This window comes from Ruditapes philippinarum, unplaced genomic scaffold (assembly GCF_026571515.1).
Source record: "Ruditapes philippinarum isolate M1 unplaced genomic scaffold, ASM2657151v2 ctg2733_1_1_1_1, whole genome shotgun sequence".
NCBI lineage: Eukaryota > Metazoa > Mollusca > Bivalvia > Venerida > Veneridae > Ruditapes > Ruditapes philippinarum.
In genome coordinates, this window is record NW_026852680.1 from 3356 (window position 1) to 64303 (window position 60948).

Consider the following 60948-nt stretch of genomic DNA (forward strand, 5'->3'; position numbering starts at 1 on the left):
TTTGGATTTTGGCTCATTATCAGGATGCCAAAAATAGATTTGCTACACATTTACTTATACATCCTGTATTTATAGACTGATAATTTTCAGTTTTGGAAGGAACATACCTTGGAATGGTCCTGTGTTGGGAGTCACGAGGTCACTTGTGCTAGCAATAGATTTGTGACACTTTTTATACAACATTTTTGAAAAAATACCAATGTCCTTATAATTACAATATATAAGGAACATACCTTAAGTAGTCCTGTAAGCTTGGAATAAGTTTGTGTACACTTGGCTCAAGGCCAATGTCCTTTATAAGACGTCTACAAAAAAAATAACAAAACGCCATGACTGTCAAGTAATATAATTGTGTTGACAAATATAGTGGCAATTTTTTTGGCCATATCTGAGTGAATGTGTAAACCTTTAAAAAAATGTTACCGACAAGAATCTGAGCCGGGGGCATTTGTTTTTAACAAACACGTTCTTGTTTTAATCTAGAAATTTGATTGATACATTCTGTGCTTTGATTTGTCCTCGAGCTTGATAAGGGGTGTAACATTATTTCCATGTTTTAGTTTTAGTTAACTTGCCAGTTATTATATTACTATAATGTTGTCTAACCAAACAGAAGTGTATGTTGTTATTGTATTTTTAGCTTATCTAAGATCAAATTTCTCACAGGTGAGCTTTTGTGATGGCATTTTGTCCGTCGTTGGTCAGTTGTTGCTTGTCGTTATCCACAGTCCCTTGAAACAACATCTCCTAAACCAGTCAGTTATTTTTACCAAATTCCACAGCAATTATTCTTACGTGGCTTTCTCAAAAGTTAAATAAATTTTTCAAATCTGATTATAAGTAGGTCATAACCACAATGCCCTGAGTTCAAATATTTGGTCTTCTAAAAAGGATATAAAAATCATGTACCTGAGGTTCAAGATTCACCCCGCCCCTGTGGTCACTTAATATATTGAGACTTATAAACTGAGACTCGAAAGCATAGGCATTTTGCATGAAGCATTACCTAGTTGAACGCTACAAAAGTAATGTCAGTTATTCTCTTTGGGTCAAAAAGGGCCCCGCCCCAGGGGATACTAAATTAACATAAATTTTCTAGAAGTACCATGTCCAAAGCTTAGATATTTGACATGAACAAAAGTTAAATAAATCTTACCCTTGGGTTAAAATTGGTCCTGTCTTGGATTTTACTTAATTTATAAAGTCTTATATGGGAAAATACAATTAAGGTCGTTTTCGGGGGTTTTCATAGAATTTCTTAAAACTTGGCAAGGAAATACAAGGTATTGTTTACCTTAATTGTGAACCATCTCCCATTGAAATCAGCATGAACAGTCCATTTTCAAGGGCAGATAAGTCAAAAGCGAGGAGGGTGACCAAAATTTAAATGTTTCGGTTATCATATTCTAAAAGACAAGCCAAGTTGAAAGATATTCTATTGAACACTTTAAGTTATGCCTATATGAAAACTCCCAAAACGTCTTTAAGTCTTTCACGCCGTTCTACAATACCCGAAGCTGTTTTTTCCAAGCATTGCCTAGTAGATATTTAAAATATCGGCCCTAAGCTTCAGAAATGGTCCGGCCCTGGAGCTCTTTACTTTACTGAGACTTGTATTTTAAAGATATCTTGCAAAATTTATTCTTAAATACTCAAATGTCCAAATCTTAAATATGTGGCACGTAGCTTTACTTTGTGGCCCACTTATAAATCATGACCAGTGTGTGAAATTTAATCTGTCACTAGGCTCATTTTTTATATAACTTTTAAAGAAAAATATATTTAAGTCTTTCTTGTGGATAACTACAAGTAAAGTCCAACGAATAGTTGTATTGCATAAAACATTTTAAGTGACCCTGAACAAAAGTTAGCTCCATCATTACACATAAACGCATCTTTTTCTCTGATATATTTGGAATGTTGTATCACTTACATGTTCTCTATAATCATATAAGTTAATTCCTCTGGAAGGTCAAAATTGGTTCCATTCCGGGAGTTCCAGAGAGCTATTATTACAAATGTTTTAAAAATTAATACAACTTGAGTTAACAATCTAATGTGAACTAATTACTGACTTTTTCAAGAGTGACTTTGCTATTTTTAGTATCAATGTATCTCGGACGAGCGAATCAGGGTAATCAATCTCTTTTGTTGAATTTCTAAGAATGTATGTTAGATTATACGCTAGTTATAAGCCTAAAGCGTTCAATACTTTATCGCTTGTTCCACTATTCATGTGTATATAATAAAATATATTATTCATATTTAACACGCTGTTATTTTTTGTTTATCACCCAAAGTCTGAATTTATTTACATTTATACAAAATCCCATTCGAACAGACTTTTTTAACTACAAATAGTTTAGTTTTAGTTTGGTACGAAAGAATAGTCAGAATATCCAGAGATGACATTATTCCCAACATGGAATATAACTTTATAATATATTGTTGACATGAATCATGAGTAGAACTTTTACCTTCTTTCATCAATCTCCTGATTGAAAATGTGAAAACCAAACGTCGTTGTTGAAAGCTCGTTTTACTTTGTCATGTTGAATTTAGTTACCATTCCTACAATTCCATTCAAAAACAGATTTAACTGACAAAACCGTAAAGTCGACCATGTACCATCCGATTAAAACAATAAAACTTACAGAGAATTCATTAAAATATCATATCCGAATATGTGAATATTACAAATAACGTAGGCTACATTGACTTAACAAAAATATTTCATAAAATTTCCAAAGACAGGCAAAAATGTCGTTAAAAAACTTATTGACATTATTCCCTTTCCGTTACCTAGACGTGACATTGTGCATCTGACTATAATTTACATCATTAAACGTTCAATAAAGTATGTGCAATGAAAGGAAATTGTACTGGCAGATAATAAAAATATTATGTAAATGCTTTTTAGGTCTGCTTAATTATTTTTTTCGTTTGAAAATTCTATGTGCATTTCAGTTCTTTCAATATGTGATAACGGTGTAATCTGCGGTTATAATAATAACAATAATAACAAAAAAACTGAGGCAGTAATCAACTTTTTAACGTCGGAATCATACCATGATAAATACACGGAACAGAAAATGACCTATGATTTTAACATTTCATTTATCAAACACCATTCAGCAAACCTTACAAGCTTCGACTGGCTGTTCTATTTTGTTTTGAACAAAAATATATATAGTTCAATAAAGAGCTTAAATAAGAAAATGGCAGAAAATGATCTATGAAGAACAAAAATTTCTGACATCCAAGTAATACGACTTTGAAATAGACAGCTATGTAAACAAATGTAGCTTCAATGAGAAAAAAGTATAAAACATTCGTCCAATCATTCTCTGGCCAAATATACAAGACAATGACAAGAAAACACTGGACAAAGAGGGACAATTAACTGAACAATTCACAAATATACAATAACATGAATGAATGAATGAATGAATGAATGAATGAATGAATGAATGAATGAATGAATGAATAAATGTTCATGTTCATGAATGAACATGAAGAAATTTGACGATAATTGAATTCATATATACAAAACTGAACAAGGACGAGTGTTTACTAATATGATTTCTTTTATTTTGCTCACTGTAGCTGTAGCACATGTGGAAATTGAATAGAAACTTAAGCCAGATTTCTTAAGTCGGAATAACCATTTTGATGAAAACATTAAAACACATGGAACTTTTTACAAGAAGCAACTAGTTAAAACCTAGATTGCAAATTGTTTGAATGAATATACTGCATTTTCACGATTAGAATGCAGTTGTTTTACTATATCAGCATCTTCGTAATATCTTATAGAATGATTGTGTACAAATAAATCATTAAGAATCAAATAATTCATACAAAAAATAATGTTGAATAAGAAATGTATATAACAATTATCACCATGATAGAGTGGAAATTGGAATAAAGAAATGTCAGAACAAGATGTTTATCTACTATCGTGCAAGATAGATAATTCATATAGCGACTCTGTGCAGTTTTCCGACTTGGGTTTCCTCCCTTTTATTACATTATTGTTTCATTTATTACCGAGGAGTTAACGTTTTGTATCCGATCACATAATCCAAAAATGTATTTCATGTATATTTTAAGAAGGTATTCCAAGTTAACATCTGGATATTGACTTCGTTTGTTAATTATTTTTGTTTAATTTTAAAGCAAAATTTTATACAACAGTAAAGTATAGAATGCGGCGATGCATCAGCTTGGATTGACGAACCAACCTGGTTGTGGTAAATAGAGGCAAATTGACAGGACAGCGATACATAGACGACATCTTAGACAAGCAGTCAGCGATCAGTTCATTCTAATGGACGATAATACTCGCCACCATATGGCCAGGGTGGTCCAGGACTACGTAGAGAGTGAGTCTATCGAGCGCATGGACTGGCCAGCTCGCTCAGCTGAATGTAATCCAATAGAGCACAGTCATGTGGAATAAGTTGCATGTTAGAATTTAGAATTTCAGTTCGCCTGCTGCTAGTTTGAACTATCCAGGAGCTTGGAGCCATGTTTGTTCATGAGTGGGCAGCCATACCGTTAGAACGATCACAAACCTAACAGTGAGTGTGAAAAGGCGCTGCGCTGCCAAGCTGTCATTGATAGTCACGGGTCATACAGAATTAAGTCAAAACTGTAAAAAAATCCAATTTAACAAATTTGGAGAACACGCTGCATGTTCTGAAATCCTCAAAGAGGGGGTCATCCTCTTCTCTAGCATAAAAGCAAAGCAGTGTAAATCTCATTTATAGAGTTAAATTCGTCATTCAGCTTAATTGATAAAATATTAAATCAACATATAAAATCTTTCGCAAGGCGTTAATTAAATTATCCCAGAAAATATTCACACTTAAACATATGGTGCTTAGCAAAAGTTGAGTAGTATATTAACATTAATTAAACAATATTGCTTCGGCCTGCGTTTACTGTGCATCTATGTCCTATTTCTAATTGAAAATATCAACTGAGGCTTATTCACAGTTCGATCGAGAGGCTTCAATTCGTTGACGGCAGTGAGGATGGAAGAAAACATTTCCGCCCAAGTTTCGTTTTCATAGTTAAAAGCTTTAAAGTTTGGGTGACTAATAATATTATCTAGAAATAACAGAACAGTACTATCAATAGTTAGCTAGGCATGTTGCATGAAATGTTCCAGAAAATTCTGGAAAGGTGTGATGAACTAATGCATCTAGCGGCCTTTTAATCATGCTGAAGACGTTTTGAAATGCAGGAACGTAAACAAACGTATGATCTTTACTTGTTTAGAAACTTGAAATTCTGTGACTGTTGTGTGGCGAAAATGTCTAACCTGTGATCCTCTTTCATTATTTTATTTCATTTAGTTCTGCCCATGCATTTCTGCAGATGTTTGTAAATTCGAAAACTTCATAATTCCAATACATACCTTTTAATTCTCCTTAAGCTGATGCTAGGGGTTGGACGGTTACTTGCACTTTCCGTTACCGTCCAGCGAAACCGAGACTGCAACATTTACAATTACGTATTATGTCGTTTTAAAAAATGCGTTCTTTAGGGTTCCGTTTTTTCTGTTTTACATCGAACTATGTACGAAAGCCTCAAAACAGAATACATGTAAATGATGATTGATAATTGTTGTATCTGGAATTAACCTTAGTATATAGATATGTTTTACATATATGTTTTCATATACAGTTTTTCATATGAAAGATAGTTATCAAGCTAGTACGTTAGTACTTTTTTGTCAATATTAACTATACTATGTCTTAGGTTCTCATTCCTGCCAAAACGAACCAATTATGTTCGAGTACTGACCAACGGTACGTTTCGGATATCACTTTACGTGAAAAAAGTAAGCTATTAAATAAATGTTAATCAATGACAGGGCTAATGGCAATTCTAAATGATCGGACGAATGACATTTGATATATACGAAAGTAGCCAAAAATGTGTTGTAACTAACGGCACAACTTTTAAATTCTATACGAATATTTCAGATTGCTTAAGATATATTTATTAAAGTATTTGTAATTTTTAGACCTATTAGTATCTTGAAAGCTCAATTGTCATTTTTAAATGTATGAAAATAGCTTTTAACTATGTAGAAACAATTTGCAAGATACATATATGTTGTGATAAATTTGCAGATAATGTCTTATAGTCATTGAGTCATAGTCATAGACTCTTGTTACTGTGTCGGAGGGGGGCTGTGTTCATTGAACGCCGCCTTTCCTTGATGTTCTTGTTTATCATATTTTTGATTGAGGCTGTACATGCGAGATAATGAATAAGTGGAAGTCACATTTTACTTTTATTGTAACACCATCCATTTCCTCTCACGAGCCTCTCATCAATTTCTATAAATAAGTGTAATAGAAGTAGAATTTAAGCATCATTTTAAAATAATTTTCGAATGTACCGATTTATCTGAATATTCAGAGATATTATTCAAATAAATACATTATATCCTGCCACAAATGTGAAGTGAACTTGTCTTACTTTCAATGTAGGAAGTGGCCTTTGCGACTTCCATACCTTCGATATCAAATTGTTCTGATTTAGAGAAAAAATATCTAGAAAAAAGATGTGACCGCTTGGCATAAAAACAGCAACAACGAAAAATGAAAAAAATGCTGATTTGGTTTGATCGAGTCTGTCTATGGAAGAAAATATTGGAGTACAACAAGCCTAACGCCCCAAGCAGCGGTTTATGTAGTATTCAAACTTCAATAATTACGTGCTTAATTCATAGATCCCCGAGGATCAATAAAAGATAACAACACTAAAGTGAAGTACCAGACAATTTTATAGCTGCCGCTCGGTACCTAACAACTGCAGTTGTGAAGTATGAAAATCTGGAAAACAGGTGATCACTTGGAACTTCAGCAGATTGCATATATGTTGTGGTAGTCTGTCTTTATACTAATAGTAAAGGTACTGTTTATGCGGTTGCACGATAGCTGCACAACAGAATACTTGCAACCGTGTTCGTGAAAAGGACTTCAGTGAGCCGTTGAGATTATTCACCTTTCTTCAGCTCTTATGGACACGTTCAATCCATGCCAATATACGTACTTGAAATGCTAGATTCCCAATTAGGTAAGTCTTCGTGCTTCAGTAAGTGATCTATTAAAGATCAACCAGATTCGATTACAAAAAGGTAAATGTCTTCCAGATGTTATTAGTTATTTTATATTCTTAAAATATATCAATTATCTCTTAAAATAATTGGTATCAGTTATCTCTGCGAGCAAAATGTTGCAAATGCCTTTCAGGAAATAACATCAAGTATAGTTAAGTTTGCTAATATGACCAAATTTCTGGCTTTCTCAAAGTCATTCTATACAGAATATCTGAATAATTTCGTCTAAAATAGAAGTTGGCTCAGACAAAACAAAACCACAAACCAATGCTAAAATGCTAACAGAAGCAATCAACAATGGCATAAATCAAACAATTAAATTGTCTAATATTTAAAAAATAATCGCTAAAAACGCCCAAAACGGGAAAATAAAAAATGTTGCAGATTCCATTTGACTGAGCCTATTAATGGACGGTACTAGCTGGTAACTTAAAGCTACCGTTCACACTCCCTTGCACCGGCTCAAGCAGAATTCAACAAATAACACGACATGGTGAAAATTTGAATTTTAGAAATATCCGCAAATGGATTCATACGGCGGATATTAAGTAAATCTCAAAGAGAAAAAAATAGGGAAAAAGTGGGCAGAAGTAAATGAAGTTAAAATTTGAAAGGGGTCAAAGGTTATGAAGCCAGTATACTACAGATAAATTGTCAAAGTAAAAATTTAAAGGCAGATAAAATATCCTAAGGGTGATTTTACAGTATTCATGTAAGGAATACTCGAACCACACAGCAAGAAAAAAAGCAAAATAGATAAAACTGAACACAACAATAAAATCAGACTGAATAATCTACTAGGATCGGAAATATGATAGTCTGCATTCATCAACGTCGGCAATCCAAACACAAAACAAAACAAACAAGATAAAAATCCGAGGCCTTGGCATACTCGGATAACATTAGAAAAAATAATTAACAAAAGTACATATCCTAGTACATCAGGCAATATTAAAAAAAACTATACGATGTTTTATTTATAGAAGCATGAATATGAAAATCAGACCATAACTAAGCTTCCAGAAATAAATCTGCTATATTTCCTTTAAAGCAAATGCCTTAACGAGGTTAATGCTTTCAATTTCATAAATGATGAATAAAAATGCATCTGTATATAAACAGAGATTTTTTATAACGTTATATAAAGTTGCATGACATAAATGTGCCCTAGGGACACTTTTCCAATAAGCATGTATTTTTTTAGAGTATGTGTTAGAGGCAAATCATAGTTTAGATCTGGTAGGATTTTCTTCTCGCTTTCAAGAATGTAACAGGGAGTCGGACTTTCTATTTGAAAGAAAATGACCGGCCAAATCTTCACTTATTTGAGCAAATACTCACTATGGAACAAGTCGTCAGTGGGGCGAATATCGTATCGATTTATGCAGGGAATATAAATAAACACATACAATGTTATCACATATATCAACTTGCATATATATAAAAACATACACATGTATAAATGCAACAAAAATAATTATAAGATTGATTAATGAGTATGTTCTATGTTACCCTAGGATTGCCCATTAAGCTAAAAGCTTATTTCCAATGGGGTCCATTTACTGTAAAATTATTATACTAACTTACATAATAATAATTGAATTATAAAGAAGTTAAAATAAATGACAATTTTCAATAATCAAGACACATTTTTTTCAATATAATAAGACAAGAACATTGTACACAAACAAAATAACATAAATTTCGTTTAAACTAAAACATATCATGTACAAAATAAACATGTTACAAAACCTTATCATAAGTTACACATCAATTTAATAATAAATAAACATATTATTCACTTGTTTATCATTTTTATTACTTAAAAAAAGTTTTACTTTCGTTTTAAATGTTTGGATATTGTCAATAGATTAATGTTGTCTAGTAAAGAATTCCAGTCTTTTATGGCATTGTAGAAAAATGTGTTTTTTAACATCAGAATCATTTTGAGGCAAAACAAAATTAAAATTACTAGATATTAAATTGGATATTCTACAAACCTTAAACAATTCCTTTAAATAAGAAGGGCTTTTGTTGTAATAAACTTTATGAATGTGGTTGAGCATAGCTATTATAATTTTAATACAGTTTTATTTATTGCTCGAAAATGAAAAATTCGTTGAGACAGTTTTCTGTTAGCAAAAAAAATATATTTATCTTAGAAACAGTGTATCAAAAAATAAACCGGTTTGGTGTCTCTTTCTGGTATTTACAAATCTTTCCGTGATTTGTCTTTCGTTTAGTTCTTCTGCAAATCCGGGCACTTTGTAGTAAATTTTCTCGATGTTGTGCATCAAAACTTGTAAAAAACACAATGTCTGTTACAAAAATATGATATAAACATACAGTTTAATTACATGACAGTTTCTTTCTTCCAATTTCTTTTGAATTATCAGTCATATTTTCTTTCAATTTCGTAAAACGTCAACCAAAGAAAAACGTTTGGGTAATCTCTTTCTCACTGAACTTTGCTCGGCTTATTTTGAAAATTTGATTGCATTTTTTTTTCACAAGTTATTTGACAAGTAAGAAAGGCGTTTGTTACTGGTTTTATCAGAGTCAGATTACCTCGCTTCTTCTTTTACAAGAGACAAGAGGGTAAGTACTCTGCAGATTATAGATATTTTTTTATAAATTGAACTGTTATTTTTTTGTACTTGTTGGTCACAGACATTTGGATTGAAGACACAATACTTTTTCGCCTCTGAATATTAAAAACAAAACTGGTCTTAATTTTTTGCATATATGAATATGAGTGTGGTTTGGGTTGGTAAAGAGTCATTTCGGCCCTATACCAACGATTTCAGGACTTTACACTAGTCCTATAAATATGACGTCGCTTTGAGATATTTTTGCTTCTGGGAAAGCAACGTCATATCGAAATTGCTCAAAAACCCATAGCATGTTCCGCCAGAAAATCGGGCGGAACGAAAAACAATGAAGACAGCGTGTATTTACATAAGTTTTGACCTATTTATGAACAAAACTAAAAAATAAATACCTTTTGTCAAAATAATTAAACTGTCACATCCGAAAAATCATGATTAAATCCTCTCATGTATTTCAATTCTTTTTACAGCCGATAAACAAATGGCGGCCATAAAGTGCGCGAAATCTGATTGGCTAATTCAAATGCAAGCGTTTAACCGAGTCAGAACAATCTAACGGAATATTTTTTTAACGAAATAATTGCCCATGCACCGTCAGTGTGTTCGAATATATTTTTCCGTTTAAATATTTGGAATCAATCTGTAAAGCACCTTGCTTAACCAGTATGACTGATAGACAAAAATAGATTGATGTTTATATTTTATTTTAAATTGATAAGTACATTGTTTGAGAGTTTTTGTGTATGATTGAGCATGAACTTGAAAGAAAAGAAGATAAGCTTTTGAATAAAGCTTGAAAGGCAAGACAAAAGACATTTTTTGAATTTTTTATGATGCTATGCGTTTTTGAGCAATACCTATTAGACATCAGGCTTGACCAACATAAACTATAACAAGCCTGTAACGTCTAATATATTGGACTAGACTTTACACCTCCTGGACTTTTCACCTTTGGTCTTTACACCTCCTGGACGTTTCACCTTTGGTCTTTACACCTCCTAGACATTTTTTTTGTGGTAACATATTTACTAAGAAATTTAACTTTAATTTGTGGTTTTGATACATTGTTAATTGAACGTACTGCAGTTCAGCAAATGATACGAACAAATACTCTTTTTACGAATTATTTTACCACTCAAATTATAATTATACTGGACAGGAACCAGTTTCCGGACAGAATTCGAGTTTTTTTTTAATTGTCTATTTTTAATAATAAACATGCATTAATAAAACAAACATACCAAAAACCTGAGCTCTAACTACGTCCGATAACACAATTAATACTGCCTGGTGACGTAAGCAATGTACAAACTGAAGGGTTAAATTAGGTGATTAAAAGTGTAAATTGTTCACTCTTGCAGAACCACTTTCCGGACATATATTAAGCTGCTATTCATATCTGTTTTTAACTGATAATTATTCTAATATAACAAAAAATTTCTTCTCACATATAAGCTTATTATATAATTAAGCTGATTTACTATAAAATGTTTATGATAGGAAAAATAACGATCACGTGATGGGTCTCGGAATGACTGAAAAGTGAAACGGATATTTTTGTGTGTACGGCAGCAACGAAGTGTAAAAGTGGAGTAAACCTAGCTAAACAGCGTTTTCTGATACGAAACAGATTTAGCTCTGGGGAATTACACCTAATGAACTTCGAATGAAGTACATTGTGCATTAATTGCTACCTCAAATTATATCCCGAAATAAACAAAATATTGCGCATGCTACTGTGTGTATATAATACAAAATATTAAAAATCTATAATAATATAAAACATTTCAGGAGGTGAAAAGACCAGGGTTTTGAGGGTGAAACGTCCAGGGGTGAAACATCCAGGAGGTGTAAAGTCCAAACACCATACCAACTTGGCCCACTTTACAGGGCTCATCCTGGGGGGAAATTTTAGGGAGAAGTGACTTCCTCGCGAAAATTAGGGAGAAGGGAAACAACCCAATGTGTATACATTAACATGCATGGCTATACATCCTTTAATTATAATATAAACACAATTAACATCAATTATAATATTTCTCCAGTTTATTAATTAATAGTAGATTAATTAATAGTAGTATTAATTAAAAGTAGATTAATTAGTAGTAGATCTGGCAATGGCATCTAAATGTTTTTGAGCTGCAAATATGAATATAAAAAATTATTTTTGATATCTATTGATCAGCTATTTATAAGCTTTCTCTAAATATGTGTTTATATATTTTCATGTACATTTGTTGATAATAATGTGTAAGAAAAGATATGATGATAAAATCAATTTCATATTTTTTCTTTCCTCACTTTTATTAGAAGATGAAGTCACCTTGGATATTGATTAATAAAATCTGTTCTATTCTGTTCTGGTAACAGAAATTTCTTTGAAAGTCCTGAATGTTGTAATGTCAGATTTATATGCATATAATTATGCTTATAAAACAATTTTCAAGCATCAAAGAATATGTAAAATGTGTACTGCAAACATTTGTGCACATTATATTTGATCACTAAAATTACATATATTCATTTCTTATTGAAAAATTTGACTGAGAAATTGTAGAAAATTAATTTCTAATTACCTCCCTTTATTTTCATGAAATGTTAAAATTCGGTAATATCTTTATAAATAATGCTTTTTAAAATTTACAATATTGATAAATCTTAATCTGAGCGTCATATTTACGACATTAAAACAAATATGTATATTGAAACAATAAGAACTCTTCTTCAAATTTTGTTGTTATATACGTTACATAATATACGACCGGGGATGTCTTGCCCACGTGTGTAAACTGTGTCAAATTTGGCAACAATGCCAAACACCCCCACTGTCTACAACATACCAATTGCAAGATTTTTGCGAAATGGTTTTCTTAAATTTTCGCGTAGGTGTATCAGAATCAGTAACTTTTTACTGCTAGGTTTTGGGCATTTCGCCCTGTAGCCATGACGTGAGCGACATAACAATTTTACAGTAAAAATTTGATGTTAACAGATTGAAATCATTCAAAACTATGATTAAGTTTTTAATCCGGCCGAAATTGATTATTTTTAATTGACTAACAGTTTTGTGATAGCCGTGAAAAATCCATTGCACATCGCCTTTACTCGGGTTAAAAACCCACCATCGAAGTGCATCGTGTATATCAATTAGGGAAGATTGCACGTGTTTAGATAATCGGGGGAAAAACAATGCATAATTATCGCCAAATCCCGTATTAAACTCGCAAAACTATCACACAATTATACCGTTCGGGCCGATGCTCTCATTATTTACTGTTTAGAGTAGGCGGTCTATCGCTTCGCTTACAGGTAGAAGGGTAGTATAAAGCGACGCTCTGATTGGATAATGATAATTAGCGGTCGTCATATGGGCGGATACAATCTCTGCTCTTTACATCGCTAAGTAATTACTATTTGGGAATTAAGATTTTATCGGCGATGTTGACTTCTCTTTGATCAATCGGAAGAGCGAAATTGGAATATACACGGCGAAGTTTTCGCCTGAATCGCCCTTCCGGATGAGCCCTGCTTTACAAAAATATATATACTGGTTGGAGAGGTAACTCCGACACTAAATCGCATATTTTTTGCAATATCTTAATTATCTTCCTGTATATTTTGAATATTGAACCACCTTAACAAAGTTCAGTTCAAAGACTTTACATTACACTATAAAAGTTATGTATGAAAATGGAATCTGGTACTTCTTCAAGGTCCTGAATGAGGTATACAAAACATGGTCAGGGCTCGACATTAACGGTTGTCCGACTGCCCGGGACAACTAAAAGTTTGGTCCGGGCAAGTTATTTTGAAAAGCACTTGTCCGACAGGCAAGTGAAAATAAAAAGCATCATTGACAAAATGCATGTACAAAATGAATAGAAATAACATCTTTTCATTTATAAACATCTTTAAAACAAAAATACACCATGAATCATTATCAATAATATGAATATACTACGGTCATGTACATTTGTTGATATAGGAATCGGAAGCAAAAATATGAGCATGCGCCGCGGTAAGGTAATTCCCCGTTCTAATAATAGTCTATATCTAATTTTGTACAAGGTAATTCCCGGGTTATGCTGTTGTTTAAATTTTGATGATGCATGTAAAGATATCATTGAAAATATGTAAATAATCATATTGATCTTTAAATATAATTGTTAAATAAAGTTTTTGCATTTAAAATGATTTATTGTTTAATCTAATATAACAACATTATGAACTTAGTCAACGAAGACTCGTTTACGGCTGTTGACTTGATGATTGAACAGGGAATTACTTACCGCGGCGCATGCTCATACATTATGTATTTTTCCTTCCGTTTCCTATATCAACAAATGTACATGACCGTAGTATATACACATTGAATTAACAGATGAACCGATGTTTTAGAAAAACTACTAAATACAAAAAATATTTGTGTCTACAGGGATCTGGTCAGGATTTTTAGTGAGAGATTTTCTCTCATTTGAGAAATTTTGATGAGAGAAATTAGATTTTCTTGAGAGATTTAATTTTCATGATGGGCGAGGTTAAAAATATGGAAATTTCTAACTTTTTAAAAATCACTGTACATATAAACATTGTTTATCTAATGAGGATATAAGAAGATGTAGCTCTGTTTATTACAGTGATTTTTGTTTTCACTTTTTTAACACATCCTATGCCTTTTCTTTTGTGATTTTTTAAACATAATAAAATTCTAATTGTGAAAAATAAATATAACACCTTTATTCTGAAATATAAAAGAATTATACATGGATATCTACTACAACTATTATTTGCAGTCAATGTTCCTAATGGACAACACTGTACTGTACAGAAGTGATTGTTGAGATTTGAAGAATATTTTTATAACCTTTCATTTTGTTTTCTTTATGATTCTCTTCACACACCTCCCTCCATTAAAAAATATACCTGAACACATAATGACAAATATCTCCATATCCACAAATATAAACAATAACTAAAGTAATTTTTATTCATAAACATCATTTTTAGTGTTATAAAACACCTTTAAATAACACTCGGCTTCCTTTTAGAATTTTTTTTAATCACGACATCGCGAAAATATGTGACAAATGAATATTTGTCTGTTTTCCGCTGAAACATTCACTATTCTAGCTGTTGCTGATTGCAATTATATAAAATTAAATATTTTTGTTCAATAAAAGAACATTTATTATCGGCTATTTCATCAGGAATCGTAAAACACATTTTTTTAATTTGTTCTTTACGGCAAAATTTACCGTGGTTGATGTGACATTTAGAAGACAAATTTTACCGGTAGATTTATTTTTGACATGTCCATTTTTATGTTAGTCTGTGTCTAAAAATTTTTATTAAAATCAATTAAAAGTGTTTTGTGTAAATTCTCGACTTACAGATAGATAAAGGTTAGCCATCATACCGAATTTCTGTACGGTGAATTTGCGGTCTCCGATCGGCAATTATTTTGGCTAAATAATTCAAAGTGTTGGACTACTTTTTGGAGTTTTTTACACCGATTTCATTAATAAACAATTTGAAATTAAATTCTTGATGGGAATCGTGAATTTTTCATCATATTTTTGTGTAATTTTAGCATTCCTTAGATTTTGTTTAGACATTTTCCAGCTCAAATTGCCGTGCGAGATTTTCTCTCATTTCACAAATTTCTCTGAGATTTTGGTGATATTTTTGCGAGAAATCGCGGAAATCGCCCCCTAGAATGATCCCTGTGTCTAACTAACAATCATAGACTTCCCGAAAGTTGAAAAAAACTGTCAGACATTCGGTCTGACAAACCATGAAAATCTGTCGGACCGAAACAAAATCTGTCGGACCAAATAAAATTGATCAAAATCAATGAAAAACTTGTGGTTGTATTTCTAAGACACTTTTTGTTTTTTATTTTTTCACCGTAAAATTCAACGAATCCGTACAGCGCATTTTCATCTCCTCCCTGTCATACACCAATGATTCATGGTTCTTCTTCCATTTTTCATTAAATTTTGTCTCAGGTCTATTCTTTTCATCCTTTTATTGCTGTTCTGCGCACTCTTCTGACGTAGATTTTCGTTTTTTCCCAGGTTTGGCACCTTTAGCAACGCCATTTTGTATACATGTGGCTTGGATAAAAGCCGGACAGTCGGACCGATCCGGACAAGCAAGTCTTAGGTCAGGGCAAGTAGTTTTAAAAACTACTTGCCTGACAGGACAACCTGATTCAAAAGTTAATGTCTAGGCCTGATGGTCTTTTTACCCCACAACAGTAGATAAAGTCGACAATTAATTTTTTTTTTAAGTAAAAAATGACTTGAAAATCTGCATCAATAATTTATTTTTACATCTTATATGTTTTATCTATTTTCTGTGAATATTTAAACAATTTTACAAAAATCTTTCCCAAGTCTGTGGTCAATACAATTCTAACATCCTAATTGTAATTTCGTAAAAAGAACGTTTTGAAGTAGTTTTGTCTACAAAAAATTTAGGTTATTTGAAAAACATAAAAAAGTTTACCAAATTATAAAAAAATCATCCCATTCTGTCCTGCTCTAATACTTTTAGGTGACCATGTGCTTGTTTGTTGAAAAACAAAGTTATAACAATTATATTTATCTAGTGTCGGGGTTATCTATGCGTCGGAGTTATCTCTCCGACCAGTAGCGTATTAACTTAGCTTTGCATGTTGTTAAGGTAAATGAATAATGAGAAATATCATATTATTATATAATTACACTTCTGCCGAAATAAGTACATGTAGAATTTTTTTTTAATGATGTGTCTTGCAGATTCGATAAAATTAATATAGATCTAATAAAAAAGTGTTTCCTTAGATATTTTTGTTTGTAAAGTAATATTTAAAAAAAATGAAACAAAATGTGTTTACTGTATATCATAAGCTTCTAATTAATTGCAGGTGGTCACTAATCAAATGAATGAATGAGTCAATCATAATTATCACCTAATTAATCGGTATCCTTAACATACACACTGATTGATAATAATAGCCAGTAACAATATATATTTCAACACATTGATTGTTTGACACTGAAGGTATTTAAATTTACGGTTAAACCTACCACGAGTCAGAAATACAGTGAGATATGCAATCGGTTATCTTTACTCGCAATTCTACGGATAAGAAAAGCCTGTCTGCTGCTAGTTCGGAAACTGTCAATAGGTGTGTTATAAATAATTACAATAATTACAGTAAATAGTGATAACAAAAACTGAAAAATTATTAACTGAAAAGTGGGCCGAGTTGACCCGTGCCGAGTTGGAATAGGGCCGAGCTGACCCGGATTCGTTTGGGTTTAGTGAACTTAGTTCAATATATCAGACAAAAGTTTTCTTTTTGTTTCATGCTCAATCATTATCAAAAACTCTCAATCAGTCAATGCAGTTATCCAGCAATATTTTTCCTTATATAAGTGGTACTGAATAACGGACCCATTCACAATCACGAACAGTCTTTCACAATTTTCAGAATGGGTCAGACGGACCTGTTCACAATTATGCCAAAATTCACAATCTACATATTAAACTTAAAATTTCATCTTTTTCCTGATTTTTTCTGATTTAAGTGATTAAAATCACAATTTGTCTTTGCATTGATGTATTGTATAAATAAGGTGGCGCGATAGCTCAGTTTGGGTTTTTCCCCCTGGGGTTATACTCCTGAGGTCCCCGGGGTTTGATCATGGGGGTTTCACCCTTTTGGATTTTTCAGAGACCCCTTTTTTTAGTGTTTCCCCCCCTACCTAGAGGTTGGGAGTTTGGGAAAAAAAACCGGTAATCCCAAACTGTATCATGCTTTTACACTGGGGATGTAAAGAAAACCCAAGGGGTTTTATTTTAATAAGGAAATAAGGACTGGGGTTTCCCCCCTTCCCTTGTAAACTCATTTCGTTTCTTTAATGGGATACCTGCTTAGGGGTAAAAGAAAAACAATTTTTAAAATAGTAACTTTTATGGTGTAGAAGTAGAATTTTAAAAAAAAACTCCTTTAAATTTCCCCATATTTTTTAAACCCAAAGGGGTTAAAATTGGGGTTCAATTTTATTCTTTAGATTTTTTTTTTTAAAGGGGTTTAAATTTAGTAAATGTCCCAAACCGGGGGAAAAAAAATTTTAAAAACCCCGGTCCCTTTCCCAAATTTAAAAAAAAACCCAGATTTTTAAAAAAAAGAATTTTCCCAAGCAGTATTTTTGATAAAATTTAAAAACCCCAAAAACAACTCTGTGGACAAAAGGTTTTTCAAAACTGGGAAAAAAAAGATTTTGGGCTTGAGTCGTACCCGTTTTCCTTTAAAAATAAAAGGGCCCTTTTTTTTGGGGAAAATTGGGGCAAAATTTTTTGAAAAATATTCTGGGGTTCCCAAATTTGTAAAATTGGGGAAAAAAATTTAGATTTAACCCAGAAGGTAAATATCAGGTATAATTTTATCAGAAGAAAAATTTCCTTTCCTTTAAAAGTGGTAAACATCTTTAAAAAAAAGGGGTTTTTTTTTATCCCAAAAAACATTTTCATCAAAATGTTTTGTTGATGTTGAAAATTTAGATGTCAAGAGTGTAATTATCTAGGTAACTTTCTATTTGATGTCATTCATTTTGTAATGTATTTATGTAGCTATTTTCTTTTGTGTGGCTAAAATGAACAATAGAGAGAATAATAGAGTAGCTACATATTTACTGTCCCGTTAGAACATCCGTCCATCCGTTTCCTTTCCATGCTATTGCTAGTTCTCTGCAACAACTGGCTGGAATTCAACGAAAATTTATTGGAACCCTTAATACCAAGAGGAGATGCGCATATCGTTGCCTTGTTCCGGTCAGACACTTTAAGTCAGAGTTATGGCCCTTGATTAGTTATGCAGTATGCATATAGAGCAAAAATTGTTTCTGCGCTACTTTTCTTAAAACTATTGGCTGGAATTCAACGAAACTTTATGGGAACCTTCAACACCAAGAGGAGATGTGCATATCCTTGCCTTGTTCCGGTCAGACACTTTAACTCGAGTTATGGTTAGATGTATGTGTAAGCCATAATTTTATTGACAAATTATTTAAGGTGAGGTATGGACAGGGAGTCGGATCGTGGTAGTAGTGAGGCAGGAAGTGGACGGGGCACGCCTCGGTCCCTTGACCATGAGACATTCAGAAGTGACACACCAGGAACAATGCCTACTTACCAGTACTCCTTGGTAAGGTTTATATTACTATTTTGTAATTACAGCCTATTTGTTTGATTTAGCTACTATGAAATAAAATGTTTTCAATAATCATAATGAGACAAGATTGGTTAAATATCATGTCAAAATTGATCCAATGTTTAAGACTTTTGACTTAGAGAACTTAGTTTCTATCTATTGAGATTTAATTAGTAAAAGCTTATAAAAAAAGGATATCAGAAATTGTGTTAATCTTTAATTACAAGAGTTTATACAAATGTCATATAGAGCTGTTAAGTAATTTGGAAAAAAAATGAGAATGCAGCAGGGTAGCTTAGTCAGTAGAAGTTCAGAGGGTCCCAAGTTTGAGACCTGTTCAGGCTTCACATTTTCTCACCATGTGACTCAGATGAAATTTATATATGAGCCGTGTCATGACAAAACCAACGTAATGCGTTTGCGACCAGCATGGATCCAGACCAGCCTGCGCATCCGCGCAGTCTGATATGGTTCAATGCTGTTCCCTTACAAACACTATTACAAAGTAGAGAAACTGATAGCAAACAGCATGAATCCTGATCAGACTGCGCGGATGCGCAGGCTGGTCTGGATCCATGCTGGTTGCAAACGCATTATGTTGGTTTTGGACAAGTATGTGTTGAAACCATCAAAGTAGACAAATTAGGGTGTTACTGGCAATTTGGTGCATTATCATGCTTGAATGCGGTAATTCACAAGGTTTTATTCTTCGACTGTAGACTGAGCATGTGTTGTTAGTAACAGTGTGAAATTTAAGAGGTTTAAAGCCCTTTCAAGGTCTAAAGTCCTATATTGCAAACATGCTAGATGAATACCAGAAATGTCATTTTGTTTTCAGATATGCATGATCATGGCTGAAAACTATAATACATGGTATCTGTTATGTAACATGTACATTTTATATGGATAGTATTTATATTCAGTAAACAGAATAAAAGATTCCCTAACCAAATATTGAAACGCAAATGTGTTATTGTCAATGATCAAGTGATCTTAAGAACCTTTTTTATTACATTAGATTTATTGTACTTATTATAAATTTACTTATCTTTTGTTTAACTGTTGTATAATTTTTGTTCTCTTACATTAGGATGAGCTGTACGAGTTAGAGAAAGCTCCTGCCTCACGCCTCGTTCCCGATTGCTTAGATAAAGAATTTATGTAAGTTTTTACCACTTTATCCTATAGCCTTCTGGCTGCAACTGAATCTACTACATTTTTTGCCGTCTGATCATGGTCTACAATGCTTACTATTATGTCTAGATATTTAGCCCAAAATGCTACAAATGGCATTTTAAAGCTTGAAAGATGGACAAGTCCATTAAAGATATTTAGAGCAGTAAGTAATAAAAATAGCATCGAAACACTAGGCTATCTGATTTGTACGAGGGGGCATAGCCGCCAAGTATTAATCAGCTTGCCGAGTGTTTTGATGTTCTTTCTCTTTTGTATCATAGTCAAACATAAAAACACGTTCCTTGTTGTCACAATATGAAACGCCAGAAAACAGTAACCAATGAACGAGCATCTGAATATGATATTTCTGTCGCTTTCCCATTTTCTGCTGTCACAATAAGTTAACCCCAGCAAAAATGAGCCTATCAATGGGCTTGCTCTGGAGTGCGGGTAACTAATATCTGCACTCCAGTTAACAGTGCATGTATATGTATACGATTTAACTCCGACACATTTTCAACAGAAAGGTCTCCAAAGTATGATACAAGCCACATGGGTTAATTAATTGTTTATAGTACGATTGAGGTTCATAACAAATGTCAGGACGAAATTTGTCCCAAAGCCAATATTTTTTACAGGATGATCTTACGTAGCTTAAAAAATTTAACGTTAATCTCGCTTTCAGTTCAACAATTCTGGTCAAAATCCATCTTATATATGTATGTGTTCCTATATAACAGGGTGGATGGTATATGGGACGCGGAGAAATGGCACCGGTCATTTGGAGGGGGCGGCACTGGGAGTAAGAGTGGTTCACGTGGACCGTCTCCTCTCAATCCGCTAGATCCCAGAGAAAGACGCAGTGAAATGCTGCGCAGAAATTCTGGTAAGTACTATTGTAAGATGGTTTTATCATGTTGTTCAATAAAGCTGATGATCTGATCAGAATTTTTATCTTCATTTTAACCTGTTTGGTAATAAGGGATTTAAGTGGTTAAACTCACTTTCTTTACTAGTTGCACAACCACATTCTTTGACCATTTGATTAATAAGGCTTAGAAAATATTTATAATAAGCATGGATGGATCTCTGGCATTGTTTAATTGACTACATTACAACTATAGTAAGGAAAATAAATATTTGCTATTTATTATTTAGTATGAAGGGTTAAATGTTGCTTGTACACAATGTAGTATTTACTACCTATAAAAAAACAATCATTAAATAAACAATCATTACTTCTTGAGGGATTGCTGTTATAACAAAGGAAATGATTATTCATAGTAAAAAAATGCTTATTTCCTTGATTCTTTTAAGCTCTGTTTACAAATTGCATTATAATCTGAAGTTAACTATATATCAATACATATGTATATTTACAGGTAGCTCTGCTAATCCAAAAGACCGTCTGAAGGAAGAGAAAGACATGATTGTGTTAAGTCCACAGAGGAGAAGTTTCGGCACGGGATGTCACGTGTCCCAGCAACCTCTGTTGCAACGTGCCATCAGCAACATGGAAACTGATAGGGAGAGGTATCCAGAGTGTATTTTTATTTTGTTTTGAACAGTTTGTAATATCAAAATATTACTTTGTCTCTTGCAGTGCAAGCATTGGCTTAAAAGAATCTGTAATCAATTATGGTAGTAGAATAATAAAACCGGGAACGTTTCTGGGATTATCCCTGAATTTTATAATTTTCAGTCCCTCTAAAGGTATTTTTCAATTTGAATCTGGAAGTTGCTTAGTACAGCACTTCCATGTTTAAATAAAAATGAAATGTTCAAGTCTGTACTGAAAAGAAACTGGCATAAGTTATAAAAAAGTAATAGTGCAATATGGCCAGACTTGCCTTCTTATTTTTGCAATATGACCAGGCCCTATTTGTTGGCAGAATAACTTTGAATTTCAACTTGATGTCCTCAAAATTGAGAATAGACAACTCCTTAATTTGGAGTTGGACAAGTCCAGTTAAGACATTCAGCAGCTAAGTGGTTATGAATTGTAATAAATTTGAGCCGCATCACGACAAAACCAACATAATGAGTTTGCGACCAGCATGGATCCAGACCAGCCTGCGCATCTGCGCAGTCTGATCAGGATCCATGCTGTTCGCTATAAGTTTCTCTACTTGTTATGGGGTTGGTAAACGAACAGCATGGATCCTGATCAGACTATCCATGCTAGTCGCAACCCCATTATGTTGGTTTTGTCGTGATGCGGCTCATTTATAATCTACACACTTGGCTATCTAAAATATGTATGTCATGTTTGTTTGATGAATGATATCAGATTTGCTTGCTTAGCTGCCATACAGAATGCAGTCAGGTAAAGATACACAGACATGTAATATATATATATTGTATATAATTCTCTAATATGAAGTGAAAAAATGAAATGCTTGCACTTTTAATTATAAATTTTTTGTTTTTATTTTTAAATTATAGACGGGAGCAGCGAAGAATAGGTAGTGGTCGTATTCAGATTGATCGAGAGAGAGGTAGGGACCAAGATTTCAGATCTGAGAGAGAATACAGGAACGAAAGAGGACAAGAAAGACCTGAACGGGACAGTAGGGACTTTAGGTAATGTGATTAAACAGATTTCTTCAGTATCTATGGTCAGAATATTGCTGAACACTTTCTCTCATTTTGAGATGTTGGATATGTCTGGAAGCAAGAAATGAAATTGATTTAGATTTTTGTGCCCCCACGTTAGTGGCGGGCATTTAGATTTACCCTTGTCCGTCCGTCCGTCCTTCCTTCCGTCCGTCCGTCCATCCGTCCGTTCACTTTTGTGTCGCATGTAACTCAAAAAGTATTTGACCTGGTGTCATGAAACTTTACAGGGATGTTGATCAGCATGTGTAGTTGTGCACCTGGGTTTTTTCGTCTGGATATTTTTAGTATTTTCAGAGTTAATGCCCTTGACTTAGTAAAATTTTGCCAATTTTCAACTTGATGTCGCCATGTAACTCAAAAAGTATTTGACCTAGAGTCATGAAACTTTACAGGAATGTATTTTTTGATCAGCATGTGTTGTTGTGCACTGGGTTATTTTCGTCTGGATATATTATAGTATTTTCAGAGTTAATGCCTTATTAGTAAAAATTTTTGCAATTTTCAACTTGTGTCGCACGTAACTCAAAAAGTATTTGACCTACAGTCATGAAACTTTACAGGAATGTTTTGATCGCATGTGTAGTTGTGCACCTGGGTATTTTGTCTGAATATTTATAGTATTTTCAGAGTTATTGCCCTTGACTTAGTAAATTTTTGCAATTTTCAACATGTGTCGCACGTAACTCAAAAAGTATTTGACCTAGAGTCATGTTACTTTACAGGAATATTGATCAGCATGTGCAAGTTGTGCACCGGGAATTTTGGGTCGGGATTTTTTTAAGTTTTTTTTAGAGTTATTGCCCTTCACTTAGAAAATTTTTGAAATTTTTAAACTTGTGTCCCCAAATTTTACTAAAAAAGGATTTAAACCATAGCCCCTTTAAAACCCTTTTTGGGCAGGTTGCTCAGCATTTTTTACTTTTTGCCCCTGGGCTTTCGCTTTGGGTTTTACCCGTTTTTGTAAAAGTTTTTTTCCCCCTTGCCCTTTGGGTAAAAAGATTACAAAAACAGGGGCGTGGGGGGGGCCCCCGTTGCCCTTTAATTGGCCTTTTTCTTATTTTTTAACAAGAGAAAAGCAAAAATTGAACCCGGGCCCTTTTTTTAAATTAATTTTAAAATAAAGAAACTGAAAAAAATTTTAATTTAAAATTTTTTGTATGAAAAAAATTGCAAATGCCCTTAATATAAGTATAAAACTGGGAAATTAAATTTTCACATCTTCAATAATTTGATGATCATTTTTAAAGCAGAAAAAGTCACGGGAAATTTGAAAATTTAAAAGAGGGTTTTTAAATTTTTTTACTATCATTTTTTTAAAATCTGAAAGAAAAAGGGGAAAAATTTTTTAAAACTTTAAAAAAAAGAAACCTATCTCCTGCTGTTTTTTAAAACATTTATGTATACATTTTTAGTTAAATAAAAAAAAGTGTGGAAAAACCCAATTTAAAAACACCTAAGTAGGGTGAAGTTTATTTTAAATTATAACTAGTTATGAAATACATTTTGGGGAAATTACCCGGGTTTTGGATCTTTCATATCTGTTACTTGATTTTTTTAGTTCGAAAAAATGACAAACTTTTTAGAAAAAAATCCGAGAGTTTTCCCGGGAGGGGTAGAGATAATGACCGTAAATGGGGCCCAAAATTTTTTGGGAAACCCCACGGGGAAGGGGTTTTTGTGCGATAAATAGGAATTTTTAAAAGGGACAGAAATTCTTTTTCAAGGGGGGGTTAAAAAAGGGAAGAGGGGGGAAAAGGGGAACGGGTAAGTTGTTTTAAATTGAAGAAAAAAGCCCAAAAAATTATCCTTTATCATCGTTTTGTGGCACACCCATTAAAACCTAATTTTTTTGTTTTTATGATTTTTTTAGCCTCGCCCAAATACGAAGTATTTTGGGAGAGTGCCTTATTTCCCCCCGGGTTTTTCGGTTTCTGCTTTTCAGATTTCAGATTAAATTTTTGGGGCCGTAAAATATTTTTAAACTAAAAACTTTGGCATTTCTTAAGGTATAAAGCTTAAAAAACTTAAAATTTTAAAATTTTTTTCCTTTAAATCATAAACCCAAATTTTAAATGTGGGTTTCTGTCCCAAAAAATTTTTCAGTTTTATCCCCCTTTAAACCCTTAGAATTTTCCTTTTTTTTTTATTGTTATTTCCCCTTTTTTTTAAGGGATAAAACCTCTCTTAAATATAGTCCCTTAAAATCACCCATCCCCTTCTTTTTTGGGGAAAAGGGTTTTCTTTAAACTTTTAGCACAAATTTTCAAAAATTTTATCCCCCCTTGAAAGGGGGAATTTTTCCAAAAAAAAATTTACTATTTTTTACTGTTACTTTTTTTATTTTTTAAAGGGGATCAACCTCATACTTAAAAATTAAATTTTATCTTTAATCCACCCCCTCTTATTTGAAAAGGGTTTTCCCATAACTTTAGCCAAATTTTTTCAAAATTTAAATCTCCCCTTTAAAACTTAAAATTTTTTTAAAAAATTTTAATTTTTTTAATGTAACTTATTTTTTCAAAAGGGGATCCCCCTTCAAAACTTCAAATAAATGTACCTTATCATCATCCACATCTTATTGTGACAAGGTTTCATAACTGTAGCACCAATATTGCAAGAATTATCTCCTCATTAACTTAGATTTTTTTAACTAGAAAAATGTTATTTTTTACTATAACTTTTTTAGTTTTAAAGGTATCTACCTTAACTTCAAATACTGTTTATTCCTTATAATCATTATATTTTATGTGACAATGTTCATAACTCTTGAAGTAATTTTTTACAGATTTTATTTTTCTCTTTGAACTTAGGATTTTCTTTAAGAAATATTATAACTTTGTTACTTTTTAAGGTATCTACTTCAAACTTCAAATATATACTTCTTATCATTACATACATGTTGTGTGACAAGGTTCATAACTCTAGCGTGACTATTTCTTGAATTATTTCCCTTGATCTTGGAATTTATTTTAACAAATGTTATTTTTTTACTATAACTTAATACATAATTATACATAATTGACTTTTCTTTCATAGTTTTGTCCTCCTTATTGCGTCCAGTATTTTATAAGTCGAGCTTGGCTGTCTCCTGTGACAGCTCTTGTTGTTTTGTTCAAGACAATTTGTCTATTGTCCTTTTGACAGGTGTTTTTACTTACTTTCATATTATTATAACAGATTATAGAAAACCATATATTCTTGGGTATTCATATAATAAGTGATATTAGAAAACCATCCTTGTGTGTATTTCAGAGGGATTTCAGAGACCATGGAAGTAGATACAGTAAGTGAAATTATTTATTCTTGATTTATATGTAGTCAAATGTTACATATTCATTCTTTATAGAATTAGAGATTCTGTTTGGAGAATTCAATAGTGAAATTAATATGCCTTTTTTCAGGAGTCTCTTGCTAAATGGTTAAGGTTGTCATCTTCAAACCACTTGCCAAACACTGCTTAAATGTCACCAGAGACTTTGTATTCTTTCATGTGAGGAAGCTATCCAGCTAGCTTAGGGAATGTCTTTGGTTCTTCTTTGGTGCCCGTTCGTGCCTGAAATAATGTACAGAGAGGCACCTGAGGTCTTCATCCACTAGTAAAGCTTGAAAGTTGCCATATGACCTCTACTGTGTTTGTGTAATGCTAGAACCAACCAAAGAAAAATAAGTGATATGCATTTAAAATGAGTTTGCTGGTGTGTGCCTATATTGTTGTTAGGACCACAGGTGCTAGTGGCATTGATTTGACCTAAAATGTGTTTGACCTTGTTATTTATACAATAAAATATCAATATATTAAAAAAAAAATAAAAAAATTTTCACTGTTATATTATTATAGACAAGGTATGCAACATTCTGGTACGAAAATTATGGGTACGCCGGTTATCTGTGTTAAAAATTTTCACCGGGCGGTAATATCGTCGGATTTTTGCATGGAATCAATGCGCAATATATTTTTCTATTACAATTTACTATATACAGATCCCAAATTAACCGCTAATTAATGTTTTAAAGCCCGAAAGTAAGAAATCACCCAGGTCCGAAAGATGAGACCGTCATGACATGTACATTGTAAGCTGGTATTTACGCTTGAAATACATCAACAAAGAGATCAAACGGGTCGAACTCACATGCAAACAACCGGATTTTACATACTTTTAAATTGTTATATCCTCCACGAGTGGCACTAAGTCCTATGTGCCCGTATTTTAAGAAAAATTCTACGTGTATAAGGTAATTCCTAAATCGGAAGTGTTCTCCCGCAACACGTGCTTAGTTCCCTGTTCCGCTCTTTGTCAATGTATGTAAAACGGAAGCCGGAGAATACTTCCGGTAGGAATTACCTTCTAAAAATATCGTCTACATGTAGGATATTTCTTTAAATACAGGCTCATAGGACTAAGTTCGACTTGTGGAGGATAAAACCATTTGAAAGTATGTAAAATCCAGTTGTTTGCATGTGTGTTAAAAACAAATAGATTTAAGTTAATGAATCATAGTTCATAGTGTCATTGATGGTGAAGGGGGGGGTGCATAAAATAAGAGCCATTATTTACAAGTGAGTTTCAAAATTTCCAAAAATAATGAAAGCTTCCCCCAACCACATTGAAGGCATGTATTGCTTTTATGAGAACGTCAATTATATTGTTACTGAGGGCAAGAATGGGTTAACTTCATTTTAAGTTTACACAAGTTAATTCTAGTGTGTATTTTTATGAGAAAAAGTGATGTTGAATTTTCTCAATGTTTTAATGGTTACTATGCTAGATATATCAATGCTGTTCGCTTTCAGTTTCTCTACTTGTAATAGGGTTTGTAAGCGAACAGCATGGATCCTGATCAGACTGCGCGGATGCGCAGGCTGGTCTGGATCCATGCTGGTCGCAAACCCACTATGTTGGTTTTGTCATGACGTGGCTCAAATTGTTATACTAGATAACAGACGTGACCGACGAGACTCACATAGAGAAGAAGAACCGGAATGGTTTAGTTCTGGACCGATTAGTAAAAGTGACACGATTGAACTGCACGGGTTTGAACGTGACCGCCGAGATAGTGATCGACAGAAGGAGGACAGAGGTAATGATGCACCCAAGGTCAAACAGAAAGAAATACGAAAACAGCAAGTACATCAACATATACAAGAACATGTGGAGGTATCTGATGAGGACGAAAAGCGGGATGAAGGTAAGAAAGATATTGATTTAACCTTTGACCTTTGCCACCAGTATTTAGCCAGGCCAGCCTGTACATCTGTGCAGTCTGATCAGGCTTTATACATAGTTTCGTTACTAAAGTTTTATGTTGATGTCTTCAAAATTGATAATGGACAGTCCCAGAAATGGAAGCTGAGAAATTCCATTTAAGAAACTCAGCAGGTTAACTTCAAAATTTTATGCAAAATATTTTGTATGATTATAAGAAAAATGATCCATATATTCCATATAATATATTTATTTGTTGAAATGTTATCAATATGATATTTACAAAGAAAACTGGCCAGTATTTCATATATGATTACCTTTTTAAAATTGCCCATGTGTGGTTCTTATACATGTACATCTATCTTCCATTAATGTCAAACCCGGCACAAGGACATAGACATGTCTTTGCGTCAAAACAGCAAGAAAGTAAAAAAGAGTTGTTTAAAAACAGGATAAAAGAAGAATTTTAAAAATGTTAAAAATAGGGGGCTGGAAAACTAGGGTGAGACATGTTCAATGCTAGGGTGACACATGTTCATTGCAAGCTATGGCTGCACTGAACTGCTCTGGGGTATGGAGTAGGGCAACTGCAGGGGGTAGATTGTTCCAGTGGTATACTGCCCTAGGAAAGAAGGAGAATTTATAATAGTATATGACGTAACTTGGCAACAAAAATGATTTAATAGATGATGTAAACCAATTGATTGATGTTTTATTTTGCTTGCTGTTAAACACAGTTTTTATGCAATTTTTGTTATTTTTATTTATTCATAAGCTTGAATGAGGAAACAGAAAAGAAAATGATATAAAATATTGATTTAGATTATATATTTTTACCAAAAATATCAGTTACATTACATTTCATTATCATGGCATCCTGTGTAATTAGATAATTTAAATTACTAAATATTTGTCTATAGGTATTAGTGTAGCCGACAGAAATGGCAGTTTAGAGACCAATGAGTCCAGTTCCCCGGAAACAAACACGTCAGACCTCGAGATACGGCCCAATAAATCAAATCCTGGGCACATACCATCATTCGACTTTAATGAGTTTTTCAACATTGATAACATTCCTGGACTTTCAGCGCCTGTAAGTGTTTAACTCACTGAATTATAACAGTAATAGTCACTTGACTTTGTAAGCAATATAGAATCAGGCAAAGGGGGCAATTCCAATCCCGGTCCCCACTTTTTTCTCATTTTTTCCTCTTAGAAATAGTTAAAATTACAATTTGGAAAGTTCAAATTTTTAAAGAAAAAAAAACATTGGGCCTGGTTTGTAGTGTTCCCTAGTTTTTAAAAAAAACCAAATATGGAGGGCCCTTTAAAAATAAGATTTTTTTTACTGTAAATTGTTTTTTTAAAAAAATTGAGCAAATTTTTCCATTGAAATAAATTTTTTTATAACTTTAAAAATCCTTTAAAAACTGCAATTTTGCTTTTCCCTTTTCAAAGAATTTTACCCCAAAAGGTTGTTTTTTAAGTTACCTGAATACTTTTTATCTAAACAAATTGATTGAAAAGGTTTTTTACAAATATTTTTTTAAAAAAAGTTTCAGATGAAAAAAAGGGGATTTGCTGTTATATAATGATTTTTTTTTGTCAATCTTCATAGGATGAATCTGTAGCAGATACTGACCCAGCAAATATTGGTGGGAGTAGATTCTACCAGCTTTATAGAACATCATTGGCTGGGAACCAGCAGGCTAATGGTGGGAGTAAAGAGAACAGCCGGAGATCTTCACTTATGGAGGATGAGTTTGGCTACTTAAATGGTAATAATTCTTTTATGTGTGGAAGCTATCAAAAGTTGGTGGTTCTACTCCTGTTAATGATTAGCCTGAATAATGCTCAGCAGAGCACCTGTCTTCTTCGACCAGTAAATCTATATAACGTATACTGTGTTGGTGTTACATAGAAACAGTTGCCACCAGCTGAGACAATTGAAATAAAGGTGGAAGCAATGCGAACCCTTAGCTTGCTGGTAGCGGCAGATGTTACCCATGTTACCTAGCTGGTACATTTGTGTCATCAGATCATGCATACATGTGAACTTTTTTCAATCATCAAGTAGGAGATTTTTCTTCAAAAAGAGGGAGATTTTAGAATTTGCAATAAACAAATAAGGAAGTTCTGACATCAAAAATAGGGAGATTTCTTTAATTTGTGAAAATTCCCCTTATTTTAAGAAAAATCTTTGAAAATATGGCTGCAGAAAGTGGGAGTCTCCCGCTTAAAGTGGGAAAATTCACATGTATGATCATGGTGTACACTGTTCTCTCTTCAGATAGTATAAATCTTGAAAATTTTCCCATAAAACTAGGAATGGTTTTGTACAAACTGAAAAAAGTCCATCAAAGATATTCAGTGTGTTAAGGGTTATAAATAGATCAAATGGAAACAACTTACAGCAAAAGTACAACCTCCTTATTTATCTAAATCATGATGATTTTTTTACCTTATATGGTATTAAAATTATTTACAGATTTATTGAATGGTTCCAAGAGCCCTGTGATACCCTCACCACCGCCTGGTTCAGCAGCCTTTGAACGTTCTACTTTCCTGACACCATATGCATCCAGTGATAAACAACATCACCTCGAGTTTGGTACGGTTGGACAGAAGCTTGTGGCAAACAATACTACATTGGTTAATGCACTCATAAACAACGCTGCTGCCCTCAATAGATCAAGTCGTGAGTTTGCTTTTATATATTCTAAATTTGTTGTTTATGGGGTGTTTTTTGTTGCGTTTTATGTCAACATTGTAAAGATCATGTCAAATAACAATTTTGCAGCTATACTAATGGAGCAAGATCTAAGGCGCCTCTTTTTTAACCAGGTTTTCAATTTTGAAAATCCTGGTTATTAGATTGGGGTATGGCGGGCGGCTGGGCGGATGGGCGGGCGGGCGTCAAACGAAATTGTGTCCGCTCTGTAACTCTTCAACCCTTTGAAGAATTTTGATGAAACTTCAGACAAATGTTTACCACATCAAGATGACGTGCAGAACGCATGTTCCGCATGGCTGGCTCCAAGGTCACAGTGACATTAACATTGAAAATCCTGTCCGCTCTGTAACTATTCAACCCTTTGAAGAATTTTGATGAAACTTCAGACAAATGTTTACCCCATCAAGATGACGTGCAGAACGCATGTTTCCGCATGGCTGGCTCCAAGGTCAAGGTCACAGTGACATTAACATTGAAAATCCTGTCCGCTCTGTAACTCTTCAACCCTTTGAAGAATTTTGATGAAACTTCAGACAAATGTTTACCACATCAAGATGACGTGCAGAACGCATGTTCCGCATGGCTGGCTCCAAGGTCAAGGTCACAGTGACATTAACATTGAAAATCCTGTTTACATGATTTTAACTTGATTTGGCAGTCAAAGGTCATATCATCTTTGGAGGTAATTTAAAAAAGATATGATATATTATTTCATGTCTACTTTGTAACTTGTTTTTTCATTATACAGAATTATCAATATAATTATAGTGAACAAATTCTTCTGTGCTGAACTCGTCCTACATTTCTCAACAGATTTTGTTCAAACTTTCACAGAAGCTTTGTCATCAAGCACCCTGGCACATATTGTCGGGGTTTTGTGATTGGATAGTTTTTGACCTAATTATGGCCCTTTGTTTTTTTTCCTTATACATAATATTATAGTGAACACTTCTTCAGTGGCAATTCCTCCTACATTATTCATATTTTACATTGCACATAGTTACATTGTTTGTTGCTTGTATTTGTATTTCAAATACAACATATTTATCTACAATGGTGATAATTGAAAACCTGGTTTCATGGCATTGCCATGTTTCTTGTATATTATTTATTCTGATTTTGACAAAAAAAAAAAAACCCCAAAAAAAAGAAAATAAACACAGGATTTAATCTTGCATTATCAGTTATCAAGTGAATGAGTAGTGTAATTATTGTAAATAGTGTAGATCAGTACCCGAAGTCATTACAGTGAAATATGTGAGCGAAATTGTTGAACAACTACTGTCTAGGTTTCCACCCAGGAATGTTAAGAGTAAATAGAATATGGTGTAAAAATAAAATGCTCTGTAACTGCTTCTGCTCGTTATTCTGGTTCATTATTATACACCTAAAAACGAAGTTTGGGGGGTTATATAGGAGTCACCCAGTGGTTGGTCCAGACATCCGTTGCATTTTCCTTGTCTGGAGCATAACTTGAAGACTAATGGTTGGAATTCAATATAACTACATACAATGGTCAAGCACATTGAGAGGAAGTACAGTGCACAAGAACCATAACTCTATCTTGACTAATTACAGAGTTATTTCCCTTTGTTACTCTTCCTTGTCCGGGGCATAACTTGAAAACTACTGGTTGGAATTCAAAACAACTTCATACAATTGTCAAACACAATAAGGGGAAGTGCAGTGCACAAGAACCATAACTTTATCTAAAGTAATTACAGAGTTATTGCCCTTTGTTACTTTTTCATTGCTTTCTTTTGTCCGGACCATAACTTGAAGACTAATGGTTGGAATTCAATATAACTTCATACAATGGTCAAGCACATTGAGAGGAAGTGCAGTGCACAGGAACCATAACTCTATCTTGACTAATTACAGAATAATTGCCCTTTGTTACTTTTCCTTGTCTGGGGCATAACTTGAAAACTACTGGTTGGAATTCAAAACAACTTTTTACAATTGTCAAACACAATAAGGGGGAAGTGCAGTGCACAAGAACCATAACTCTATCTAAAGTAATTACAGAGTTATTGCCCTTTGTTACTTTTCCATTGCTTTTTTTGTTCAGAGCATAACTTGAAGACTAATGGTTTGAATTCAATATAACTTCATACAATGGTCAAGCACATTGAGAGGAAGTGCAGTGCACAAGAACCATTGCTCCATCTTGACTAATTACAGAGTTATTGCCCTTTGTTACTTTTCCTTGTCCAGAGCATAACTTGAAAACTACTGTTTGGAATTCAATACAACTTCATACAGTTGTCAAGGACATTAAAAGAAAGTGCAGTGTACAAGAGCCATAACTCCATTTTGACAAAATACAGAGTTACTGCCCTTTGATATTTTACCTTGTCCGGCGCTTAACTTAAAACATACTGGTTGGAATTCAAAACAACTTTATACAATGGTCAAGCACAATAAGAAGAAGTTCAGTGCACAAGAACTATAACTCCATCTTCAGTATTTATAGAGTTATTGCCCTTTGTTCCTTTTCCTTGTTCTGGACTTATTACAGAGTAATTCAATAAAACTTCATCAATGGCCAACCACATTGAAAGGAAATGCAACATACAAGAACCACAACTATCTTTAATTGCCCACAACCATAACTCTATATTTCAATTCTTTTACAAGGTATTCTGTTACTAGTAACATCCTCCTTTCTGAAACAGTCTTGTGGGGGTATTAATCACATTTAGTGATAGTTCTAGTTTAAGACCTTAATATGATAACCTTTAGCCAAATAGCTGAACTTTCTATTGCATAAAGATAAAATAATTTTAGTATTTTGTATGGGACATTAAATACTACTTGAATAACATTTTGCATACTTTGTGACACATTATTTTACATTCAATTTACAAGCTGATAGGTTGCCAAAGTTTCATTTAACTTGTTCTAAATCCATTATTAAAATTCTTCTTCAGAGGAAGAATTGTCTTTATTTCCTAGGCCCAATGGGCCTTTAATTGATTACCTGTAATGACATAATTGAGCCACGTCACAACAAAACCATCATAATGGGATTGCGACCAGCATGGATCCAGACCAGCCTGCGCATCCGTGCAGTCTGATCAGCATCCATGCTGTTTGCTTACAAACCCTTAACAAGTAGAGAAACTGACAGCAAATAGCATTGATTCTGATCAGACTGCGCGGATGCGCAGGCTGGTCTGGATCCATGCTGGTTGCAAACCCATTATATTGGTTTTGTTGTGACGCAGTTCAAATTTATTATCTTTTTCAGCTACTGGAATGAAGAACTCTCCACAAGAGACTGAAGCTAAACTGAAGGCATTGTTATTTGGTCGTCTAGACTCTGCATCTAGTAGTGGTAACACGACACCTGGCTTCAACTCCCCACTAAGTATGTATTATACTCCAGCATCAAATGTCTTTAAACTTATAAACAAAGCTGGTTAAAAAAAGGAAATTGAATTTGAAAAAAAAAATATTGAGGAAAATAGGGGAAAATTTACAGAGCAGAACATTATTTCATGTTTTTCTTGATTTAAAGATAGCGTTGATCACCATTGATATGCCATTGCAATGCTCCTTTTATGTTTGAATATATCATTGGTTTTGACAATTTTGTTAAGGAGTCTCACAGATTAAAAAAAAGTGATACATGGTTACCTTGAAATACATCCAAATTCTATGATTTTAAATTGCCTGTTTACTCACAGGTGCAACTGGAAAAGTTAAAACAGTGGCTGAGCTTGAGGGTGAGTTACAGACCAATAAACCAGTACGAACACTTACCCCACCCACCCATATACACAGAGGATCGCCAGCTGATGGGAATAGCGACCTGACGGCATTCAACAAACTGATCAGCTTGATGCAGGCAGGAGCCGCTAGACCTGTAGAGTCTCCTAAACAACCTGTAAGTCCATGTTCATCTTCATTTGTTTCCTTGAATAATAATATAAAAAAGATACCCCACCCACTTGCAAACAAGATTCTTTCAGGTGACAATAATTAGAAAACAGGTAAGATAAATGATGTTGATAAGATGATAAGAGTTGGAGCAAGTTTATACAGGACACAAATGTTTAGGCCTTGTCAAATCTATGGCATTACGATAGTATTGATATATTGTTTAAAATTTGTAATTGCCAGCTTCAAATTATCAAAAATGTTAGTATTAGATCTTTTATCAAACAATTATTTTCCATTGATCATACTTAAACCAAAGACAAGCTGGTTTTGAGTGACTTGTTTGACAGTTGTGTTCTTGACAAGTTTTGACTTTACATCTGTCTTTGTTTTATTATTTTTATTTACACAGTCATTTTACCGTATGGCAATGCGACTGACATTTTGTTTATCTACATTGCAGATAAAGCCTGAACCTCGCCCACCATCTCCAATGTCAAGTTTACCCAGTCACATCCAGCAAGCCCAGTTACAACAACATATGTTACAGAATCATCAAGCTGGTATGCCATCTCAGATACAGGCCGGACACCAGCAACATGGTTTACCACCGCAACTACATGCTGGTCCCCCACAGCCACTTCAGGGTAGAGTTATACATAAACCAGAGCCATTGCACCTACAAGGTCATCCAGCACAGGTAATGGATTTGGTCATTTGTACTTAGTCAACCTCTTTAGCTCACCCTGTCGCAAAGTGACAGGGTGAGCTTTTGTGATCACTTTTCGTCCGGCGTCCGTAAACTTTTAATTTAAATGACATCTCCTCATAAACCACTACGCCAATTTCAGCCAAACTTCACAGGAATGTTCCTTTGGTGGTCACCTTTGAAAATTGTTCAAAGAATTTAATTCCATGCAGAACTATGGTTGCCATGGCAACCAAAAGAAAAAACTTAAGATATCTTCTTCTAAAAAACCCAAAGAGCTAGAGCTTATATTTTTGGCATGAAACATCTTCTGGTGAGTGTCTACCAAGTTTGTTCAAATAAAAACCCTTGGGTCAAAATTGGCCCCGCCCCAGGGGGTCATTGATTTTCCCTATATGCATATTAAGTAAAAACTTAAAAAATCTTCTTTTAAAGAACCCAAAGAGCTAGAGCTAAGATATTTAGCATGAAACATCTTCTCATGGATGTCTACTAAGTTTGTTCAAATAAAAGCCCTGGGGTAAAAATTGGCCCCGCCCCAGGGGGTCATTGATTTTCCCTATATACATATAGTAAAAACTTTAAAAAATCTTCTTTTAAAGAACCAAAAGAGCTAGAGCTAAGATATTTAGCATGAAACATCTTCTAATGGATGTCTACCAAGATTGTTCAAATAAAAGCCCTGGGGTCAAAGTTGGCCCCACCCCAGGGGGTCATTGATTTTCCATTTATACATATAGTAAAAACTTAAAAAATCTTCTTTTAAAGAACCCAAAGAGCTAGAGCTAAGATATTTAGCATGAAACATCTTCTAATGGGTGTCTACCAAGTTTGTTCAAATAAAAGCCCTGGGGTCAAAATTTGCCCGGCCCTGGGGGTCATTGATTTTCCAAATTTCCTTATATGTGTATAGGAAAAACTTAAAAAATCTTCTTTGGAAAAACCAAATAGCTAGAGTTTAGATATTAAGCATGAAACATCTTCTAGTGATTGTCTACAAAGTTTGTTCAAATAAAAGCCCTGGGGTCAAAATTGGCCCCACCCCGGAGGGCATTCATTTTCCCTATATGTGTAAAACTATAACAAAAATTGAAAAATCTTCTTTGAAAAAACTCAAATAGCAAGAGTTTAGATATTAAGCACGAAGCATCTTCTAGTGAGTGTCTTCAAAGTTTGTTCAAATAAAAGCCCTGGAGTCAAAATTGTCCCCGCCCCGGGGGACATTGATTTTCCTTATACGATTAAAGCAAAAACTTAAAAATCTTCTTTTAAAAAACCCGAATAGCTAGAGTTTAGATATTAAGCATGAAACATTTTCTAGTAAGTGTCTTCAAAGATTGTTCAAATAAAAGCCCTTGGGTCAAAACTGGCCCTGCCCCAGGTGTGTCATTGTTTTTAACTATATGTGTAAAGAAAAAACTTAAGAAAATCCCAACAAGCTAGACCTTAGATGTTTAGCATGAAACATCTTCTAATGGTTGTCTACAAAGTTTGTTCAAATAAAAGCCCAGGGGCTTTAAACTGGCCCTGCTCCGGGGGCCTATGTACAGGTGAGCGACTTCAGGGCCATCATGGCCCTCTTGTTTAGGTAACATGTTGACTTATGATGTTCCTCTTCCTAACTATCCTTTTTTATGCCAGTTTAATACATGTTTGGGACAAACTTGTATCTCATTAGTTGTTCAACCTAACTGGCTTTCCTGGATAACTCACTAGTAAAAACCAATTTTTCCGCCTACAATTTTCCACATGATTTTTGAATCATAGATGAAAAAGAAATGACCATTAGACTCAATATCTTAGATCAATTCATAGAGGAATTATGTCAGACCTAAGAATCGAACCAGCCACCCTTGGATAACAACTCTGATACTCTTTCTGTTGAGCTAAGCTGGCAAACTCCTTTTGTTTAAAAGCTATTCAAAGACAGGGCTTATAAGGCAACCTCTGTAAGTTAAGCAGTTAGGTCAAAATGTCTCTAATTTGCATAGTTAAGTCACTAACTTTGAATCACTTGACCATTGCTGCTGTGAGTTTGAATCTTTCAAGGGACTTTCATTTATTTAATTTGAGGAAGCTATTCAGCTGGTTTGCAGAAGATTGTTTGTTCTAATTTTATGTGCACACAGTGTTTGTAATGAATGTAACACAGATGTGTGCGCAGAGATTGTCCTTTAATATTGAAGCTTGGCCATAACAAGTTGGTTTGGCTAAATCACAACTTCAAAAACATGTATCTTCCAGCAGAGAGGAACAATTTATTCAAAATAAGGCATTAAAGTTTGTTTTTTTTTGGGTTTTTTTTTGTTGTTTTTTTTTTTTTGTTTTTTTTCGTGGGAGGGGGGGGAATCAAAGTTCTTAGTTAGCCGATGGAAGATTAAAGCTGCATGCCTCCTGATGAGCCAAAATATTTCAAGATATTCAATCTTAAGAAAAATGTACTAAGATCTTAAGAAAAGTAAAAAGATTCAATATTTAATTAATTATTTACATGTTATGTGCGATTAATGACTGATTTTGCAGTATCAATCACTATAATTCTACTGCGTTACTAACGCAGTAAGAGGTATTTATGTATATTTTGACCTCTTTTTGGTAATTTACGTGGATTGTAAGTGCCGTTTGCAATGTGTAAATTACTTTCTTTGTTCACTTCACAATATTTTACTTTTAAATACATTTTCAAAATTTTCATGAAAATTAGCATGAATCTGGAGGCATGCTGCTTTAAAGTCTTTGTTGGTTTTTGACTAGGATATTAAAAAAAATAAAAAAATATATATTAGCTGTATTTTGATATTAAGTCTGTTCTGATACTTTACAGAACCAGAGAGCAAGTGTTGGTGATATTCCATTTGAGATGATTGATGGTTACCCTGGCAACATGCACACACCCACATCTGTAGCTCCACCCCAACATATGGGTCTTAGTGATGCTACAGCAGCACAGAAACAATTTATGGAGGTATATAATAACTGATCTGTTTTATATGAAATATTTACATTTTTTTTGTGTCATTGTCAATAGTAGTTATTTTTAGGTAGTAAATGAGTGCATATATCAGCTTATGTTTGTGTAAGGAGACCTTACTGACTAACATTTTTTCTTGAACTGTCATACAGTCAACATCATGGAAATAAAGATTTAGAATACTTGTACACTTGGTATTGAAACATATGGCAAACCTGTTTTTGAACTTTAAAAACAAATCTTTGTAAATTTTAAAAAAAGTCTATCTGTTATCTTCACAGATGATATATGAATTGTTGTAAAAGTTATTTTGATCCTAAATTTCAGATTTTTTTTGTGCTGCTGTATTTTGGGGGTGGTATTTTTCACATTTTTAAATGTACTTGAGTAACGTTTTTGATTATCAGTTGTGTGTAAATTGATTTGTTTTTCATAGAAGTGAGTAAATTTCATGTTTGTTCCAGGCTTTACAAAGAAACAAAGAACAACAATTACAGATTCGTCAAGCTGTTATACAAAACATGCGAAGTACTCACAACAGTCAGCCACCACTCCTTGCATCACAGATAGCCACAGGTCAACACTCCACACCCCAACAGGCTCCACCAAATGTAAAAGGATTTTTGTTGCTTTTTTTCCCTCTTGATGTTCGATATTTATATCTATAAAAGAAAAATGGGAAAGCTTTTGCCTGTGTTTTTTTTAGGGGATTCTTAGTTAAGTGATATAAGTTCATATCTGCAAACAAGTTGTCACTCCCTGCTATTTGATTGATCTCAGAAGCAAATTCTTTTGTATATGGGAGTTATCCAGTCAGCTGAACTACCCCTCACTGCTGCTGGTTTGAATCCCGTCAATGACATGGAATTCTTTGATATGAGGAAGATATCCAGCTAGCTTATGGAACATAGATGTTTCTATCGAAGTGCAATTTTGTGCCTGAAATAATGCACGGAGGGTCACCTGATATCTTCCTCCACAAAGCTGGAAGTTTGCCATTTTACCATTTAAGTGTTGATGCTTCTTTAAACCTAGCAAATGTCATACAGTTTTTGTTCCCAGTGTTTTTGCCACATGAAATTCTCATAGAAAACAAGGGGTCTTTTCAACAAGTGCACAATACAATAACAATATTGTCTTTCTCATTGAAGAAAAGCAGTGACTGACAACTTTTAGATAGCATTTCATAGGCTATTTATTTACCAGTCAATTGTAACACTTGTTCCCATAGCATTGACTTTGAATTTTTGATTATCATATTGTCAGTAAAGGTCCAGTCCTTTAAGGACAGTCTGAAGTTTAAAGTCTTGTGAAATGCTCATGCCTGTAAATTGGACATGTCCTTGTTATTTTGGCAAAAACCTGGCAGTGTGGGGACTGATTTAAGATACAAGCTTGTCTTGTTTCGCATGCTATCAGCATCACTTAGCGAAGAGAGTGTTTGGATGGGGTTGCAATTGACTACATCATTGTCAATGTTGAGATTCCATGAAAAATAGCAAAATTTAATTTTGGATGTGTCAGGTTTGCATCTATAAATTTACATTTTCAGAATATTCAAGGGAGACGATCATCATCTGGGGATCCTGTGATGAGCTTCTTGAAGGCAAATCCTACCATTATAACTAAACCTGCATCACCCACGCCACCACCCCAACAGCAACCGCAAATACCCATCATGAACTTTGTCCAGCCAGGGACATCACCCCGTGGACCATCACCATCACCGCTACAGTCGACTCTCCTGTCTCGTCAAGCCCAAGGCTCTCCAAGAGTACCTTCACCTATCAGTGAGTATCTAGTTGATTATTTCAGATATTGTTTTGAGACTTGCAATGTCTGTCTGAAGAAAAAGATTCTGTAGCTGCACTGTTTACAGCATCATTTTTTAGCTCGACTATTCAATAAGAATAAGTAGAGCTATTGTAGTCACCCGAGCGTCGGCCTAACCACTTATGTTAAAGTTTTTGTAATAGTTTAAATATTTTCAAAGTCCATTGACATATGGCTTTGAAACTTTGCACACTTGTTCACCATCATTACCCAAACCTGTAGACAGGAGGAGGTAACTTTATCAAGTATTTTGACAGAATTATGCCCCTTTTTCGACTTAGAATTTATGTTAAAGTTTTTGTAATACCTCAAATATTTTCAAAGTCCATTGACATATGGCTTTGAAACTTTGCACACTTGTTCACCATCATGACCCCAATATGTAGACAGGAGGAGGTAACTTTATCAAGTATTTTGACAGAATTATGCCCCTTTTTCGACTTAGAATTTATGTTAAAGTTTTTGTAATACCTCAAATATTTTCAAAGTCCATTGACATATGGCTTTGAAACTTTGCACACTTGTTCACCATCATGACCCAAATATGTAGACAGGAGGAGGTATCTCTTTCAAGCATTTTGACAGAATTATGCCCCTTTTTTGACTTTGAATTTACGTTAAAGTTTTTGTAATACCTCAAATATTTTCAAAGTCCATTGACATATGCCTTTGAAACTTTGCACACTTATTCACCATCATGACCACAACATGTAGACAGGAGGAGGTAATTCTATCAAGCATTTTGACAGAATTATGCCCCTTTTTCGACTTAGAATTTACATTAAAGTTTTTGTAATACCTCAAATATTTTCAAAATTCATTGACATAACATGTTGAAATTTTATACTCTTCTTTGAGAGCATAATAGGACTCTCTCCAAGGCCTATAACTGTAATATGGATTTAAAGAAAAATTTTGCCATTTTCTTTACTTAGAAAATTTTACCTTTTAATCAAGGCTTTTTTTACTATCAAGCACTAAGAATAGTTGAGCGTTGCTGTCCTACCGACAGCTCTTGTTTGCTCATGTCATAAATTAAAATACTATCCGTATATAACAAAAAGCTTCCATAACTGACATGATTTCCAGGTCTTCTTTTGAAGCATTATGTTTGTGTTAATTCTTTTTAGTAAGACATGTTTTTAACTAGGCTATCATATTATGCCTCGTTCAAAATGCCTCCAGACATTGAGGTTTTATTTTGTCATTTATTCATTATCAAAGAAACACTCTTAGAATCTGCAACAAATAAACCAGTTAATCTAGGTATGGCACATGCTTTCTCAAGCTACTTTTCAATATGTGTTTTTTAGCGATTATTAATAAGCACGTTAGTTGATCAACAAATGTGAGGCATAACGTAAAATATTATTTGCTTACCCTTTCATTACCTACCAGCAAAAAGTCAATGCTATCCGAACTTTTTTATATGTTTTTTACTAAACATGGATGCAGAAGCTGACAATGAAACTCATATTTTTATATATGTTTCATGTTTTGTCATTTTAATTTTGCAAATTGGGATATACGTTGTAAATTGAATAAAACTTAGAATCTTTGGTTTGAAACTTAAACAGCTACTTGGCATTCACATTTTTTTTTAATCATATACATTGTAATTCAGACACAAAGATAAATTATGTGCAATAAAAAAAATTACTTTGCTTTAGAAAAATATTATGTTAAAACCTACTGACAAAATGTGAATATGTCACAGGGGGGTTAAACAAAGATAATTTAAAGGCTTGCCTTACTTATTCATTTCTTTCAACATAAATGTAAGACCAGTTATTCTTGCATATCAGACAGAATTATCTACTGTTTACACCGGTGCTAGAAAAACCTGTAAGACAAGTCTTGTGCTTTAAATGACGTCATTGCCGTGTGCCTTTTATTAATTAATTGCAGTTGTAGGATGACGTCATTTTACCGTTATGATACGCTACTATAAGAAAAAAGTGCTTAATCAGAATATCAGTTTTGGTAATTTCTGTTCTGAAAATAATTGATATGTAATATTCAAGAAAAAGATTCAAACACCCACTGTCTGTTCAGACAGGAATATTTAGCTCTCGGGTAACTGTCAAGCAGAAACTCGACAGAGCCTCATTACCACCGTATACAGTTACCCTCAAGCTAGATATTCTGGTCTGTACCAGTGTTAGATTCTTATACTGTTTATTCATTCCTTTCAGTTTAAATGTCAGATTAAAGTGATAGAAAAAAATTCTTTTACATGCCTTTCAATATACTTCAGCTCAAAAATGCATGGCAGTTTAAAAATGCATTTATAGTCTGAATGATTTATAGCATTGTTTAAGAATGTCCCGATTTTCTTTATTTTCAGTGTTTAGTCAACAACCCCCGATGCATTTGAGTGCTCCTTCACCTATACATCCTTCACAGGGAGGAAGTTCCCTGTCCCAGTCACCTGTAGGCCAGCCAGCCAATACTAGTGTAAGTTTTTGATAAATTGATACTGATTTATAGGGGGAAAAATGTATATTAATTGACTATCAGATGAAAAATTCAGAGATCAAGTTGAATTTCACATTGGAGGCTATAGGGGAAAAGAAAGGAAATATAATGTGATAAAAACTGAATTCTTTACTTTTTCATAGAATACCCAATCTGCATGGAATATATTTGATAATTCCATGCATTTACTCAAACTGAAAAATTCAGCTTTTATCATGCTAAATATCTTAAATGAACTTTAATGGTTTATGTTTCTTTCTTGACAAAACCATTCATCAGTTTTAGGGAAAATTCCAAAATATTTTGGCTAACTAGTGAACAGTGCAGACTATGGCCAGATGGCATAAATGTACTGGTAGATCTTGGTCTGCACTGGTCATATGAGTAGAATCTATTGCCGCCTGTGTGCATTCTCTGTAATCACTAATCAGTTACCAGATTATACAGTTCACCAGAGTTGATCATTTATATTTTAAGTTTGTATTGAAATTATTCTCATTGTATTTTCTCTTTTTATACAGACTGTAAATACAATAAGACCTCCATCAGTTCCTCGAGTACCCAGTCCACAAGAGTTAATAGTTCATACACAAGCCATTTTACAAAATGCCCTCATAAAGAAACAGCTTGAAGATCAAAAAGAAAGATTTTATAAGAAACAGCAAGAGAGGTAAGTTTTACACTGTCAGGCTATAAGCACAGGGGTTCATGTGCTACAGGGAAAGCAGGATAAAGTTGGGAATATGGAAATAATGGCCTTTGCCTTAAAAATTTCTGAGTTAATCTTTATGTCATTCAAAAAATCAGTGCTTATCAAACTGTATGTTAACATTTTAAGTTATTGTCTTGTGGAATTTAGGGATAACTTTAGGTCTAAAAAGTTCTGCTTCATTTTGATAATGTGTGTTTAGACATTAATTCTGCAGTTTTGATCAGCAGTGATAATATATTTTTACTGAAACAAAGTAGATGCTTTGCTTTGCCATCATTCATTATTCATTTTCATACAAAACTTCAACAGATATGGCAATTTATTACAATACCACTTTTCATGGCAATAACTAACCCCACTTAATAATGAATTTAATTAAAAACATAACTTTAAAGTGTATAAAGCTATATATCTGATGCAAAAATTATTGTTTGAATTTTAAAAAAAGTATACTTCCAAAATGCTTGTATGAAATAAATATGGTAAGATATCGCTTCCAAAGCGAAATGCGCATGCACAAAATTATTGCTTAAAGGATAAAACCTTACTTAGAATAGCATAATAATATTTTGTTCCGGAACATTTTATTCTCTTTTACAAACATTAATCATGTGTTTTAAATATCAGAGACTCTTCCGGGAATCAGGCTTATAATAATGGAACCAATTTAATTTTACTGTTGATAAATTTTATAAAAATATTTCATAAGATATAGATTTATACCCTTTAAAGTCTAATAACGTAGAAAGTGGTGTAACCATTTATTTGTAATCATAACAGAGTAAAGTCTCCTGCAATGGTAGGGGGGAAGATCATGCCAGATAACATGCAGGGTCCAACAAGAACATCGCCAGCACCTGTCACCTCTACACCTGTTGCTGCAAAGGTATGTTCTGTTGTTGCTTCTAAATTGATTACATTTTTATGCCATTGCAGCATCTCCAATGTGGTGGCATATTGCAATTCACCACTATGTTTGTGTCTGTTTGCCTGCATGAGTCTGTTATACAGATTAAAAAAAGTGACTGCAAGTTCGAACTCAACCAAATATACCAGGATTGTTCCTTGGGTGAAAGTCCAAAGTTACAAGGGTTAGAGCTTAGAAATTTAGAATGAAACATTGCATGGTGAACCTCTACCAGGACTGTCTGGAAGGTTTCAAAAATTACTTGGCACAATCCCTCTTGTGCCTGAAAGATTGCCTTAAGGGTTGAGGCATCAGAATGGCAGCCACTGTTTCTCCATGCACGATCGTAAGAGGCAACTAAGTGGGTTTGAATTACTGGAGTCAACCAGAAGGTGAGGTGGTTTTGACCCTTGGTGTTGCTTTAAGTTTGTACACCTGAGGTTAGCTATAAATTGGCACCATGTCACCTAATTGTGTTGATGTTCTGTAAAGCCAAATAAAAAAATTAATTAAAAAAATTCTGGCACAGTCACCACCATGTCATATTGTGTAATTTCAGTAAAGCATAACATTAAGGTTGATACCCCAAAGGTCGCAAGTAGAGGTCATATTTTCAAGTCCATAACTTTCTTACTAATGGACTGCTGAAAAGGTTTTAAAGAAATAGGCACATATTGTCACTACAATATGTGCCTATTATGATACAATGTGTGCTGTACACTGACCAGGATCCAATGTTAATATGTTCACATTTTGTGACTGCTTTATAAATCATTGGCTATGGAGAAGGTGCTTGAATTTTCACAAGTATGACACAATTTGCTTACAATGTGCTTAATGCAACAGCTTGGTTTTTCACCAAAGGTCAGTCAAAAGTTATAAATCCACATTCATGCAGCAGTAGAGGCTGTAGCCATCCTTGACTTACAGTAGAATAAATTTGCAATTTTTAACTTGTTCATGCATAGTTCAAAAAGTATTTGACTTGTAGGCCTGAAAGTTTACAAGAATGTTGGTCAGCATGTGTAATTATGCACCTTGGGGTTTGCTTGTGAATTTATTCAGTATTTGTAAAGTTCTTGCCCTTTACTTAGTAAAAGATTTTTAGTTTTCAACTTGTGGCACATGTAGTCCAAAACATATTTGACCTAGAGTCTTAAGATTGACAGAACAGTGGCGTATGGGGGCACCGTGTCCTATGGACACATTTCTCGTTGTTGTACAGTTATATAATGATTGCCACCAGAGAGTATCTCTTGTGTTTTAATGTGTAAGCAATTCATTTTACAGAGTGCTGTGAATGTAGCATTTACACCAACGTCTGTAATTCGTAAGATGCATTCGGAGAAAGCTAGTGAGAAGGAAAAATTGAGGAGAGATAGTGCAGATCTAGTTGAAGGTTCAGGTTAGATTATATAACATCCCTCATACTTGAATTCTTAAAATTGTGTTATGTTGTTGGACTGAATTCTTCAAGAAATAATAAAAAAATATATATATAATGAAGTTGTGATGTACTTTTAAGCATTTGATACAAAGTTAGATCTTGCTTGTAGATGTGGCAAGAAGTAAAATTGATATTTATAATCAATAATTAAGTACAAGTTGTGTTTAAATATTTTATCTGTTTTGGGAAAAAAGCAACAGTATTTCTCTGCAAATAATTTGAAAAAACAATAAGTTTATATAAATCATTGTTGTATTCTCTTACTTGTTTCATAAAATTATGATTTTGTTTCTTTTTTCAGAACGTGACAATCAGGTAGAGCATATTTCAGAAATGGACAATAAAGCACAGGACCAACAAGTCTCTCCACTACGGCTAGACCATTCACTACAGCACAACTCTTCGGCTACATCCGTCAGCATACCCCCACCCGCTGTGATCCACGCAGTACCGCCACCACCACTACCTAATCAGGTCCTACCTAACATGGTCGCGGTGTTACCCGGCCTGCCACCGTTTAATACTAACCAGTTGACGCACCTACCCCCTCCCCCGCCCCTCGTCTCTACACACCTACCACCACCGTTACTGAGCCCAGGGGCGTTGCCACCACCGCCTCATCCACAGTCTACAGCCCTGGTCACTCAGGAGCAGGTAGGAACTTGTGTGGTGTTTGTGTGATCTCCATTTATTATATTCACTCTACCTGATTATAACGTTGTAGAAAAATTCCTATATAGTATAATGGATTAGTTTATTTGTAATGGGGGTTTATTTGGGATGGTGTATACCCAACTTACTGTTTTCTTTTTGGTCTCTTTTTTTTCTGATATCATTTCTTAAATATGTGTGATATTCCCAAATTCTCATTGTTATTCGAAGGGATGGTTGAATTGTAGATTACGTTGAGCAGGTGCTATTTTTACCCCTTTACTAACAAAATGAATGCTTCCCATATATGATTAAATGAAGGATAGAGATCTCTTTTCCTAACCATAGTTAATTAAAACATTTCAGTTTTGATTAACTTGGATACTCAATTCTTAAGGGAAAAAAATGTTTCAGGAATCATTCATTCAAAAATAAGTTTTTAAAGATATAGAAATTCAATTGGAAATTTTGTTTATTATATAATACATTTTGTGACTTCATTCACTTTCTCAGCTGTGCCCTCTTATTTTCGAAAGAGAAAGATGTTACTGCTTAATTATCCCGAAAAGTCGGTTAAGCATGTTAACTGCCAAGATATGACCTAAAAATGTGCTAAAATTGGTGTAAAAACGGAACAAAAGACATGTAAAAAGAAGCTGTGCAGTCTGACCAGCCACTATTATGTTAGCATTTTTATAAAAAAAATTTAATAAAAAAAATCCCATAGTTACCGTTGTAAATTTAAGACAGGATATGTCTAATTTGCTCTTAAAGAAGTTGTGAAGAAGAAGAAAGCGTGACTAGACCTTTCACTAGAGTTTACAATAATATGTTAACTAACTGCATGTGTAACTGGGGAGATGGTGTTCTTATTTAGAAGTTTATCTTTTCTGAAATTTAGTTTGTTTTTAGCTCACCTGTCACAAAGTGACAGGGTGAGCTTTTGTGATCGCAAGCCAATTTCGTCCAAACTTCACAGGAATGTACCTTTGGTGGTCACCTTTAAAAATGTTCAAAGAATTTAATTCCATGCAGAACTGAAAGAGGTAGAGCTAAGATATTTAGCATGAAACATGTTCTAATGGGTGTCTACCAAGTTGTGTTCAAATAAATGCCCTGGGGTCAAAATTGGCTTCGCCCCTGGGGTCATTGATTTTCCTTATATGTGTATAGCAAACACTTAAAAAATCTTCTTTGAAAAAAACCCTAATAGCTAGAGTTTAGATATTAAGCATGAAACATCTTCTAGTGAGTGTTTACAAAGTTTGTTCAAATAAAAGCCCTTGGGTCAAAATTGGCCCTGCCCCGGGAATCATTGATTTTCCTTATATGTGTATAGCAAAAACTTAAAAATCTTCTTTGAAAAAACACATAGCAAGAGTTTAGATATTAAGCATGAAACATCTTCTAGTAATGTCTACAAAGTTTGTTCAAATAAAAGCCCTGGGGGTCAAAACTGGCCCCGCCCCTGGGGTGTCATTGTTTTAAACTATATTTGTATAGTAAAAACATAAAAAATCTTCTTTTAAAAAACCCAATGAGCTAGAGCTAAGATATTTAGCATGAAACATGTTCTTATGGGTGTCTACCAAGTTTGTTCAAATAAAAGCCCTTGGGTTAAAATTGCCCCTGCCGTGGGGGGGGGGGGGGGCAGGTCATTGTTTTTCATTATATGTGTGTAGTAAAAACTAAACATCATGAAACATCTTCTAATGGGTGTCTTCCAAGTTTGTTCAAATAAAAGCCCTGGGGTTTAAACTGGCCCCGCTCCGGGGGCCTATATACAGGTGAGCGACCTCAGGGCAATCATGGCCCTCTTGTCTTTTCATATTTTCTTTATCCAATCAAAGTATTAATATGTATAATGTAAATACAGTTTACAGGTTAAAATTTTGAAATTTGAATGTATTGATAGTCAGTGATCAAGCATAAGCCAACATGCATGAGTAGAGTCGTAATTAAGAAAGGATTTTAATGTTTTGGAAATATTTTAAGAATTTGCTGACAAAAAGTCTGAAATTAACTAGCATTAAAGTATGTGATAATTTGATGCAATACAAAAGTGTATGATTATTATAATTGTTATGATGATAATTTTGATTACAGTTCAAAAAATACACATGTAAGTTTATATTAGATAAATATCTGTAAACATGTGTCAATGCATATTATAATTTTTACATTTCTTTGTATGTGTTAGATATTTTTATACATATTATTTATTTATAATTTTTCGGTTACAGATCGACGCAGTGAAGTCTCAGCATATCCGCGCTCTGATTGGTCAGCAGAATGTGAACACGTCTCTCTGTGCTAGTCTAGCTGCCGTCTCGACAGCTTTACCTACAACCGGAAGACCAATTGTTAAAGGTTTGTTTTAATATGTCAACTTAGTTAAATCTTTAACTGGCTTAATTTGTGTAATTAAAGTTGCCATGGTTTGAATTTGGTAACTCTCGTTAAAAGTTTATAGCGAATTCAGTTTCAAAATTTAAAGATTGAACTACCATGGGTGTAGAGCCCTGTCAGACTTGTGGCAAAGGCTAATTATTTTTGGTGTCCGGAAGCTAAAAATTAAGGAAATATTTAGAATTACTTCAGAAGGCCAGTAGTAGTTAATGCTAGGTTTTCAAAACATAAATTACAAATCCTGAGGACAAGAAATTTTACCTTATTCTGGCTTTTTCTGCATCACTGCTATTCTTAATTTCGTAGAATATTAGTGAGGAGGGCATGAGTTTAATTATGGCAAATAGTCATGTATAAAAACAGATTTTAACAAACATTACTATGTGAATTGCTATATGTATGACTTCAATACTGCTTCAAGTTGGAGCTTTGACAGAACAAACAAATAATTGAGCATGCGTTTGAGAGGCCTGCGAGTGGTTAAGGTCACCAGTTCCTAATCAGTTGCTCCTTCCAGTTGTCAGTTTGAATCCTGATCTGGACTTTGGATTCATTCATGAAAGGAAGCTATCCAGCTAGCATACAGAAGGTCGTTAGTTCTACTCAGTTGCCTGCTTGTGCTGAAATACTACACAGAGTGGCACCTGAGGCCTTCCTTCACCAGTAAAGCTGGGAAGTCACCATATGACCTTTATACTGACAGTTTGATTTCAAAAATTGAAAATCAAACAAATATTGAATATTGCTTGATCTGTAAAAGTGAAAATTATTTCAAGCTTAAGGCTAATAAAATCTTTATTAAAGATTCACAAATTCATACGAAATTTCAGAGAAGATATTTTTTCTACAAATCTAAAATCAAAGCTCTTAAAAAGTCGGGGGTTTTATTGTTGTTGTTGTTTTCTTTTCTTTTTTTGTTGGTTTAAACATATTTATTTATGCTTGATTGCGAAACAAGCCCTTGCAACTTATATTAATCTTTTTTGAGTCTGCTTCCTGGAACCAATCAGTACTGGTGTCATATGAAGAAACCTGGTAGTGACACGAGTAGGGCTCAAACCCTTCATCTCTGGGTTGAGGGGCATACACTTTAACCACTAGGCCACTAGATTTTCAGAAATCAATTTCTACCTTTATTTTTTAGTACAGTGTGCTTATATTTAATAAATTTAAAACATGGTCTCTTATTTCAAACAGGCAATGTATCCGTGGCACCGCCCATGGTCACGCCCAACTCTAAAGACATGGGTCAGAGACCTATAATGGGAGGCAATACTCCAGTTGTTTCAGCAGTGGACATGGCTAAACTTCTGCAGAGACAAAATATAAGGGGTCAGACTTCCACCCCCTATGCCATTCCAATTCCTGGTAAATATATGTACCTGGTTTTACTATAAATTGATTAAATGCAAACTTGTTCATTGTCATGAAATATAACAAGGAACTGTGATCAGATAGTCTCTCAGAGTGGTCTATCTATAAGACTGTAAATATGGTGTGTGTACGCTGTGGAGTCTGGTTTATTTAATCCAAATTTTGATTTGAATGATCATAGGTCATTATTATAAATTGTATAATTCTAAGTTTGGTTAATAAGATTCAAGGTATAAGATTCAAAGTATGGTTTGTAAAATTCAAGGTATGGTTTGTAAGATTCAAGGTATGGTTTGTGAAATTCAAGGTGTAAGCTTTAAAGTAAGGTTTGTAAGATTCAAGGTGTATGATTCAAATTATAGTTTGTAAAATTCTAGGTATGGTTTGTAAGATTTAAGGTGTAAGATTTAAAGAATGGTTTGTAAAATTTAAGGTGTGTTTTGTAAGATTCAAGGTATGGTTTTGTAAGTTGAAAGATTTTTTACTAAAACAACAATCTGGACATCAGAGCTCTCCCTGTGTTTATACCAGTTGCATTTTTGTAAGGGTTTTATTGTAATTAAATTTAATAGCATTTATTTAAAGGCACGTTATGCCTCAGATACAAGTAATTTTTAACTTGTTTAGAAAGGGGCAAATATGAATTTTATAACATTTTAGAGCATTAAGGTGCTTGTAACCTAAAGAATGTAGCAATAAATGTTAAAATAATTTGTCATATAACAAGCAAATGGTAAACTAAGTAGTATTTTTAGTTCCATACAGAATACTAAATCACTATATTTGTACTAAGAACCAAAAAATAGCAACAGATAAAAAAGATTATTCATGAAATTGGCCAATAAGTAACTACTAAAGGTACACCAAAAAAAATATTTCTAAAAATAAAAGATAAACGTATTTTTGAGGTATAATGGGCCTTTAAAGATTTACATTTTACGAAAAATTAATAATAGCCATAGGTAACGTATGTTGATACATCTTCTGAAGGTAATCAAAGTAGATAAATTAACCTTTATCCTGCCTAATATCTTACATGGACATGTACATCTTTCAGTCTGGACACAACTGTTCATTAGTTTTATTCAAATTTCAAAATATATACTGACTGACTAGTAAAACTGTGGCAACTATGATCAGGCTGATCTTGGTCTGCACTGGTTACATTAGTATATTATGAGCAGCGTCACGACAAAACCAACATAATGGGTTTGCGACCAGCATGGATCCAGACCAGCCTGCGCTGTGTAGTCTGATCAGGATCCATGCTGTTCGCTATCAGTTTCTCTACCTGTATTAGGGTTTGTAAGCGAACAGTATGGATCCTGATCAGACAGCGTGGATGCTCAGGCTGGTCTGGATCCATGCTGGTGGCAAACCCATTATTTTGGTTTTGTCGTGACGCTGCTCATATTCTGTAGCTAAAAGGAGACTGGGGGTTTAAATGAAATATTCAAATTATATTGCTATTTATATGTAACTGTGACATGAAAATGTTTCTAATTTTGAGATATTTTTCAAAATAAGGGAGTGAGGGGAAGAGGAGTTTTATTATGTAATCAAAGTTATTATTAATTATAAAACATGAAACTTGTGTGATAAGTAAGTGACCGGGTACTTCAATTGACCATGTCAAATTAGTGTATAAATTTATTATTGAAAGGATAGATGACAGGTGAAAACATCAAAGTGTTTTATCTACTTAACATACAGGCCTCAAGGCATGGCTGACTTTTTAAATTGTCTCATTGTTTTTGGCCACTTCCTCAAATTGAGAACATGTAACTGATCTGTTAAGATTGTTTCATAATTTGTTGATTTATCACCCAATTTATCATACTGTAAACAATTTGGATTAAAGACACATATAACATAGTTATCTGTATCTCTGTTTGAATATACTAGGCTAAATATTTTGAGAAATTTTGATCCAAATTTAAAACCATATTATACTATATGAATTCCTGTTTATGTTGCCTGTTAACATATTATTCAGTATAGTTAAATAGCTACAGAGAGTTGTTTAATCATGTGCTAACACTGGCTTAGAACAAGGATGACTTGCACGCTCCACATTTAGATAGATTTATTTTGGTATAAAATACATATACATGGACATTAAAAACAATATGTATGGTACAAATATTTAATATACATTAGAATAAATAAGCCATGACATGCACACCAACACCAAGGATAGCACAAACAAGAGAGACTCATATTTCCATTGTGGTCCCTTAACAGATCTAGTCCAGACAGCATGTTCAATTGTTCCTGCTACCTCGCTAGTTGATGTACAGTTTGCTGCATATTTTACATGACGCATTAATGGGACTGCACTGAGATTATTTTATTTTTGATGACCGCTCTGGAAATATTTTTCTGAATGAATGTAAAATTTGATGTACCGGTAGGTTTTCACCAGAAACTTGATGGCAAAACATCAAATTATTCACTCACTTTGTTTTGCCAAAAAAATATTTTTACTATGAAAATGAGCCTTTCATACAAAGTATAAAATAGCTATAACTTCACAAATGGCCAACAGAAAGAGGAGTCAAACATTGTTCAACTTTATGGTCAATGAGTACCTTTTCAAGAATTATAATATAATAGAAAAAAAGCTTTAAAAGTATTAATAAGAACAGTTTTGAGGCTTAATGGGCCTTTAAGAAAGCAAGCATTGTATATTTTTTATTAGAAAACCTGTTCATTGTATGTCCTTCAGTGTCGCAACTAGCTGAATGTGTTTGAAATTATCAAAAGTTCATCAATGATATTTTTTTATCACATATCATAACATGTTGTTTTATAGGTATGTTTTAAGGAAGGTTAAAAAAAACTGTCATGTTATTATTAGTCAGTTAATTTTGTGGCTTATAAAACAAGTGACTAACTTCTATATTTAGTCCTGTCAAATAAAAAAAAAATTAAAAAAAGATATTTATTGATTGATGTGTAAATGAGTATTTAAAATATTGTTAATGTATTGATATGCCTTCACTGATCTGTTTTCCTCCCTGGGCAATGTTTACTATAAAGACAAGACACTTTCAGTGGTTTTGTTAATGAGATTGACATTTATATGGACACGATCACTAATATTAACATATCTTTGAAATAAAATCAGTTTTGAAACTGCTTGTGAGAATTTCTTGCTGGCGTTACTGTTAAATTTTATTTGTATTTTTTTTACAGGTGGTAGAATGCCAATACCCACAAGCCCTGTAGTTGGCCCTCAGCCACCAGGTCAGGGAACCAGTCCTGTTTACATTCATCAAATGGTACCTGGCACTAGTCCAAGAGGTATATACCTGAATGTTTTAATTTTTGTTGATAAATACAGTCGACTCCGCTTATAACGAACTCAATGGGACACAAACATATCTTTCGTTATATCAGAAGTTCGTTAAAAGCGAAGTAGCAACAACTTGCTAACTTGTTTGGATGGGGAAATTTGCCGTGAAGAAGCCATACTTTTCACTGGTTACTGGTGTAACTGGTATTTTACTGCAGCGGTTATTTAATGCGGAGCATTTTATTGAGCAATATATTATTTATGTATTAATTGTCTATGAAGTTATTACCATTTGTTTCCTTTTGCTATTTGTTTATTATCGTTTGGTTAATATTGCAAACACAAAAATTCGATTACTTGGCAATTATCGGGTATTAACAGCAATCAGCTGAGGGTGTGAAATACAAATTTTCCGTAACAAGTAGGAAATTATGTTGTGAGAACATTTTATCAAAATCTGTATTGCCTGAAGCCATAACTAACCTGTGCAGTCATTCGATTGTTTAATTATCGGATAGCGTTATTCATGTACTGATCCTATTCGAGCGCATCCTGATATTTCAATTATAACAGTTTGTTATAACCGAGGAAATTTACATGTTTTCTGTCCTTTGGGGCTTGAAAAATGGTTTGTTATAGCCGAAAATTCGCTATAAGCAAGTACGTATTAAGCGATGTGATTTAATATAAAATAAAGAAGGAATCGGCCGGGGATGTCAAATTTAGTTCGCTATTAACGATAATTCGTTATAAGCGATTTGTTATAAGTGGAGTCAACTGTAAGTAAATTTATAGAAAGTTGTAAACTCTTACCCTACTGACTTTATGTTATAGAGTTTCCCTGCATTATGTATAAAGCCCTTAGTCTACTAGCCGCAACAGGTTCAACCCAGTGCAGACCAAGGTCAGCTGGCACGCCCCCATGCTTTCTGGTCATAGCCGGCACAGTTTGCTGTTCCGTCAGTAAATATTTTGAAACTTTCCCTAAAAATGATGAATGATTTTGTTAAGATTAAAAGAAGGACAGGTCTATTTAAGATGTTTTTTAACATGGTGAGAGATAACGAATAGGCTAGTTAGTGTCACCATTTGAAAGTGAGGGAGAAAAATGTGAGGGAGAAGGGATTTCAAATTTTTTACTTTTATTAAGTTTTCTGGTTTAACAGGAAATTATTACTAAATCATGCAGTCTTTAAGTAAGTAATACCTTTGTCTCAATGTGTTGAATCTCTTTTAAGTGCAAGCAATTTAGCAATAATTAAAAGTTACAGAAGTTGTCTGTGTAAATTTTGCTTTATTTTTGGCTTTTTGTTTATGAATTGGCCAGCAATAAGCAATTTCAGTGGCAAAAGTAAATTTGAAAGCTTAGAAAAAATACTCTTTCTCACATTACTTTTAGATATCACTTAACTTCAGAATATCATAAAAAGGGCACTACATTCACTGTACTGTAAATTTTATCAATTAAATTAAAGTGAAGGAAAATTTTATTTTAAATAAGATACTCTCATGATACACTGGTAGAATATATTATTAGTTTTTTGACAGGTTGTATGGCCCTATATAAATGGTTGTTTGGAAATACCTTATATTGCAAACAAGCATTTATGTACGGCCATATAACATGTCTGAAATATTTATAATGAATTTATAATACAGCAAACTTTCTTTTTAGAGAAAAATAGAGAAAAAATTGAGATTTCTTCATAAATTGACAACAGCAGTGTATATAAAATTATATAAAGTCATAATTATCCAATAAAAAGTGACATTACAAATGTGCAGTATTATTAAAATTGATTATAATGATTGCATTTATTACAGGTTACAATGTCAATCAGTATCCACAATTGACGAGTCTTCAAGCTCAACAGCGTATGATAGATCCTCGCACAGCCCGTTGCCCACTAGTCCAAACATCGTTACCGGGTCAAGGCTTTAACCCACGTACATTTAACCCTCAAATGGGCCAACATAAAAGTATGTATTCAGTTAATGTGATCACACATTTTCCCTTCCCATGCTCTTAAAGTCTGAAATGAGCAAAGACAGTTGATTTGACTCCCTCAATGCTTTTTTTACTCTCAATGGGCCATTTAAAAGTTTATAATTGGTTTCATAAATGTAGATTTGATATGTGAAAATATAATCATTGTCAGATATGTTCAAGTTCAAGATCTTCTCTTCATACAGCTTTTGAAAAGATTTTATCATAGTAAAAAGAAAATTGAAAGTGAAAACATTTGTTTAGACCAGACTTGCTATTAATTGATTTATAAATAAAAAATGATTGAAATATTAGTTATCTTCTTTCACAATTGCAGATGGCCCTATTTCACCTGGTATTCCAGTTTCCATGGTAACAGTTACAAACAGCGGTAACAAGCAGGATCTTATGAAGTGGTTCGGCACAGACATGTTAAAAACTCAATTACCCACAATGCCGCCACTTCCTGTACAAGGTCACGCTCATCGAGTACTTACTCTGGACGAGCTAGAGCGTACTTAAGGGGAGACTATTCTAATGACACTTTAATGTGCAGGTTTCAGAAGACGTTCATCGACAATGTAAACTGTGTATATATTTGGAACAGTTATTTCGTTGTTACCCAAAATATATAATCACACATGACTGGATATAAAAAAATACATGAATATGTGTTTGGGTTGTTGTCCTGGACAACTATAAAACTTACAAGATAGAATTATAGAGGCGCTACAAAATCACATTTTACAAACTTTAGAGAATAGGGCAGGCATTAAGAGGGATGTTTGTAAATATTAAAATTTCTGCAAATCTCGTCAAAAAATAATACATTATGCTGACACGTTCTGAAAAAAACATCAGTTTATCTTCCCTCAACTAGAGTAATGCAGTGCAGATACATCATATATTCAGTCATTGGAAAACAGGTAGAGCACTAATGAAATTATGATCAGACACTGAGATTCCTACTTGCTTTGTTATACAAAGTTTTTGGAGTTTTTAATCGTTTAAATATCAAAAAGTTTGCTGGCCCAAAATGCCATGTAAGCTTCATTTCATGAACAAATTGGGGGGAAAAAGGAAAGAAGATCTTATAACTGGAGGAAAAAGTGAATGATAAGATACGTTTTAGAATTAGAAATGGGAATGAAAAAGATCTTCCTGTGATGTTTGTGGCATTGATCTTTTTGAGACGAAAGGTGTAATTTAAGATAGGCTTTAAGTTACCCTAAATTAGGCCAGTAGTATAGGTAAAGGTGTTAAACTTCTAGGTTTTATATGCAGCTTGGGACAAATTCTGATATCCTTGCAACAATGTAATGAATAAGATAGAAGGGATGTATATAAGGGCTTCTGTTACAAGAATATATGGAAGAGAATGATCATAAGGTTCAAGCTAAGCATAGAAAGATAATGTTGTCCTAAGTATCAAATTGCAATTTTAAACCTTTTTATTTTTATTCATCCAATAAAAAAATTATAATAAAAAAGAAACGAAGTGATTTTTACCCAAAATTTATGCAGACTTTTTATGATTTTATTGGTAAAAAGGGAAAAAAAGTGGAAACAAAAAAAAAGAAAAAAGATTTCAATGTAAAAAGTTTTAGAGTGTATGATTGGTCATGAGGAATTTCAACATCAAAAGTTGAAGTGATAAAATAAAAATAAAGGATGGTCTACTAATACGAGTCTGCAAGAGGTCAGGTTTATCTTACATATATAATGATACTGATAGCTAGCAGGTAGTCGTTGACCAGGAACACGATTTATAATTATAAAAATTAGCCAATCAAATGACATGTTACAAAATAGTTACCCAATCAAACGACATATAACCAAAACTTGGCATTTACATGATACCGACCTTGACATGTAGTATAGAAATATGTTAAAGGCAATTTTTTTGCCTCACACATTTAGTGTAGCATCATCATAAAGTATGATGAAGTCTGAGAAAAACAGATTAGTGCCAGTTTTATTAGGCAGACATTATAAATCTGTATTTGAACAGACTAAAATAGAAAAAGAAATTGTTCTTTCAAACATGCTTATAACTTAGTAATCCTTTAATACAACAGACAAGAAATTACTTGTGTTTAAAGACCTGTTTATTATTAATATATCTGATGAATAAATTTATTTAAAGAAATACATTACCCTGATTGTGTGGCATTTGTTAATGTCAGTTTTTCAAAAATTAAATACATTGAGGATATATTAAAGTTCTGACAGGAGAGAAATGAGCCTCGTCACGACAAAGCCAACAGAGTGCGTTTGCGACCAGCATGGATACAGACTTGCCTGCGCAGTCTGATCAGGATCCATGCTGTTCGCTTACCAACCCTATTACAAGTAGCAAAACTGATAGTGAACAGCATGGATCCTGATCAGACTGCGCGGATGCGCAGGCTGGTCTGGATCCCTGCTGGTCGCAAACGCATTACATTGGTTTTGTCATGGTGTGGCTCAAAAAGACGTGAAATAGTTGACAGCTCATAGCTGTGGACCAAAAATTAGATTATATGTACATACTGTAAATAGTGTAAATACGGTAAAATATAGTGCTGTAATGTAAATATATATGGTACAAAAAATACTTTGTTGTAGACCATTTTTCTTCAGTGTTTAATTTAAACTTTAGAAATTAATGTATATATTTTAATGCTGATTTTCATGCACTGTTGACTTATATTATGAATGTTTTATGCTCTCTTTTTTTTTGTGTGTGTGTGTGTAAATATATGTACTTATGTAGTGGCCCTGTTTGTGTGTTTCATTTATTGTATGCAACTGACTTTTGTTTTGTGAGTAAATAGAGGAATAAGAAATTGATAACAGAGGGAGAAAAAAAAATCCCATGAGTTTGTTTTATGTACCTGTGACTGCCCTGTAGTTTCCTAGTAAATAATGGAAAAAAAAAATGGGGGGGGGGGGTGTATTATATAGTCCCGTTTTACAAATAGAATGACAGATATAAAAAAAAATTGTTCGCTATATTTTCATGTGAATTGATGAAAAATCAGGGTTTTTATGCCATGCCAGTGTGATCTATACAGTGAGTGATATGAATTTTATCTCACTGGTGGTAAAATCCTGAATTTCATTCTTAAACATAAAGAAAATGGATTAATAAAGAAATCAGTGAGTTGTTAACATAGGTTATAATATTACGGGATAAGCTATATTGAAATTAAAAAAAAAAAATTATTTTACTTTTCATTTTGTCTCTCAATTTTTTGGGAGTCTCTATCTTGAAATTTTAAAGGGTTTTGATTTTATTTCATTATGTTGCCCATTTTTCTTTAATTAAGTTTTTTTTGTTTTTTTTCATTGTGTCTTGGCATATCAGTGTAAATAATGGTATTCATATTGTTGTAAATATGTAGTTGTTTTTTTTCTCCGCCACTTTTAATAGTGTTTTTATTCTATTAATAGACATGTTATATTATTTTTCTTTTCTATGCTTAACTGATTTATCGTAAAGTTGTGTGAATTTGGATGGGTAAATGTGTTTTTAAACATGTCATATTTGGTTGATTATAGAACAGTTCTGATCTCCCATGACCCTGCCTGTCCCTACCCACATTCTTCCATTCATTTTTGTGATTTTTTTTTAGTGATCTAATTTACATGTATTTTGTATTATTCTTCCAACATTTCATACCTTTCAAAACTTAGTTTGGTGCAATATTGAAAAAAAAATTATTACATATTTTCTTTTTATAATTTGTTTGCATGAACGTATTTTTTTTCGTGCTTTCCTTTCGTGAAGAATTGGTCAGAAACTTGGATTTAATATATACAATATGGGTTGTGTCTAAGGAACTGGAGGATACTGATTGTGCAGCTATATAAAGATTGGTTTGTCACCTGTAGTGACGTCTTAAAAAAAAATAGGGCAATTTTTTTTTCATTATATTTTAGACAATCTCTCATACTGTTTTTGATCTTTTGTGCAGAAAACATGTGCGTGTCATTTACTTATCAGTTCATACTTTGTTTAGAGAAAGAATCATTAAATCTATATGCTAGAAATGACTTTTGATTATCATGAGATGTGTATACCAATTTTATATAATTTCCAATGGTCAAATGCAATTTCATTTGTGATGTAAAAAGAATACCTGAATCAAATGTGAAGCTAAAAATAAATAGTTTTATAAATAGCTCCTTTTTCCAGAATAAGATTGTTTATTCATAGAGTGAAAAAAAAGCATTCACATCTAAAACTTCATATGGTATTTTATTATTTAATAAACACCCCATTTGTTACTTTTTGGGCAAGGGGAACAAAGGCAGACAGAAAATCTATTTGTACTGGTGAACTAAGGTGATTAACAATTTTCTTATTGGACTACTATGGACATTTGAGAAGGCAGAAGAGTAAGTAGCCACTTGTGAAAATGTTCATGAAAGTTGGCCAACTTTATACACTTTATTGACAAATGAAGTAAATTTAAGTTAGGATTGTCAAAAAGTCATTGTTTTTGGGCATTAAAATTTAATTCATGTAATGTAATTATTTGTGCTTTTTCATTAATGGCTTTTGAAATTTAGTTTTGTTTTTTTCATTTTGCTTTTGAAATTTAGTTTTTGCTTTCTGAAATTAAATATTTTGCTTTTGAAATTGAAATCTCTTTCATTTATGGTTTAAATTAGTTTTTTCTTCTAAGGGGCGTCTTTGGCCAAGTGGTTTAAATCTTTAAAAGTTTACTGCTTTACTTTGGACTATTCTGTGTGAGGAAGCTATCCAGCAAGCTTACTGAACATTGATGGCTTGTGCCTAAAAATAATACATTGAGGATTCCCCGAGGTTTCCCTTCACCAGTAAAGCCGGAAAGTCCCTATATGGCTTTTACATTGCAGATACGACTTATAACCCAACAAAACAACATTTTCTTCTGTAACATGCTGAAGTCTTAGAAGTCTATATCTGTAAATATTTATAGGGAAAATATCTTTATTGGTGCCTAGCATCGTAAAAAAGTTTTGAAAGTAATCTTTCAATGACTCCTTTACATGAATACTTAAAGTAAAACTTGCTTTGCATGCAGAATTTTTTGCTATTTTTTTAAGGTAACCCTTTAGTCAAATATAGCTAAAACGATAGTTGGAAATGGGTCTTTTGTGAATATTTATGTCAGTTTTAAAATAGATCCATTTATTTTACCTTGTTTATTTTCTTCATTTTCTTTCCTTAAGCTTATTTTCCTTTCCTTATTTGACAGGGTTTTGTGTTGGTAGCAAATATGTATTAATTGTAGATAATTTATGTTGTATAAATTTTTTGGAGGCATAATGTTTGGTTTTGGTTATATATGTGTGTGTATAAAAAAAATAATTGTGTACAAAATATTAACTATGTATTACTTGTGTTCATGTTCCTTTTTTTTTCAACATTAAATGTTAATTACATGTCTTTTTTTGTTATTTAATTACATGTATATAAATGTGTTATCTGTTAAAACAATTGAGCAAAGTCATGACAAAACCAACATAATGGGTTTGCGACCAGCTTGGATCCCGACCAGCCTGCGCAGTCTGATCAGGATCCATGCTTTTCACTATCAGTTTCTCTACTTGTTATAGAGTTTGTAAGCGA

The 60948-nt window shown here is 33.4% G+C and overlaps 1 protein-coding gene across 1 annotated transcript; it reads left to right on the plus strand.

Annotated features, from left to right (window-relative positions):
- Positions 1–9396: 9396 nt before the first annotated feature.
- On the plus strand, positions 9397–59222 carry LOC132721058 (eukaryotic translation initiation factor 4E transporter-like). The gene is made up of 27 exons (XM_060705312.1): positions 9397–9739; positions 18814–18946; positions 20043–20113; positions 20869–21014; positions 21511–21661; positions 22574–22711; positions 25966–26030; positions 27683–27934; positions 28872–29044; positions 29570–29729; positions 30440–30649; positions 33939–34058; positions 34378–34577; positions 35034–35270; positions 38104–38244; positions 38715–38861; positions 39803–40040; positions 42431–42540; positions 43083–43231; positions 44054–44159; positions 45471–45585; positions 45929–46281; positions 48522–48648; positions 49885–50055; positions 53260–53367; positions 55184–55339; positions 55684–59222. The coding sequence occupies exons 2-27, from the start codon at positions 18821–18823 to the stop codon at positions 55866–55868; spliced, it is 4155 nt and encodes a 1384-aa protein (XP_060561295.1). The 5' UTR covers positions 9397–9739; positions 18814–18820; the 3' UTR covers positions 55869–59222.
- Positions 59223–60948: the final 1726 nt, after the last annotated feature.

Bases quoted from the DNA above. Each gene is read 5' to 3' on its own strand.
- LOC132721058 (XM_060705312.1), top strand. From the start codon at position 18,821: ATGGACAGGGAGTCGGATCGTGGTAGTAGTGAGGCAGGAAGTGGACGG. The intron at 43,232-44,053 runs GTAAGTTTTACA...TAATCATAACAG, and splicing joins TATAAGAAACAGCAAGAGAG to AGTAAAGTCTCCTGCAATGG. The intron at 48,649-49,884 runs GTTTGTTTTAAT...TATTTCAAACAG, and splicing joins CGGAAGACCAATTGTTAAAG to GCAATGTATCCGTGGCACCG.